This window comes from Triturus cristatus, chromosome 1_2 (assembly GCF_964204655.1).
Source record: "Triturus cristatus chromosome 1_2, aTriCri1.1, whole genome shotgun sequence".
NCBI classification, from domain to species: Eukaryota; Metazoa; Chordata; class Amphibia; order Caudata; family Salamandridae; genus Triturus; species Triturus cristatus.
Window position 1 is genome coordinate 641,990,334 of NC_140580.1, and position 72,089 is coordinate 642,062,422.

The following is a 72,089-nucleotide window of genomic DNA, read 5'->3' on the forward strand; positions in this document are numbered from 1 at the left end:
TTCCTTTGCTCTAGTCTAATCACTCACCCAGGTTCCACATGCTCATGGTCTCAAGTAGCTGTTAGGACATGTGCTCTTTTCTGCCTCTCTAAACTATAAGGAAAATGTGTCAGGCTGTTACTGTAATTATCACTTGCTCTACCACAGTAGTAAATGTGCTTTGAAATTGCCAATCAAATATCGTTTTCTGCCTAGAATCACACCATGAGTCTGTCTGCACACAGGAATTGTTGGCAGAGATTTAATTTGTGTTGCTCTTGTTCTGTAAGACTTGCACTCGTAGGAAAGGGGCAGCACATATAATAGGATTTGAAAAGCTCAAAAAAAATATAGTAATATATTTAAATTACATAAAGGTATGTTTTTTTTAGTTTCCTTTAGGTATTGATGAACAACACTGAGATAAATTAAACATGCCTATAAAATCAAGAAAGAGAAAAGAACAGCAACAACATCTATATTTGAAGACAACTGGACAACAAAAATTAGTTGAAGAACCTCATGTTGGAAAAAAGAAAAAGTCTTCTGGTAAGCAGACTAAGGATTTTTTTTAAAATATCCTCAAACATAGAAAGAATGTACAAAATATATCCACTGCAAATAGTGTTTCAAGAAGAAAACAACAAGACAATAGAAAGAAAATACTAAATGCTAATGTACAATCAGAAGCAAGAAAGAATGACTTAAAAAGAAAAACAGAATTTCAAAACATTCGTAAAAAAATGTTTCAGAGAAGAGTGGTGTTCAATTTGCTAAAGGATGTGAAAAAATATAGGAAGAAAGCAATATTTTATAAGAAAAAGAAACATATTGAATCAATTGTTGCAAAGGCTTTGGAATTAAAGAGAAAACTATTCATTTTAATTTTGAACAGGATCCGTACATTAGATAAAATAGTCAATGTAATGAAGTCAAAAAGCAAAAGGAAAAGAGTAGTGAAAAAAAATAACTTTTGTAATGTGTTCTTAGGAGAATGGAAGCATAGTTCAAGTACTGAAACATTTTTTAATGAAGAGCGTTATCTTCAAAGTAATAGTTTGCTGCATGCAGCTGACACCAGTGGTCGAACTTATGAAGTTAAAGATGGTTGTGTAATGGAAAATGAGAAAATGGTTCCAAGAAATGAGGAAGAAGTGTTAGCTGATGAGGTTATGGGGAAACGTCCTAAAGCCCCAGTGTACGCTTGGAATTGTAGTAGTATTTGTACTGTACGACAAGAATCTATTGATAAATTACGAGACTTTCTAAGAGAATATAGTAAAAAAGTGTTAAACAGAAGATTAAGGTGCTTCAAAGACTAGATCCATGCAAAGTGAGAAAGAATACTGGTTTGCAAGGACATTCTCTGGCTTGTCTTTCTAGGAAAGTTTGTCAAAGTGTTTTTCACCATTTTAGGATGCTGGCAGTACATCATACTGAAATGAGAAAGTTTGTGAGAAGATTGTATTTTGCTAAAAGTCCAGCACTAAAGTTAAATGAGTTGAATAGTGCTCTGTTGCGTGGATCTGTATCAGATGTCGATAAGGTTACTGATGATATTCAGTTTTGTTACTTTGGTCCAGAACAAGAAAGTGCAGGAAATGACACAGTTATTGAAGAAAATGTGGAAGAGAATGTTGAACCCACTGTTAGTAAAAATTTTGAAGATCAAATGACAAAATGTACTATCATCTCTAATGAAAGACCAAATATTACTTGTATTTGTTGCCGGAGAAGCCATTATAAAACTCAAACAAGGAATGTTGATCTCTATAAACAAAGTGAAAAAGAAAATAGTTATGAGTGGAAGGATTTTGCTACATATTTGTTTCTGGAAAATTGTTTTGATTTGGGTGAAGATCGGCGTATTTGTAAATACTGTTATAACAAGTTAGAAGAAAGTAAAATGCCAGCTAGAACTGTACATAATAATTTAGAATTGGTTGATATTCCTGCAGAACTTAGTGATTTAAATACGTATGAGTCTATACTCATTCAATGTGTACATCCGTCTCAGACTATAGTTCGTAAGGAGCCCAAAACAGGTAAATTACCTCCTTCAGATTTACAAAGAGGTTTAAAAGGAAGAGTTGTCTATTTGCCATTAGATTTGAAAAAAAATATTGACACAATTAATGCAGATAGTTTGGAAACTGAACCATTAGTTATTCTGGTTAATGGTGTACCTACAAAGAATAAGAAAATTTGGCAGGAGCTAGTAGATGTGCGAAAAGTACAAAGAGCAAATTTATATTTGAAAAGAAATAATAAGTACTATGAATCAATTTATATGGATGAAGATGAAGAAGTTTTACTAGCAGACACAGGAATACCAACTGGGCAAATTGAAAAAGTGGATAAGTCAAAAGAAGAAGAAATGTATGAACATTTCAGCATACATCCTCTTCATTCTAAAGAAGTTATGGGAAACACTATTGATCTGTTTCAGATGAAAAAAGCAAAAGGAACTCCCGTGAGTGTATGGGAGGAGAGCTTGGAAGCTCTTTGTTTTCCCCAGCTGTTTCCTACAGGAAAAGGTGGACGATATGATGAACGTCCAGTACAGATTCCTGCTTCTGAGTATCGGACTACAAGATTATATGCAGAAGATCCAAGATTTCGTCAAAGTATTCCTTATTGTTCCATCTTTTATCTGAAAGTGACTTGTCTGCACTATCTTATGCAGTAAATCAAATTTTAAAAACTGGAGTACATCTACATAATGTGTCTGCAAAGGATTTTATGAACAAAGTGCAACAGCGAGATGATCATTTGGAATCTCAATTGATTAATCTGATGGCTTGTCAGCGTGGAACTAATGAATATTGGTACCGACGCCATGGAGAATTGAAATGTATGTTACGGAATTTAGGAACTCCTACATGGTTCCTTACCCTAAGCTGTGCTGAGTACGCTTGGGATGATTTACTGGATTTTCTTCGAGAGGCTAATTCAAATATTGAAAACATCCAATACAAGACAGCAGGAGAATTGTGCTCATTGGATCCGGTTAATGTTTGCAGATATCCTTCATCTGCAATAAAAAAAATCCACCTCTTGGAGAAGTTGTGGATTTCTTTTGGAGAAAAGAGTACCAAGCAAGAGGTGCTCCTCATATTCATATGCTGTTGTGGATCAAGGATGCCCCAAAATTTGGAACAGATTCTGATGATGCAGTTTTATCTTTCATTGAAGAATATGCAACATGTGCTATACCTAAAAGCACAGAAGAAAAAAACTTAAAAGAGCAAGTTTTATGTTTCCAAAGTCATCGGTGTGGAAAATACTGTCGACGAAAGTACAAGAATAAAGATAAATTCTACACAAAATGTCAATTTGGATTTCCATGACCTGTTCTTTCAAAAGGAAGAGTAAACAGTTTTATGTCAGCTGTGCGACATACCATTACAAGAAAATCTCCGAAAAATACCTACAACCTAAGAAGAAAAGAAGAGTCAAAATATATAAATGACTACAACCCAGTCATTTTATCCATGTGGAATGCTAACATGGATATTCAGTATGTAGCTGACAATTCTATTGCTGTTGCTCGGTATGTCACATCTTACATCACTAAATCTGAGAAAATGGAATTGAAAGAAATGTGGGAAGAGATTTCTCACGAGAAGACTGTCAGTAAAAAGCTATACAGTTTCAGTTTAAAGATGTTATCACATCGAGAAATTGGGTCATACGAATGCTCAGATAGGTTATCATCTGAAAGTCTGTACTCCAAATCCAGAAGAATAATTTGGGTAAGTTTAGGCCTTGTGGGAATGCGAAATCGGGTACTGAAATCTATTCGAGAAATTGAATATTTAGCAGAGAACGAACCAGAAAGTACAGACATTTTGAAAACAAATATGTTGGACACATATTACCCAAACAGAAGTCATCATCTTGAGAACATGTGTCTCTATGAAGTGCTGCAGAACTACATTTTTACACGGAATGCCACAGAAGACATCAACAATGGAAAATATAAAGTCATTGGTGAGGAAGGATTTTTGGTGAAACAAACAAAAGGAAGTTTGATTAATCACAGGAAGCTGAGTTGTGACACTACTGACAAAAAGGAATTTTACTACTTAGCACTTTTACAGCTGTTTAAACCATGGCGTTCAGAGGATGAATTACTTGGAGATTTTCAGAGCGATGAAGATTCCTTTAATGCATGTAAAGATAGCATAGAATGCAGTACTTTCACAAATTATGTACAAATGTTAAATGAAGAAATTGAACAAGAAGCTGCAATTGCAGCTGAAGTAGCTAGAGACAGTTCTCAAGACAGTCAAAGTTCTGGTATGCTCAGTCAAGATCCCCTAGGACAACCAATCGTAGAAAATGAAGCTGCAATAGCCATGACTGAAGTGGAAACAGCTACGAATCAAGCTCAGGAAGATTTAATAGACTTAGCAAATTTGGAACAACAAATGAATGAATGATGAACAACAACAAATTTATCAAGAAGTCACAAAACAAATTGATCATGGATTACTACATGAAAATAAAGAGTGCTCATGCACATCATTTGAACCAATCAGAATGTATGTGAGTGGACAAGCTGGAACTGGAAAAAGTTTCTTAATTAAAGTAATTAGAAGCTACCTACAGAAAAAAACTGATTCAACTTTGTCTTGTGTTGTTACTGCTCCAACTGGGTTAGCAGCATATAACATAAAAGGAATTACCTTACATTGTTTGCTAATGTTACCAGTAGAGCATGAGAACAAAATAGAATACCACAAGCTAACAGGAGAAGCATGTTTTGAAGTTTCAAGAGTGTTGAAGAAAATGAAAGTTCTCATTATTGATGAGGTAAGCATGGTATCAAACTTAATGCTTGCCTTTGTGCATTTAAGAATGCAGCAAATTCTAAAGACAGACTATGACGTGTTATTTGGAGGAAAACATGTTATAGTTTTTGGGGATCTACTGCAGCACACTCCAGTTAAAGGACAACCAGTATTTAATACTCTTGCACATGAAGGCACGAAAAAGTCATTAGGAAGTATAGGTAATGTGAATATTTGGTCATACTTTGAGTACAAAGAACTCATTACCAATATGCGGAAAGCAAATGATAATGATTATGCAAGTATTCTCAAAGATATCAGAATTGGACTACTCACAGAACATGGCAGAAAAGCTTTACAGAGTCGATTGCTATGTATTTTGTTTCCAACAGAACAAATAGTTCCAGAGAAAATATACAAGAAAATTGCAGAAAAAAATACTGTAATCTGCTTAATGCCAACACTACATGAATGCTCTATATTCAATGAAGAACTTTTGAAATTGGAAAATGAAGAGATTATGAAAATGGAAGCCGTGGATAAAATACAGCATAAAGGAATAACTATTATATTGACAGGCAAATTGAAAACTAAATTGGATTCTCTAGAGAAAAACAGATCGAAAACAGCTGGTTTAGAAAAGAATCTTTATGTATGTATGAACTGTCGAGTAATTTTAAGACGTAATTTGAATGTAGAAAAAGGTTTAGTGAATGGAGCTATGGGTAAAGTTGTGGGTTTTGTTAATTACCAGAAAAAAGATGGAATTGAATTTTTAAAAATAAAATTTGATCAGATTGAAGAGGTTAAAGACATTCCTCGTTGTTCAGTTCGTTTTTTGCTTGTGAAAGACTTATATGTACGTAGGAAGCAGTTTCCGTTTTCTCTAGCATATGCTGTAACTATTCACAAATTTCAAGGATTAACTGTAGATAGTGCTTTTTTTTTTTTTTTTTTTGTCCTCATTTGCCATATCCCTTATTCTCTGCGTACACCGACCACCTAGCGTGCCCTCCGGTTGAAGACATGATTAATTCCTCAACCAAGCCTAAGCACGATGACATAATGGTGGATGATGATAAGCCAGAAAAAGAGACACATCCCGACTGGATTTAAATACCAGCTATAGGATCTAAATGGAGAGAAGAAACCGAGGATTGGAGACCCTAGATCCTTGGAGTTTGTTTAGGCATAATCATTGGACCCGGGGAAAAAAAAAACAAAAAAAAAAAACCCCGGTGCCCTATCTACGGTGAATCAAAAAGTTCCAAAATGCTCGATTACCTTTGTTACCTGACCTGGCTAAGTCCATCCTTGATGCCTCAATCAGGGACGTCAGCCATCCAGCATGCTGAGGCACGGATGAGTCGACCCAGACTTTACAAATCTGTCTTCTAGCCAGAAGTATTGCATAGAATAGAAAGAGTCTGGCCTGGCCCTTAATATTGGAGTCTAAGCCAAAAACTATTAATGGCAAGGTAAGGATCAGGTTGGCGTCTAGAATGGAATTCAGCGATGTTATTACTTCATCCCAGAACCGGGCGATAGAGGGGCAATCTTTAAACATATGAATATCCGATGCATTGGGAAGATTGCATTTATTACACTTTTGGATTAGAAAAAAATCTATATGTTTTTGAACTGTAGAGTATTTTTAAGGAGAAATTTGGATGTTGAAAAAGGTTTAGTTAATGGAGCTATGGGAAGAGTTGTGGGTTTTATTAATTATCAGAAAAAAGATGGAATTGAATGTTTAAAAATAAAATTTGATCAGATAGAAGAAGTTATAGACATTTGTCGTTGTACAGTTCGTTTTATGCTTGTGAAAGACTTATATGTACAAAGGAAACAGTTTCCGTTTTCTCTAGCATATGCTGTAACTATTCACAAGTCTCAAGGATTGACTGTAGATAGTGCTTTTGTAAACATTGGATCTAGTGTGTTTAAAGAAGGTATGGCATATGTTGCTTTGTCACGAGTGAAAACATCATCTGGTTTATTCATGATAGACTTTGATGACTCAAAAGTTAGTGCTGATGCAAATTGTGTAAAGGAGTATAATAGATTAAGAAGAAGCTATGCTCCTCATTTAGGTCAGTATCCTGTGTTTGAAAAACATGTTGTTTGTCAGAAAAGGAGAATTGAGAATATCTGTAATGAGGATGTACAGAAGAGAAAACAAAAAGAGAGTGATGTGATTGCAAGCAAAAAGAAAAAGGACAATGTTGAAGAGGTTGTTGGTTGTTATTTTGAAAATAGCTCTGGTGTCAACTGCTATGCTAATGTAGTGCTGAATGTTGTATTTTATCTTGAAAGTTTGCAAAAGCAGATAATACTAAATCATGAAAAAAGATTTTGTTCTCTGCTGAGTTTCCTTTATGAAAAGTTGAGTAATGATAAAACTAAAATAGAAAGTGCTTCTGATATTAGAAATCTTTTAGATGTATGTTCTGGATGTACACAGTTTACACAAAATGTCCAGCAAGATGCACAGGAATTCCTAATGTATATGCTTATGGTACTGGAAGATGAAGGGGTAGAAATAGAAAATATGTTTGGTCTCTCTTATAAATGGGAACATTGTTGTGAAAACTGTATGAACACATGCAGCTCTAATGTTGATTCTGAAAGGTTCATACATTTAACATTACCAGAGAGTAAGTCAGTGACTTTTAGTAAATTAGTTAAAGATGCAAATCACAACATGGAATGTTCTCAATGCAAATCAGAAATGTTATCAACGTTATTTTTAAAGAAATATGGACAGTATATAATTTTAATGATGCAACGTTGTAGAGCTGATGGAACAAAATTGGACACTTTAATAAAGAAGTTTGTAGGAAATCAATTATCATTATCAGGAAAGACTTTTGTTGCAGTTGCAATAATTTTCCATGATGGACCTTCTATAACTTCTGGTCATTATACAGTTTATCTAAAATGTGAAAAGGCTGCACACTGTGTAATGATTCTCAATTGATTTTCAAGCAACGTTTGCCCGCAGAATTACCAAATTCCTACTTAATTTTTCTAAAACCAAAATTTTAGATACAAATTGCAGCATCTGAAGAAACCATTATTTCGATTTTATAGGATTACCATTGGATATTTCACCTAAAAAGGATTAAAAAATTACCATTTGGCCTCATGGAAAGGTAAATGTTTCTATTGTGGACTTCTTTGACAGATATTATTTTGGTGTATGTGCTTAAGCAATAAGATTTTCAGATGTTATTTATTGCAAATAGTTATTGTTCTTAGAAGATATTTTTAATATATATGTTACATTTCTATCAAGGTATGTTTTACTGAGGATAGATTTAGGGTTTTTTTAAACAATCTTTCAGATTGTTTATTTTTTTTCCCGCTGTTAAGTGATGAATACAATTGATATCACTATTTTCAGTGAAATTCAATATATTCTGAAAACAGCAAAAAAAGGGCAAAAAATTACTTTGTTAAATATGAAAATATGTGTACTGTATTCTAAAATGTATTGTTAAATATTACTACTTTTTTTCTTTTTTTTCAGATCTAGAAAGAAAATTTAGGAAATTGAATCCATTTTTCTTGTAATTAAAAAAACTATTTATTTCTAATTAAGTTATTGGGTGATTTTGTAAGTGCATGGGTATTTCTTGGGTGATTTTGTAAGTGCATGGTAATGCCTGGGTAATTGCAGGAGTGCATGGGTAGTGCCTGGATGGTTGCATGAGTGTGTGAGTAGTGCCTGGGTGATTGGAAGAGTGCATTGATAGTGTATGGTGATTTTATAAGTGCATGAGTAGTGATATGAGTAGAGACCGACCTTGCTGATCTTGCCTATTTGCACACGGCCCCTGGCCCCCACGACGCACCGCACTTTCCAGTTAGTCCCTGGTGGGACGAGAAAACCGGGGGAGAGGTCCCGCAGCGCGGGAGATCGACCTTGCTGCTCTTGCCTATTTGCACACGGCTCCTGGCCCCCACGACGCACCGCACTTTCCAGTTAGTCCCTGGAGGGACGAGAAAACAGGGGGAGAGGTCGCGCAGCGCGGGAGACCGACCTTGCTGCTCTTGCCTATTTGCACATGGCCCCTGGCCCCCACAACGCACCGCACTTTCCAGTTAGTCCCTGGAGGGACGAGAAAACCGGGGGAGAGGTCCCGCAGCGCGGGACGCAACGCACGCGGTGCGTGCCCGGCCCGGGCGAAGTCCGGGCCAAGACGGGCCCGTCTTAGCCCGTCATAGGCCGATGTAGGCTGGGCTGGGCCACAGCTCCTGGCTGTATCGTGGAGGAGCATTGAGACTCATAAAGGCATTGCAACATTTAAAAGGGAGCGGGTAAGTTTTGAAGCACCTGGCCTTTACTCTACTTAAACTTGCAATCACCTGACTGATACTGATCCCTCTGGCTGTACATTTTGAGATATGGGGAAGAGGAAAACCATGTGCCCCAAAAACCCCCATAAGGAAGGCGGAGGGGGGAGCCACCAGACTCTCTTAAAATATCTGTCCGGAGTGATGGGGGCCATATAACAGCAGATATCATCCGTAGAGGAGGCCATAAACATCGAAAGATCTGGGCCGGCAATGGTGGGAGGCATGGGGGAGGAGCTCTCCATTCCTCCATTAGTTATTTCTGAAACCCTGGAACCTAGTGTAACCATCAATGGGTGCATCGCTAACTCCCCTGAGCACATCACTATACATGACTCAGAATTAGACAGTGGTCCCCAACCTCCAACCAAACGAATGCGGAACACCAACAATCATGAAACCAATTTAATTAATACCCGCCACATACGACAAGATGATAGAGCTGTCGCTAACAATAACCCCTCTAGTAATACGGGGGTCAGAAACTCTAAAAAGACAAAATCAGTAACAGATCTGCGGAATCGTAGGAATAACATCAATAAACATCAATAAAGGCCCACCGCATTACACTGGAAAGGACTTGGCGGCCTTAAACAACAAATTTGACACTTGAGAGAAACATTATCAGACCTTGCTAAAAGAGTGGGCACTATGGAAGCCATACTTTTAAGTCATCCAGAAGTTTGCCAGAAGTTTGCCAGTCGACTATTCTGAGACCTAAAGTACCCCGTGGCGCGGTTCCTGCTTTGGGGGGGACAAAAAAACAACATTTTGGTAAATGCAATTTGCACACCTAGCACTAGTGTTATTCCAAGAAGACAATTCCAGTCAATTACTAATACTGAGGCCGGCCCCGAGGTTGGTACTAATCCAACGGCCCTGTCCGCAGATGCTGCAGAAAGGTCTTTAATTCAAGCGCCAAACCTAACAAACACTGGCATCCTCTTCTGTCCTGATGCCGCCCCTAGGCCAGACCAGCAACAGAAATACCACCCAGGAACATATAACCGTCCTGTGTCAAATGTCTCAGCACACAATTACAACGCCTGTGCAGAATCTAAGACAGTCTTGGACCTCCCTCCGGCGGTGGCTCCATATACCGTTATCCTGGCTAATGTCCCGCAATTACGTGCTGGGACCACAGAACATTGGGACACATCAAGGAACAAATCATTGTTTTGGCTGGGTGCCAAAATCTGACCCTCAGACAATCTGTTTTGTAATTTTAAAATGGTTAGAAGAGTTAACTGGCTAGGGAAGGGTAAGAAGTCTATGCCAGGGGACGACGTGATATTAACTTTCAAATCAATAGATTTGGTCCATCACATTTTTTCAAGGGCGGGCTCGCTTTTTACTTCTTTGTATGATATTAATGTGGTTCCGTTGGGCTTTTTTTTACCAGCCTTTGAATATTGCTCACTCATATAGACAGGAAAGGGAATATCCTATAAGGCATACATTTTATAACATTCCAGTCCAGAATCGCTATGACATTTTCTCTCACCTGGACCAGGTGGATTGACGCCCTAAGAAAAGAGAAAGGCTGAATCTGCTGAACTTTATAATCACCACTAACATGAACCCGTTTGCACAGGGACAAAATGCTTTGGGTTCTGCTAAAGACATGGTAAATACATATACAATTACAGAGTTAGCTATTCAGAAGAATGTCAATGAAGTCCCCCCTCCAGTCCTAATTAAAACAGCCATGGATGCAGTTGATAATGACCCTAGTATGGTCGCTAACCCTGTTCCTAGTTCGGAAAATGATTTAATAGCATCCCCTATTACGGGTCATGTCACCACAGCAGAACCAAGTAAAAGCATGGCAAAGGAGAAACTTGCAGACCATATCTGCAATATATTGTTTTGGAACATTGCAGTCCTGAAGCCTAAGATTGCGAATCCTCAGGGGATAGATTTTGTATTTAGGTATGACATACTATGTTTTCAGGAAACACGGTCTGAAGACGCGATCCACCTAAATGGGTTTAAGACATTTTATTCTCCCGCAGTTGCACCAATGCGTGGAAGAGCAATGGGAGGACTCTCCACCCATATAGCCTACCATACAAACTTGTCAAATATAGTAACACTGGTTACTGATTGTCACTTTTTAATTATAGGGGCCGACCTGGATAGATCTACCAGCATATTGATTGTGAATTTTTATAATAACGCCTTGCGTAAAGATCAGGCTGAAATGTTGAAGGTAATATCCTTACACGTCAACAAGTCCCAGGAGGCCTCTTGTAAAGATCTCCTTATAATTTGGGGCGGAGACTTTAATATTAGTCTCTGTCAGCATTGAGATACCAGAGTTTGCGGCCTTGGATATAACGGCGAGTCTAGCCTGCCCCATTTTAACCATCTTGGTCCAGGTGGGACCTTAAACGATATTATGCTCACTGGCGACTTGGGATTTGCAAACACTTTATGCAGTTCCTCTGCCCTTTCAGCCCAACTTTTAACGGTCGTGGACTTTCCTCCACCATTGATTTTATTTTAATCTCAGCAAGACATGCCTCTAGACTTACCAATTTTCAAACTCATGACATCGCCATCAGTGATCATTTCCCACAAAGGATTGGATTCAAGCTAAATCATAAATTAGTCACAGGCAAGGATTCTCCCACTCATCGTGTAAAAGATATCACCCTGACAAGACAAAATGGCTATTCACTGAGCTGGAAAAAAATCGATCCAGACTCACTCCTAAATCTATAGGAAACTATTTATATGTAAATTCCAATAGGAAACCTACTGTAAAGAATGGATGGTTTGACCGCAGTTGTAGTAAAGCACACTCTAATCTTAAACTTGCCCTTCAAAGTAGGCCTCCAAATAATGATAGAATAAAAGAAGCAAGAAGGGCATACCGAAATACCCTGAAAGAAGGAAAAAATAGTCTTAGGGAGGAGGCATGGAACAATCTTAGAACCGCATCCGAACTGAAAGATTCTTCAGCTTTCTGGAAAGCGGTTAATGCCCCGTTTTTAGCCGATACAGGGAGAGCAAGTATAGAGATAGCTGTAACTGGAAAGGAATGGGTGGACCATTATTCTAAACTATATTCTACTCCTTTCCCTGAATCAAGTATTAGCGACTTGGAGGGTGATAGGATAGAATTTCAGACTGCTAATTTCCACTCACAGATTAAATTGTAACTGAAAGAGATTGAGGTGGCAATCAGTTCAAGCAAGAGCGACAAAGCCCCAGGGCCAGACGGCATTCCCGTAGATCTTTTTAAATACAACATAGCCTTCTGCGGACCTATTTTAACTTATGTTATCAATGCCTGTATATCGTCGGGTCTCATTGCTACTTGGAGAGAATCGATCCTGGTCCCAATTTTTAAAAAGGGGGATAGGCATAAACCTGCATGTTATCGTCCTATCTTGTTCTTGGACTCCACGGTCAAAATAATCGGGAGAGTAATCTTATCCAGAATACAGCTGTGGGCAGATGAGCATTCCATTATTAGCAATATTCAATATGGCTTCCGGCAGGGCCTGGGTACAGTAGACCAGTGCCTAAATTTGGAATTAATTATTAACAAATATAGTAAGGCCAAAAGGGGTGCTCTTTATTTAGCCTTCGTGGACTTGTCCGCGGCTTTTGACTGTGTTATTCACAACAAATTATGGTTGATTTTAGAGAAGTTAGGACTAGAATTACCTTTGATCTCCTTAATGCGCAAATTTTATATTGAGGCGACTGCCAGAGTGCGCTTTGGAACAGAGGGAGAGTGCTCTGATCGTTTTACTGTGGGGAAAGGAGTGAGGCAGGGCGGTGTCCTGGCACCACTCCTTTTTATTCGATATATTAACAACTTAAATTTGACTTTGCAAAGGAGTGCAAGGACCTGCCGGGGGTAGGGAATAGCCCTCTCCCAGTGTTAATGTATGCAGATGACGCAGTGCTCATGGCTCGCACCCCGAACAGTGTCCAGAAGGTTTTAAATATTTTTTTAAATTTTATGTCTGATTTGGGACTCACAGTCAATTTTTCAAAAACTTTTATTTTAAAATGTGGTTAGGAGAGCAGCAGGAGCTGGTCTTTTTTTCTTGATGAGAACTGTCTAACCTGTACAAATACTTTCTCGTATCTGGGGGTCCTTTTTGACCGTACCGGTCTATGGACAAAGGCTGTAAACTCTCGAAGATTGTTGTTCCATAAGGCCTTAACAGCTTTGAGTAATTTTAGCAAAAAATTAGGCAGACATCCCCCTGTTGAATTACTCCACATCTATAAAGCAAAGTGCGTACCAATTGCAACCTATGGAGCAGGCATTCGGGGTTACGTAGACGTAACCTCAATGCAAAAGTCTGAAAACAGATTTCTTAGAAATTTGCTCGCTCTTCCAGTAAGTACTTCTACTTTTAATTGTCATTCTGAGTTGGGATTATCATATATAGAAGATGTTATTGGTATTCAACCATTTCTCCTCTGGCATCACATTTGGACCACAGAACAGACTAGTTTAAATCGTCAAGTGATCAGAGATTGCTGTGCGTTAGATGGGGCTTCTCACATAGGTTGACTTATGCATATTAAAGATTTCTCACGAAAAATGGGCCATCCAGGATATTTTAACAAACCTAGCATTTTGCTTAAAGTAAATAGGAAAATATTAAAACTAAGCAGCCTGCACTACTTCGAAAATATCAGATTAAATAGAGAAATTCATAAAATCTCGGTCCGGGCACATCAAAATACGCTTATACTTTCAAAATACAGCCCTATTTAACATATGTACTTTCTGATTTTGACAGATTTTTACTGACACGGTTTAGGATGTCCATTGTGCATAGGTTACTTAGTTTTCCTACGACCAATGACTGGTCCAGACAACTGGGTAATTGCCCCTGCGATGGTATGTCTGTACAATCCACCATGCATGTTTTATTTCTCTGCAAATTTTATAATTATCAGAGGAAACGGTGGATAGTCCCAGTGCTTAGAACATGAGGGATGAAACAGTGCCGTCCAGCCTTTTTAATTATGCAATCCTTGGGGGAAAAGGTTATAACTTTATCTGTCTGATCGTTTTTAAAGGCTGTTTTTAAATGTAGGAAGACTATTACTATGTAAGAAACTGTACTGTAAAAACCTATTCAGATCTTTGGGGCCAGTCCTCCTTACTTTTTTAGATTTATATGCTTTTTATCCTTGATCGTAATGAATTGAAATTGTGCTTTTATGATTATTTTTTAATCGAATAAAGCTTTGTTTGATTGATTGATTGATTGAGTAGTAACTGGGTGATTGGAGGAGTGCTTGGTTACTGGCAGGGTAATCAAAGGAGTGAATGAGTAGTGTCTGGGTGATTAGAGAGCATGCATGGTGGATGAGTGCTTGGGTAGTGCCTGGGTTATTACATGAGTGGATAAATAGTGCCTGAGTGACTGGAGGAGTCATTGGAAATGCGTGGGTGATTTTGTAAGTGCACAGGTATTCTTTGGATGATTTTGTAAGTGCATAGGTAATGCCTGGGTGATTGCAAGAGTGCATGGTTACTGCTTGGGTGATTCTATTAGTGGAGTAGTAATGTATGGATGATTGAATGAGTACATAGGTAATACCTGGGTGATTATAAGACTGTGCAAGTAATGTCTAGGTGATTGCAGGAGTGTATGGGTACTGCTAGAGTGATTAAAGGTGTGGATTAGTAATGCCTGGGTGATTTTGTAAGTACATAGGTTATGCTGCAGTGATTGAAGGAGTGCATGGGCTCTGCTGAGGTGATTTGAGGAGTGAGATGATTGTGTTTGAAAAAATGAATGACTGCAATAAAAGTGATTGCAAATCTTACTTCATATTATTATGCTTATTACATTAGTTCATCTTACCTTTTTTATTGAAGTAGATATCAAACTCTTTGAAACTATTTTACAGTTGTTTCATTATAAACTAAATTAAAATATTTTCAAACTTTAGTATTAATTTCTCTAAAAAAGAAGAAAAAATACTGTTATTGCAAATAATATTATAGTTTTAAGAACAAAACCTAATTTTAGAATTACATAACATATTCAAGTTCTCTTTTTTTGCTGTTTTAAGATTCTATTGAATTTCACCAAACACAGTGATTTCAATGTTGATCATCATATAACAGCGCGGAAAAAAATACAATCAGTAAGATTGAAAATATAAAAATCTGCTTTGGAAATATTTACAACAAATTCAACTATATGTTTACCTATATACAGTTTCTAAATTACATTATTCAACTACATTAAATCATGTAATTCTCTAAAGTACAATTTTTATAATATATACTCTCATATACATTGTGTATAATATAAAAATCAAATATATCAACTAGTTCCTTCAAACACAATTTTGCAAATGAAATAATAAATAGTAGAAACAAAAATTCAAATACTAATTGTTCACATCTTCCCAATAGGCCAAATGATGTTTCCAAAACCATTGGTATTGAAAATATCCAAAATAAACTCGTGTTTTTGTCTTCACATCTTCCCAATAGGCCAAATGATGTTTTCAAAACTTTGGCTTAAAAAATATCAGATAACAATCTCGTAATTCGAAAGGCAACCTATATTTAAATTCCAAATGTGCATCATTCAAATGTATCCATCCTTTATTACACTTTAAGTACACAGTATAGTGTCCAGATATTGTAATTGGTCCATAATGAAAAATAATAGCCACAGCTTTAAAAGTTCTTCCTGAAATTGATAGTTGACTTGCCACAAAAAAAATTATTTTGGTTTCCAATTTTCTTCCATCTGCTCTACAATGTTGTAGCATTAAAATGACATATTTTCCAAATCTTTCTATATTTAATGTTGACAACATTTCTGATTTACAATGAAAGCATGTGATATTTTCTGATTAGCTGTTTTTACTAATTTGTTAAAAGACACTGATTTTCAATCTGGTATCGTCAAATATATGAATCATTTAGTGTCTATTTCAGTGGTAGAAGAAAACGAGCACTCTTCACATTTATGTTCCCATCTGTAAATTAGTCCAAACAAATTTTCAATTTCTATTCCTTCTTCTTCCAATACCGCAAGCATAAACATAAGAAATTCTTGTGCATCTTGTTGTACATTAAGTGTAAATTTCAAAGAACGAGTGCAAATATACAAAAGATGCCGAATGCCGGAAGCAGTATGGATTTTAGTTCTATCAGTTACCAACTTTTGAAAAATATAATGCAGTAAAGAACAAAATCTTTTCTCTTGATTTTACATATTTTGAAGATGAAGATCTTCCAGATAAAACACAACATTCACAATTACATTAGCAAAGCAGTTGATACCTGAACTATTTTCTAACTGGTATCCTACAATATCATCAACAATGTCCATTTTTCTTTTCTTTGGAGCCTCATCATTCTCTTGAATTGTTTTCTTTTTGCCAACCTCACTAGAATGTTTGTCATATTTTAATTTTGGGCAGACTACACGTTTTTCATATACAGGATATTCACCTAAGCTAGGAGCATACCGATTATACTCTCTCACACAGTTTGCATCAGCACTAACATTTTTCTCATGAAAATCAAATACAAACCAGATAATCAATCAATCAATCAGTCATTTGTAGAATGCACTAATCACCCGTGAGGGTCCCAAGGCACTGAGGGGGGGAGGATGCAGCTATTGCTCGAACAGCCAGGTCTTTAGACTTCTCCTGAAGGTCAGCAGGACCTGGGTCTGTTGCAGATGGGTGGGGAGGGTGTTCCATGTCTTGGTGGTAGGAAAAGGATCTGCCACCGATGGTGGTTCTGTGTATGCGTGGGACGGTGGCGAGGGCAAGGTCGGAGGAGCGAAGCTGGCGATTCGGGGTGTAGACGGTGAGACGTTTGTTGAGGTATGCTGGTCCGGCGTTGTGGAGTGCTTTGTAAGCATGGGTGAGGAGCTTGAAGGTGATCCTCTTGTTGACTGTGAGCTAGTGTGGGTCTTTCAGGTGGGCAGTGATGTGGGTGTGGTGGGGTATGTCGAGGATGAGGTGTGCAGAGGCGTTCTGTATGCGTTGAAGTCTTTTCTGGAGTTTGGCCGTGGTTTCTGCATAGAGGGCGTTGCCGTAGTCCAGTCTGCTGCTGATGAGGGCTTGGGTGACCGTCCTTCTGGTTCCGGTGGGGATCCATCTGTAGATCTTGCAAAGCAAGCAGAGGGTGTTGAAGCAGGAAGAGGAGATGGCGTTGACTTGCTGGGCCATTGAAAGCGATGAGTCCAGGATGAACACCAGGTTGCGTGTGTGGTTGGTGGGTGTCGGTGCACCTCCCAGAGCAGCTGGCCACCAAGAGTCGCCCCAGGCGGAGGGGGTGGACCCAAAGATGAGGATCTCTGTCTTGTCTGAGTTAAGTTTCAGGCGAATGTTCTTCATCCAGTCAGCGACGACCTTCAATCCTTTGTGGAGATTGGTTTTGGCGGTGGTGGGGGATAATGTTCTTACTTGAGACAATGAAACATATTCCATGCCCTCTTTAAACACTGTACTTCCAATATTTACCAAAGCATTATCTACACTTAAACCTTGGAATGCTAGAGAAAGAGGAAACTGTTTTCTACGAACGTACAAGTCTTTTACAAGCAAAAAATGAACAGCACAATGTCCAATCTGTTTTACCTCTTCAATCTGATCACATTTAATCTTCAAAAATTCAATTCCATTTCTCTTCTCATAATTAACAAAATCAACAACTTTTCTCATTGCTCCATTTACTAAACCTTTTTCTACATCCAAATTATGCGGTAATATTACTCAGCAGTTTACACATACATATAAAGTCTTTTCTAAACCAGCAATCTTAGATACAGACTTTTCCAAAGAATCTAATGTTGACTGTAATTTCTCAGCGAGAAGAATAATAACTACTTTGTGTTCCATTTTATCAAAGGCTTCCATTTTCAGTATTGGTTGTTTCCCCAGTTTCAAAAGTTCTTGATTGAATGTAGAACACTCTTGCAGTGTTGGCATAAGGCAAACTGTAGACTTCTTTTCTCCAATTTTTTTGTACATTATTTCAGGTGTAATATTTTCATTTGGAAACAAGTTTGTTAGTAGCTGACTTTGTAAAGCTTCTTTACCTTGTTTTGTCAATACACCAATTTTAATATCTTGAAGAATGTTTCCATAATGTTCATCACTCGCTTGTCGCATATTCTTAATAAGTTCTTTATATTCAAAAAGAGACCAAATGTTCACATTTCCAATACTTCCCAAAGAGTTTTTAGTGTCTTCAGTGACCAGTGTTTTAAAAACTAGTTGTCCTTTCACAGGAGTATGTTGTAGTAGATTGCCGAATACAATTACATGTTTTCCTCCAAATAAAACATCATAATTTATTTTCAAAATCTGTTGCATTCTTAAATGTGCAAAAGCATGCTCACCTCATCAAAGATGAGACGTTTCATTTTCTTGAATACTCTCGAAACTTTAAACCAAGCTTCTCCAGATAACTTGCGATATTCCAACTTATTTTCATGTTCAACTGGTAGCATGAGTAATCAATATAATGGAATCCCTTTAATGTTATGTGCTGCTAACCCAGTTGGAGCGGTTACAACACAAGATAAGTGTGATTCAGTGGTTCTATGTAGATAACTGGTTAAAATTGAATTAAGAAATGTTTTCCTGTTCCAGCTTGCCCACTGATATACATTCGAATGGGTTTAAATGATGTGCATTGACAATCTTTTTTTTAATGCAGTAAACCATGCTGTATCTGTTGTGTCACTTGCTGATATATTTCTTTCTGTTCAATATTTAGGTGCCGATTCCGATCCGTTAAAAAAATGTACCATCCGACTCGTATCCGTATTTTTTTACGTGCGAATCGTACAAGTCCCGTACAAACCGCGAAGTACGATTCGTACGTGAAAAATACATACGAATGACCTCGGGAAAAGTCTATGAGACGTCCTCGGATAGTTTTACATACGAGTCGTAAAACTGAAGTCCGAGCGCACAAGTCCGATCCGCACCCGCGTCCCGAATACACATGCGCCTGTGCGGGAGAATCAATTAGTGGGCGGAGTCATGACGAGCCCAGCTCGTCATGAGCACAGCTCCACATTGCAGCATGACGAGCTGGGCTCGTCACAAGCATAGCGCTGCCGCCCCCCGAACCGCGGGGGAATTACCCCTGCGGCAGAGGGGTTAAAAGAATCTTCATAGCAGGCAAAATCTCCAAGTAATTCCATTTTAGTACGCCAAGGCTTGAAGAGTTGCAGAAGTGCTAAATGGAAAAATTCCTTTTATGTGGAGTATCACAACTGAGTTTCCTGTGATTAATAAGATTTCCTTTGGCATGTTTAACTAAACATCCATTATATCCAATTACTGTATATTTTTCTACATTTATATTTTCTATAACATTTCTCTTAAAGCTGTAATGTTGCAGTACTTCATAGAGATATATGTTTTCCAGATGTGGACTCCTTTTGGGATAGTACATATCCAACATATTTGTTTTAACAATATCTGTACTTTCTGGTTCATTCAATGCTAAATATTCAATTTCTTGTACAGATTTTAATACACAATTTCGTGTTGCAGCAAGACCTAGACTTACCCTAATGATTCCTCTTGACTTTGAATATAAACTTGCAGAGGTCAACCGATCCGAACATTTGTAGGATCCAATCTCTCGATGGGAAAGCATTTTCAAACTAAAGTTGTACAATTTATACTAAGAGTCTTCTCTTGTGAAATTTCTTGCCACATTTCTTTCAACTCCGTCTTCTCAGATTTGGTTATATATGATGTAACATAGCGAGCAACAGCAATCAAATTATCTGCAACATACTGGATATCCATATTTGCATTCCACATTATTAAAATCACTGGATTGTAGTCATTAATATATTTTGAATCTTCACTTCTTTTTATGTTGTTAGTAATCTTTGGAGATTTCCGAGTTATAGTATGTCTTACTGATGACATACAACTGTTCACTCTTCCTTTTGAAATAACTGGACGTGGAAATCCTAAACGATATTTTGTATAAAATATTCCCTTTGACTTGTATTTTCGTCGACAATATTTACCACATCGAGGACTTTGAAACCGTAAAACTTGTTGTCTCAAGGTGTTTTCTCCTCCTTCTTTTGGTATGGCACAGGTAACATATTCTTCAACAAAAGACAAAACACTTTCATCAGTATCAGTTCCAAACTTTTGTGCATTCTTGATCCATAACAGCATATGAATATGAGGTGCACCTCCGGCTTGGTGCTCCTTTCTCCAAAAGAAATCAATAACTTCTCCAAGAGGTGGATTATTTTTATTGCAAATGAAAGACATCATAGCTTGAAACCTATGATTAAAATATCTGCACACATTTACAGGATCCAAGAAACATAGTTCTCCAGCTGTTTTCAATTCCATGTTTTTTACATTTGAATTTGCTTCTCATAGAAATTCAAGTAAATCGTCCCATGCGTACTCAGTACAGCTAAGCGTAACAAACCATGTAGGGGTTCCTAAGTTCCTTAACATACATTTGAATTCTCCGTGACGACGATACCAATATTCATTAATACCACGTTGACACACCACCAAATTAACAGAGATTCTAAATGATTGTCTCTTTGTTGAACTTTGTCCAAACATTCCTTTGCAGAAAGATGTCTAAGATGAACTCCTGTTTTTAAAATGTGGTTCACTGCATATGAAAGTCCAAACGAGTCACTTTCAAACAGAAGATTAAATAAATATGAAACACACTGTCGAAATCTTGGATCTCCTGAATTAAATTTTGTTGAAGGATGTTCTGAAGCTGGAATCTGTACTGGTCGTTCATCATATCGTCCACCTTTTCCAGTGGGGAAGACCTGTGGAAAACAACGGGCTTCTAAACTTCTTTCACAAATACTCATAGGAGTTCCTGTCGCTTTCTTCATTTGGAATAATTCAATAGTATCTCCAATCACTTCTTTAGACTGTAAAGGATGAATACTATAATGTTCATAAATTTCTTCACTCCTGGAGTTGTCTACTTATTTGATTTGGCCCGTTGAAATTTTTCTATCATCTTCTAAAGATATTTCTGATTCTTCAAGATATACATTTTTATAATAAATATTGTTTTCTATGAGATACAACATAGCCTTTTAAACTTTGATCACATCTACTAACTCTTGCGATATTTTCCATCTCTTTGTAGGTACACCATTACCTAGAATAACTAAAGGTTCAATTTCCTCTCTCTATATACCAACAGTTTCAATTTTGTTCTTAAAATCTAAAGGTAAATACACAACTCTTCCTTTTAAACCTCTTTGTAAGTCTGTTGGAGGCAGCTTACCTGTCTTAGGCTCCATATGAACTATAGCATGAAACGGGTACATAGACTGAGTAAGAATAGATTCATACTTATTTAAATCTACCAGTTCTGGAGGAATGACTACCAACTCTAGGTTATTATGTACAGCTCTAGCTGGCATTTTGTTCTCTTCTAGTTTGCTGTAACAATATTTACAAATACGTTGATCACTACCCAACACAAAACGACCTTCAACCAACAAATAAGCACTAAATTGCTTCCACTTATCATTGTTTTCCTTTTCACTTTTTAAATACACATCAACATTCCTAGTTTGACTTTTATAGTTAGCATGTCGAAAACAAATACAAACATAGTTTGGTTTTTCACAACAAATTATCTTAAACTTTGTAATTTCTTCTACAAACTTCTCAGTAGTTCTTTCTTCCACCTCCGCTTCATTACCTACACTTATCAGACTTTCACTTTCTCTAAACTGCTCTTCAGGACCAAAGAAACAAAAATGTATGTCATCACAAACCTTGTTTACATCCGATAGTGAGCCATGCAAAAGAGCAGTGTTTATTTCACTTAAAAATAATGCAGGACTTTTTACATAATACAATCTTCTTACTAACTTCCGCATTGCAGTGTGATGTACTGCAAACATTCTCAAATGATGAAAAGTACGTCGACACACTTTTCTAGAAAAAAGCCAAGTCAGAGAATGACCCTGCAACCCAGTATTTTTTCTCACTTTACAAGGATCTAGCCCTTGCAACATCTTAATCTTCTGTTTAACACTTTTTTATTATACTCTCATAAAGGATTTAGTAAAATATCGTAAAATATCAATAGATTCCTGTTGTATACTACAAATACTACTATAATCCCATGCATACACTGGAGCTTGAGAACGTCTCCCTTGAATTTCTTCTTTTATTACTTCTTCCACATTTCTAGCAACCATCTTTTATTTTTCAATTGGGCAACCATTTTTTACCTCAAAGGAAGGACCACTGGTATCAACCTCGTAAACTAATGTATTTTGTTTTAAATAGCTTTCTTCATTAAATAAAGGTTCTGAACTAGGTGTGCTTCCATTAACCCGAATTTGTTTTGCAAAAGTTAGTTCTATTAACCCATTCTGTGCCCATGACGGAACCACTCCGTCATGAGCCACGGGTGCGCTGTGCTCATGACGGAGTGGTTCCGTCATGCTGCGGCCATTGGCGGCCGCTCCGCCTACGCGGCGCTAATTCCCCGCCTGTGCGGGCGATTAGCGCAGTGGGCGGAGTCGTGACAGAACCACGCCGTCATGAGCACAGCTCACCCGTGACTCATGATGGCGTGGTTCTGTCATGAGCACAGCGGCACTGCAACTGCCCCCAAACCCCCCCAGCGCCGCGGCGGAATTCCTGCCGCGGCGAAGGGGTTAACCAGTCTTTTTCTTTTACTTTTCTCATTCATAAACTGCATTGTGTTATTCAACGTCTTCATTCTTTTTAATACTAATATAAACAATCTTCTTTTAAATTCAAAAGCCTTTTTGACTATACTTTCAATCTGTTGTTTCTTCTTGTAAAATACAGATCTTTTTTATATTTCTTGCAATCTTTCAATAAATTTTGTAGTACTCTACTTTTATGCAGTCGTTTCCTAATGTCCTTATATTGTTTCATCCTACTTTCAACATTGATTGTTTTCTCATAACCTGATTTTCCATTAATTTGCCCTTTCATTCTTCTTGGTTCTACAACTTTTCTTTCTATTTTCCACATTTTTAAAATTCATTTCGGTCCTTAAAAGTCTTTTAACAAATTCTTTAGTTCTCTTACCAGAAGACTTTTTCTTCAATGTCACATGTACTTCATCCAATTTCTGCTTTTCTCTCTCCTTTAAATAGTACTGTTTTCTTTGTTCTCTTTTCTTTGCGCTTTTCTTGTCATACTGAAACTTTATTAATAATAATGGAGAATATCTAAAAAATATATATATATTATTATTAAAATAATTATATACAAATATTCTTATCTATTACTAAAGAAACACCTTCTATTTAAAAGCTACAAACAAGTACATATATGGTTTTCGGAATATGGTGAGACTTACACTTGAGACATGTTATAGTCTTTTTTTTATATTTGCTTAGGCCCAACACTTTGAGCATAACTAGAATAGTAAAGCAGAAGGACAAAAGTGACGTTTAAGTCATGTTAGAAAATGGACTGTAATCGAGAAAGAACCAATACATGTGCAGGAAAACGGAAGAAGGATAGAGAAAGAGGCACGAGGGGTACAGTATGAAGAAAAATAAGTGCACAAGGAAGCAAAAGAGGTGCAAACGAGGCAAAATGGGTGCAGAAGAAGGGAGGACAACTGCAGAAAGAACGAAGAGTTGTGCAGAATGAAGCAACAAATGTGTTGAAAGAGACATGAATTGTGCTCAAAAAGGGAAAAAAGTACAGAAAGAGGCAAGTGAAGTGCTGAAAGATGAAAGAGGGTTACAGAAAGAGGCAAGAGAGGTACAGAAAGAAGCAACTGTGGGGCACAAAGAAACAACAGAGGTGAAGAAAGATGCAAAACAGGTGCACAAAGAGGCAACAGAATTGCTGAAAGAAGCAACAGAACTATAGAAAGCAGCAAAACAAGTTCTTAAAAAGGTAAGTGAGGTGCAGAAAGACGCAAGAGAGGTGCAAAAAGTGACAAGAGAACTGCAGAAAGAGGCAAGAGGGATTCAAAAAAGGAAAGAAGAGTGCAGAAAGAAACAAAAGAAGTGCAAAAAGAAGGAACAAAGCAGCTAAATAAGGGAAGTGGGGTGCAGAAACTGAGAGGAGCAGTTCAGAAAGAAGCAAAAGATATACACAAAGAAAAAAAAGAAGTACATGAAAAAGGAACAGCGGTGCAGAAAGAGGCAGTAGGGGTGCAAAAAGAGGCAAACAAGATGCCAAAATTTGGAAAAGAGGAGCAGGAAGAAGCCAGAGCAGTGGAGAAATAACCAACAGAGGTGCACAAAGAGGGAATAGGTGGGCAGACTAAGGCAACAGAGGTGTAGAAAGAGGGAAGAGGGCTACAGAAAAAGCCAAGAGGGATGCAGAAACTTGGAACACAAGAGGAGGAAGAAGCCAGAGCAGTGCAAAAAAGAACCAACAGAGATGCACAAAGAGTGAAGAAGGGTAGAAAAAGAGGCAAGTGAAATATAGAACAAACCAAAAGAGGTGCAGAAAGGCTGTAACTGTAGTCCCTTTGTGATTATATAAGTGCATGAGTAGTGCCTACGTGATCGAAATAGTGCAAGGGTAATACCTTGTTGATTGCAAGAGTGCATAAATACTGCCTAGATGATTGCATCATGATGATTACATCACTGCATATGTACTGCCTGCATCATTGGAAGACTGCATGGCGAGTACTTGGGTGTTTTTAAAACTGCATGAGAGTTTGGCCTAGCCAAATAAAGCAGCAGACTATGACATGACTCAACTAAAAGTCTCTCCATATTGTTACAAGCACGTATACATATGTCTCTACCTTTTCAAATCATGATATCTGAAAGAAATATGTATATAATATCTTTGAAATATAGAAACTGAGCCATGTAATAGATCTGCTTGAGAGTTTGCATAACTCCATGGGTAGTGCTTAGGTGATTGTATAAGTACAAGGGGAGTCGCTGGGTAAATGCAGTAGAAGATGAAACGTGACTGGCTAATTACATGAGTCCAGACATAGACATTGAGTGCACAGATAAGTGTGTAAATAGCACTTGAAGGCGTAGATGAGTAATTAAGTAGTGCCTATGTGAATAGATGAGTGCAACAGTATGGCCTGCATGATTCTATGACTGCAAGAGTAGTGTGTGGGTTATTACATGAGTGCATAGATACAACCTGCATGATTCCATAACTGCAGGGGTAGTATATAGCTAGTGCCAAGGTGATGGCATGACTACAGGTGTAAAATCCGGACGATTACAGGAATACATAGCAAGTGACTGGGTGATTTTATAAGTTCATGAGTGCCGCCTGAGTGATTACTGAACTACTAATATACTGCCTGAGTGATTACAGGAGTGCAAAGGTAGTGACTGGATGATTTTAAAAGTACATGAGTACTGGTTGAGTGATTACATAAGTACCAGAAAAGTGTGTGCGTGATTGAAAGAGTGCAAGGATAGTGTCTAGATGATTGAAGTAGTGTATAGCTAATGCATTGGTGACTGCATGAGTACAGGGGTAACATCTATAAGTGTGTGAGCAAGTAGACAGATCTCAGTCACAAAACCATGCACAGATCAAAACTTCACAGAGTAAACTTCAATATTCAAACAGACACTGACAATTATGCGGTATATATGAAATATAACTTTCTTCACATCATACAAATTACTCTAATAAATAACATCTCTACAAACACCTCAAACGTCAGTGTTAGACCTGGCACCTTGGCGTGAGTCTCCCTTCCACTTTTTGTCGCTGTGCCTCATGTGTTTTGCTGGTGTTAGCTGCTCAGAGCACTGGGCCACTGCCAACCAGTGCCACAGTACAAGTGCTCCCTATTTAAAATGTATATGTTGGTTGAATTCCATGATTGGCTTATTTGGTTTACTATCAGACCCCAGTAAAGTGCACCAGGAGTGCCAGGGCGTGTAAATACAAATGCCACTGGTGGGCTTGCAGCACTGGTTGTGCCACCCCCAGAAGCGGCCTAGTAAAATGTGTCTAAGGTCTGCCATTGCAGAACATGCATGCAGTCTGGTACTGTCATGCTGACTGGGCAAGTGCACCCACTTCCCAGTCCCTAAACCTTCCCTTAACTTCATATTAGTCACCCCTATGGTAGGCCCAAGGGCAGGGTGCATTGTAAGCATAAGGTAGGACAAGCCCTGATGTGTGTGGCATGTCCTAATAGTGAATTACAGCCATTTTCGTTTTTCACTATTGTAAGGCTACCTGTTCTCCATATGCCAGAATGGGCTGTTAGAATTGTTACATCCTATGATCCTAACAGACCCAGGGAACATGGTAGAAAATCGAGTTTAGTATGCCTGAACTCAGAATAATAAAACACATCTTTTAGTAAAGTTTATTTTAATATTCTGTGTTTGCAAATACCACTTTTAGAAAGTTGGTATTTGCTGGCCTAACCATATCAGCCCGTCTCTGCTATGATGTGTATCTGCCTGTCTGGTTTGTGTGAGTGACAGGGCTGGGGAAACCCAGAGGGGCAGGGCTAGGTAGCCTGGTGATGAATGGAGAGATTGACATCCAGATGGGTGGGAGGAGTGCACCTGGACTCTGAATAGGGCTGTGCTCTGCCACCACAATGCTGGCTCCACCTCCTGTGGAGCGGCTGATGTCTCTGCCCTGCACCCTGAATAGAAAGGCAGAGTCATGTCAACAAAGTGCTCAAGAACTGGTTTGGACTGGGCAAAGGCCCCTCTACCCCAGAGGAACAAAGGAATTAGGGGTATAAGTATTGGGACCCTGCTTCCAAGAAATTAGATCCTGCTTGACAAGAAGAACCTCTGCCTGAGGAGAAGGAACTGGGAAAGCTGTAAGGCGGAGTACTGTCCCTGACTTGGGAGATTGGCCTGCAGTGGTTGCCTTGCTGCTAGAAGGAGAGGAAAAAGACTACAAAGACTTTATTTCAACTTGTGCTTAAAAGATCTCCAAGGGCTTGTGCTGATCTTGCCCCCTGAACGAGGTCCCAGGACCAGTGGACTTCACCCCCCAGCTCCCCAGAGTTCTTTGGAAGTGCCTGCTGTTGTTGTTGGGCCTTCTGAGGGACTGCGTGTCGCAAGGAGCTGGAAGCGCGACTCAAGAAGGAGAAGCGTGCCGCCGTCGGAGCTGATGTCGTCGCATCTCGCAAAGGGTGTCGCCGCTGCAGCATCGCATCGAGCGGAAGCATCTCGCATCATTCCGGAAGTGTCTCGCAACGCCGAAGAAGCGTGTCGCCATCGCAGCCATCGTAGTTGTCGCATTGCACCGCATCAAGAGAAGAGTCTCTCATCGAGGAAGAAGCGTGTCGCCATCGCAGCCATCGTAGTTGTCGCATTGCACCGCATCACGAAAAGCGCCTCGCATCCACGGAGAAGCGTGCCGCCGGCGGAGCTGCTGTCGTCGCATCGAGTAAAGGGGTGACGCCGCTGCAGCATCGCATCGAGCGGAAGCGTCTCGCAAACGTCAGAGAAGAGTGCCGCTGCCAAGGCCGCTGTCGTCGCATCACGTAAAAGGGTGACACCGCTGCAGCTGACGCATCGAGACGAGTCTTCTCGCAATAACAGAGAAGCGTAACGCATCTGGAAGATCTTCACGTCTTTATTTCTTTGCACCAAAAACTTCATCGCATCAGCATCGTTGCAACACTTTCGTTGCCCTGCGTGTCGCATCTAAGGTACATTGACTTAAAGTGTCGCATTTAAGAACTTAAGAGAACTAAGCAAACTTCTACCATCTAAAGTAACAGTATAGTGTATTTTTGTCGTTTAATGGTCTTGTGGTAACTCTATATAAAGAATCCTTATTTTTAATATAAAAACCTGTGTGGTGTCCATCTGTAGCATTGTCACTTGTTTACTGTATGTGTTCACAAATGCTTAACCTATAACGCTCTGAGATAAGCCTTGTCTGCTCGCGCCAAGCTACCTAGAGGGTGAGCAGGAGTGTAACCCCTTACCCTGACTAGAGGAAAGGTTCCCTGTTTGTCACAAGTACGTACCTGTACCAACCAGAGAACCCGGATTCTAACATTGGGGGTCAGCGGTGAGGATTCTGGACTTGCATTTGTGACTCATGTACAGTGATTGGTGAACACTACTTAGTGAGTGCAGACCTTAAACGCAACCAATACTTGTTGGTAGATTTCTTTTGGGACTGCCTATTTTTGAGCACTGCCAAGCTTAACCATGGTGGAGAAAGCAGCATCCATAGTCTCTGTTAATACTGAATTTGAATGGGAAGAAGAGAAATTGGATAGCTACACTGCCAAGCAGCTGAAATTCTTCTGCAAGAAATGCAATGTTTCTACAACTGGATGTAAAAACAAGGCAGAGTTCTACAAGGCGCTGAGTGCCTGGTTAGAAGCAAGGAATGCCACTGAGGATGATAGTACAGATGAGCAGCTGGATGGGCCAGTGGGTCCAAGAGGAAGGAGAACCCCTTCCCCTGCAGGTAGCAGTGTTTCTAGTAAAAGTTTATCTCCAGAGGAGTTGGCAGACAGGAAGGAAACCAGAGCTCATGAAATAATGATGTCGAAATTAAATGGACAACTGGCAAAGGAACAAAAAAGGCTGGAAATGGAAGAGAGAAAAAGCCAAATGGAGCATGAGATGAAAATGAGGGAGCTGGAGTTGAAAGCCCAGGGCTTGGGAAGCACTCCCTCTGGTGGCAGCACACCCCCAGTGCAGGTATAATCCAGAGTGTACATACCCAAAGATGTAGTGAAGGATTTTTTGTTTAAATGATGACATAGGGCAGTGGTTCAAAGCCTACGAAGTAGCCATGTCCTCCCACCGGGTCCCTAAGAAGGATTAGGGAGCGGGGTTGTGGGGGCGGTTCTTGAGTGAAGGGCGAGTCATACAGCTAGATTTGCCCTCAGATGTGTATAACTCTTACCCCCATATGAAGGATGCTTTAAGGGCTAGGTATGGGTTAACTCCTGAAATGTATAGACATAGGTTCAGGGGTTGCACTAAGATTCCCAATAGTACGTATGTGGCGTATGTGACTTTTTTTTGCAGAGCACTGGATGGTTGGGTGAAGGGTAGCAAGGTTGATAATTTTCAAGGGCTTCTTGATTTAATGGCATGGGAGCACTTGTCCAGTAATTGTTTTCCTGAGCTACGCCAGCACCTGATTGATAGTAGGCTGACTAACCCTAGGAAGCTTGCTGAGGAGGCGGACCGCTGGGTCAGTACCAGGGTCCACAAGGGTCCCGTGGGAGACTCCGCCAAAGGTGGGCAGGGTCCCCAGCAGAAGAGCGGGGGGGACAAGGGAAAACAGAGGGAGTTCCAGAAGTGGCTCTAAAGTAATCCCCAAGGGAACCAAGGGAAAGGTTCTCAGCCTCCCCTACCCCAGAAACTGACTGGGGCCCGACAGGTACCCCTGTTCAAAGAGGGCCCCCAACCTGTTACAGATGTGGTGAGCTGGGTCATTTTGCCAATGATCCCAAGTATTGCCAGTTTGGTAAACCAGTACCCCCTGGTGCAACCCCCCGGCAGACGGCTAGTGTAGCCCTGGGTGGAGAGATGGGTGTCCGAGGTGGGTGGGGTCAGTAGAAATGTCCCAGGTCTCATTAGGAGACCGTGAAGTGGTCCCCAAAACCCAGCTGCCTGAGAACACTAAAAAATACAGGCAGTGGGTGACCATAAATGACCATAGGGTGGAAGCTCTCAGAGACACAGGAGCCAGTGTGACGGCTGTCAAGCGCCACCTGGTGTCTCAGGAGCAGGTTGTCCCAGGAGCATTCTATCCGGTTATTGCCGCCGACAACACCGAGAGTCACTGCCCGGTGGCTCAGGTTCCCAATGAGTGGGGGGGGGGGTCTCTGGTACTCTTCAGGTAGCTGTGAGGCCTGCCATGCCTTTAGACTGTCTGTTAGGGAACGATCTGGAGAGCTCACCTTGGGCTAAGGTGGAGCGGAGTGCTCACCTGGAGATGTTGGGTATGCCAGATTGGGCGTGTGTCACCACACGGTCCATGACAGCGAGTAGAGGTGCTCAAGAGGACCTGGAGCCTGAGAGGGGGGCCCAGGAACCGGCCTTAGGGAGAAGAGGCAGGGGGCGCGGGAAACCGGCCCCTGAAGTTCCCACGGTCCAGGAGGAAGCAGACCTTGAGGGGGATGCCCTGGAACCTACAGGGGAACAGATAGCTGAACTGGGGAACCTGCCTGAGCTGACCCATTGGCAGCAAGAAGGAGGACCCTCCAGGGAGGAATTCTGCAGGGAGCAGAAAGAGTGCCCTTCTCTCGTGGGTATGCAGCAGCAGGCTGCAGACCAGGCCAACGGTGATCAGTCTGGAACACATTTCATTTACTGGGAGAACGACCTCCTGTATTCTGAGCCTAAGGTTGCTGAGCCTGGGTCAGCCCATGTGCTGGTGGTACCCCAGTGCTTCAGAGCCTTCCTACTGGGGCTGGCTCATGATGTGCCATTAGCAGGACATTTGGGGCAGGACAAGACCTTTGAAAGGCTTGTCACCCACTTCATTTGGCCCCAAATGCGCAGTAGTTCAGACACTCACTGCAGAACCTGCCAGACTTGCCAGGCAAGTGGGAAGAGTGGAAGGAAGCAGAAGGCTCCCCTCCAGCCATTCCCTGTGGTCGGTACCCCATTCCAGCGAGTGGGGATTGACATTGTAGGGCCACTGGACCCCAGGACAGCGATGGGCAATAGGTTCATCCTGGTCCTGGTGGACCATGCCACCCGGTACCCAGAAGCCATCCCTCTGAGGACAGTGACGGCTCCCATGGTGGGACGTGCACTGATGGGAATTTTCTCCCGAGTGGGATTCCCTCTAGAGGTAGTGTCTGACCGGGTACCAATTTCATATCTAAATATATGAAATCCCTTTGGCAAGAGTGTGGTGTAACCTACAAATTCACCACACCTTACCACCCCCAAGGAAACGGGTTGGTTGAGAGATTCAACCGAACCCTAAAGGGCATGATAATGGGTCTTGAGGAACCCATGAGGCGTAAGTGGGACGTCCTCTTACCATGCCTTCTCTTTGCTTACAGAGAGGTGCCACAGAAGTCTCTAGGGTTCAGTCCCTTTGAGCTTCTGTACGGACACCCAGTGAGAGGACCTCTAAGTCTGGTAAAGGAAGGCTGGGAGCAATCTCCCAGGAAACCTCCCCAGTATGTATATAGCTACATGCTGGCCTTCAGAAACCAGACTAGGCGTTTCAGGGAACTTGCCGAGGCAAAAATGGAAGCCAGCTAGGAGGAGATGAAGCGGTGGTACGACCAGAATGCCACTCTGGTAGAGCTTAATCCTGGACAGAAGGTATGGGTCTTGGCCCCAGTGGAGCCCTGTGCGCTCCAGGTTAAGTGGACCGGTCCCTTTGAGGTTGTGGAGCGCAAGAGCCCTGTCACCTATTTGGTGAACTTGCGTTCTCCAAGGAACCCCTTGAGGGTCCTTCATGTCAACCAGCTCAAGCCCCACTTGGAGAGGTCCCAAGTGGGCATGCTCTTAGCGACAGATGCTGGGATGGAGGAGGAGACCGAGCCTCTTCCTGACCTCCTGTCAGCCAAGGAGCAAGATGGGTCAGTGGATGGTGTCATCCTCTCTTCCACCCTGACCCCTGAGCAACAGAACGATTGTCGCCAGTTACTGGGACCATTCTCTGACCTGTTTTCCCTGATTCCCGGTGTCACTGATTGGTGTGTCCATGATGTGGACACTGGGGATAGTACACCTGTGCGGCACAAGGCCTACAGGGTGACTGACAGGGTAAGGGCCTGCATCAAGGAGGAGGTCTCCAAGATGTATGCCCTTGGGGTAATTGAGTCCTCAAGCAGTCCTTGGGCCAGCCCAGTGGTCTTGGTCTCAAAGGCTGCAGCGCCGGGAGCCACACCCGAACTCCAGTTCTGTGTGGACTACAGAGGACTCAATTCAGTCACCAGGACTGACGCACACCCCATCCCCAGAGCTGATGAGCTCATAGATCAGCTAGGGGCTGCCAACTACCTCAGCACGTTTGATTTAACGTCTGGGTATTGCCAGATCGCCTTGACCGATGGGGCCAAAGAGAGGTCAGCATTTTCCACCCCTGATGGGCATTACCAGTTCCGGCTTATGCCCTTTTGGATGAAGAATGCTCCTGCCACCTTCCAGAGGTTGGTCAACCAGGTGTTGGTTGGGCTGGATTCGTTCAGTGCAGCCTACCTGGATGACATCGCAGTGTTCAGCTCCACGTGGGAGGAACACCTGCGCCACCTCTGGGAAGTGTTGATGGTGCTGCGGAGGGCAGGCCTCACGATCAAGGCGAGTAAGTGCCAGATCGGGCAGGGTTCAGTGGTGTACTTGGGGCACAAAGTTGGGAGTGGCCAGGTGGCACGCCTTCAACCCAAGATAGAAACCATCCTGAATTGCGAGTCGCCCAAAACGCAGACAGAGGTGAGAGCCTTCCTAGGTCTCACCGGGTAGTGCAGGAGGTTTTTCAAGGGGTATGACAACATTGTTTCCCCCTTGACAGCGCTGACTTCAAGGAAGCAGCCCAAGAAGGTGATTTGGAATGACACCTGTCAGAAATCTTTTGAGGCCCTGAAAGCTGCTATGTGCACGGCGCCCGTGCTTTTGGCTCCCAACTTCTCCAAAGAGTTTATCATTCAGACAGACGCTTCAGAGCATGGTGTGGGGGCTGTTCTTTCACAGATTAATGAAGAGGGCCTAGATCAACCTGTAGCCTTTATTAGCAGGAGGTTACTACCACAGGAACAGAGATGGAGTGCTATTGAGCGTGAGGCATTTGCTGTGGTCTGGCGCTGAAGAAGCTAAGACCCTACCTGTTTGGGTCTCACCTCCGGGTTCAGACAGACCACAGGCCCCTCAGATGGTTGATGCATATGAGGGGTGAGAATCCAAAGCTGTTGAGGTGGTCCATTTCCCTACAGGGTATGGATTTCACTGTGGAACATCGCCCTGGTACAGATCACGCCAATGCTGACGGTCTGTCCAGATTTTTCCGCCTTAGTGATGAGGAACTCCCTGGGGTAGGGTAGTTCTCCCCACTTTTCAGCTGGAGGGGACACGTGTTAGACCTGGCACCTTGGTGTGAGTCTCCCTTCCACTTTTTGTCGATGTGCCTCATGTGTTTTGCTGGTGTTAGCAGCTCAGAGCACTGTGCCCCTGCCAACCAGTGCCACAGTGCATGTGCTCCCTATTTAAAATGTATATGTTGGTTGGATTCCATGATTGGCTTATTTGGTTTACTATCAGACCCCAGTAAAGTTCACCAGGGGTGCCAGGGCGTGTAAATACAAATGCCGCTGGTGGGCTTGCAGCACTGGTTGTGCCACCCCCAGAAGCGGCCTAGTGAAATGTGTCTAAGCTCTGCCATTGCAGAACCTGCGTGCAGTCTGGTACTGTCATGCTGAGTGGGCAAGTGCACCCACTTCCCAGTTCCTAAACCTTCCCTTAACTTCATATTAGTCACCCCTATGGTAGGCCCAAGGGCAGGGTGCATTGTAAGCATAAGGTAGGACAAGCCCTGATGTGTGTGGCATGGCCTAGTTGTGAATTACAGCCATTTTCGTTTTTCACTATTGCAAGGCTACCTGTTCTCCATAGGCCAGAATGGGCTGTTAGAATTGTTACATCCTATGATCCTAACAGACCCAGGGAACATGGTAAAAAATCGAGTTTAGTATGCCTGAACTCAGAATAATAAAATACATCTTTTAGTAAAGTTTATTTTAATATTCTGTGTTTGCAAATACCACTTTTAGAAAGTTGGTATTTGCTGGCCTAACCATTTCAGCCCGCCTCTGCTATGATGTGTATCTGCCTGTCTGGTTTGTGTGAGTGACAGGGTTGGGGAAACCCAGAGGGGCAGGGCTAGGTAGCCTGGTGGTGAATGGCGAGATTGACATCCAGATGGGTGGGAGGAGTGCACCTGGACTCTGAATAGGGCTGTGCTCTGCCACCACAATGCTGGCTCCACCTCCTGTGGAGCGGCTGATGTCTCTGCCCTGCACCCTGAATAGAAAGGCAGAGTCTGGTCAACAAAGTGCTCAAGAACTGGTTTGGACTGGGCAAAGGCCCCTCTACCCCAGAGGAACAAAGGAATTAGGGGTAAAAGTATTAGGACCCTGCTCCCAAGAAATTAGATCCTGCTTGACAAGAAGAACCTCTGCCTGAGGAGAAGGAACTGGTAAAGCTGTAAGGAGGAGTACTGTCCCTGACCTGGGGGATTGGCCTGCAGTGGTTGCCTTGCTGCTGGAAGGAGAGGAAAAAGACTACAAAGACTTTATTTCAACTTGTGCTTAAAAGATCTCCAAGGGCTTGTGCTGAGCTTGCCCCCTGAACCAAGTCCCAGGACCAGTGGACTTCATCCCCCAGCTCCCCAGAGTTCTTTGGAAGGGCCTGCTGTTGTTGTTGGGCCTTCTGAGGGACTGCGTGTCGCAAGGAGCTGGAAGCGCGACTCAAGAAGGAGAAGCGTGCCACCGTCGGAGCTGTTGTCGTCGCATCTCGCACAGGGTGTCGCCGCTGCAGCATCGCATCGAGCGGAAGCATCTCGCATCATTCCGGAAGTTTCTCGCAACGCCGAAGAAGCGTGTCGCCATCGAAGCCATCGTAGTTGTCGCATTGCACCGCATCAAGAAAAGAGTCTCGCATCGAGGAAGAAGCGTGTCGCCATCGCAGCCATTGTAGTTGTCGCATTGCACCGCATCAAGAAAAGCGCCTCGCATCCACGGAGAAGCGTGCTGCCGGCGGAGCTGCTGTCGTCGCATCGCGTAAAGGGGTGACGCCGCTGCAGCATCGCATCGAGCGGAAGAGTCTCGCAAACGTCGGAGAAGAGTGCCGCTGCCAAGGCCGCTGTCGTCGCATCGCGTAAAGGGGTGACGCCGCTAACGACGCATCGAGACGAGTCTTCTCGCAACAACGGAGAAGCGTAACGCATCTGGAAGATCTTCACGTCTTTATTTCTTTGTACCAAAAACTTCATTGCATCAGCATCGTTGCAACACTTTTGTTGCCCTGCGTGTCGCATCTAAGGTACATTGACTTAAAGTGTCGCATTTAAGAACTCAAGAGAACTAAGCAAACTTCTACCATCTAAAGTAACAGTATTGTGTATTTTTGTCGTTTAATGGTCTTGTGGTAACTCTATATAAAGAATCCTTATTCTTAATATAAAAACCTGCGTGGTGTCCATCTGTAGTGTTGTCACTTGGTTACTGTATGTGTTCACAAATGCTTAACCTATAACGCTCTGAGATAAGCCTTGTCTGCTCGCGCCAAGCTACTTAGAGGGTGAGCAGGGGTTATTTTAGGAGTGTAACCCCTTACCCTGACTAGAGGAAAGGTTCCCTGTTTGTCACAAGTACCTACCTGTGCCAACCAGAGAACCCGGATTCTAACAGTCACTTTCAGGCTACTGCTTAACCATTCTACAACTACTTATAGTATCACAACAACCCAAATCCAAAGTAGGAACCCTTCACAAATATTTAGTAAAACTCTCACCATATTACTAAAATCATACATGAAATGTCTGTACCATAACACTATCCAAACCTTAAACATTCACAGAACAAACTTCCAATTTCAAGCAAACATCAAAAATGATGTGGCATACTTCAACTGTACCTCTCTAGAAATTTAAAACAAGAAGCCTAATTAATAACAGCATTTTATACACCACACTTTTGTGCTGCATCTTAACCATTCTACTAGTACTCAAAGTCTTCAGTCTATCACATGAAAAGCAACAACGCCACTTTGTTATATATCATGCACCTTCAAATGTATAAGACTTTTGGAAATACTTATACAAATAGAAACATACTTGACACAGAAGTCCATGTACTCCTTAAAACTTCACAGACTCCACCTCCAAATTTAAAACAACAACTAGAATTATGCAGTATACTACACATGTACATATCTACACACTAAAACAAACTACCATAATCACTAATCCATATTCCAATATACACATAATACTATACAGAATCTATTTCAAACAATATTTAACTACTATAAAACATGCTACAATAAACATCTCTACATTTAAAAATATATATATCATATATATATACCAAATATCAAAGTTCTTGACTAATTTTTTAATTTGAAAAATAAAGCTAACACATAATACACCTCAGAAATGTATAACTCACCTTCCAAATTAATTTGTAGAATATAAAATATCCGAAACTCTGAAAATATTTTCTTATGCGCACAATAAATGTAATGCACTGCTCTTAGCAAGGCAAAACCAGTAATGGCAAAGTTGCCCTCTCTTTCTCCACACAAATAAATGTAAGTAACAAATCACATTGCTTCCTACATTATTTAAAATTGTAAAACACATTTCTATTGGTTACACATATTAATCCTTACCAACTAACTTTTAAAGGTGCCCAAACTGCTTCTGGAATTTTTGGGAGTTGCGACTCCACCGTGCACCGAAGCGATGGAACCGCGACTCCGTACGGGAGTTCAAAAATATATCACAAATAAAAATACCACTATTTTTTAAGAACACACCACTTCTGAAGATACTACTGACTTGGGAAATCTTACTTTAATAAGATTTCACTTATATATAAATCATAATTTCACATTTTTAATCCACAGTTAAGTTTAAACCCTTCCCCCATTCTGCTTAATGCCAGTTTCCATAGTAACAGTTCATGGAACATTCAACTGAACTCAAGGTCACAAGTTCACCACATTTTCAAGTTCACCACACAATGTTAAAAATACAAACAGCAGGTGTGGTTGACATTTCAAAAATATGAGCTTATCCTATCAACTGTACCATTTAAACATTTTTACTAACCAATAAAAAACATGCTTTTTAAAGAAAGTAACATTTACCCTATTTTTGAGTGTACAGTGTTCATAAACAGTCAATCAATTATCTCCTTTTTAAAAAACAGCATCTTGTCCACCATTTTACATACTTCTCGTTCTATCAACTGACTACCTCAGCTACAGACATCTTTTCATTACTTCCAGACATCCCTTCAAGATGCTGACAGTGTGGTTTGTTGGTCACAGCTATGTTTTCTGGTGCAAAAGATATAATGAACGCAGAGGTATTCACAAAGACCTAGCTTTGCAAAATGTGGACATTAAATGGATTGCACAGAGAGGGTTAAAATGGCACCAATTGATGCCTTTGATGAAAACCTTTTTACATCTCCAACCCCTGACCTCATGATTATGCACTGTGGTGGCAATGACCTATGCACATTGACTGGGGTAGTTCTGGAAATGCTAATGAAGGACACCTTTGCACAACTGATGTTGCTTTTACCTCAAACTGTCTTTGTGTACTCTAACATATGCCAAAGACAGAAATGGAAGTGGTCAAAACAATTCTGTCCACAGTTTGAGAAAGCTAGCAAGAAAGTCAATAAAGCTGTTTCTGCTTACCTCAGAGACCATAGGATGGGCTCCATATATAACAAAAATCTACGTTTTTATATGGATGTCATCTACAGAAGTGATGAAGTACACTTCACAGATCGAGGAAACAGAGTCTTTCCCAACAACCTACAGATCTGCATCCATACTTACATGTAGCTACAACAAACTCATGATGAAAACAAGGGCTCTTTTAGAACCATCCGATAACATAATACTAATTGTATTTTGTTTTACACATACATATATTTTTTGTTATTTTTTTGTGGATTCGCGCATTCAGCGCAAATCCACAAAACAAAAGCACAAATTAAATGTACTACAACACAACACACTTTTCAAGTTTAACTACTCATTTTTAATTTGATATATTTCTAACAACTATATCAATTGTAATCTTGTCATTAACTTCAATCACAGTACCTCTGTAAAACAAATCCACAAATATAACACTACCTTCTAAATTATATATTACTTAGTTATTTATTTAAGGTGAATTCGTGACTTCAACGTGACATTAAATGGGGGGCCGCGCTAAGAGCTGCCTTGGGGTTGCAACTCCAAACTCGAAAAAAAAAAAAGAATTCACTTCCATTATTTCGTATTCGCCCTGGGGACCCCATCCCCTGGGGCCTGCAATGATTTTATTTTTAACAAACAGAAAAGAAGGGGGACCCCGTGGCCCCCCTCCTTAGGCCAATAGTTGCCCCGGAGGTTCCATCCCCCGGGGCCTGGCCTCTTTTTTAAAAAAAAAATCAATTAGAGACGGGGGGCCACATGGCTCCACACCCGGGCCAATTCTGGCCCGGGGACCCCATCCCCTGGGGCTTGGCCTCACCGCTGGGGACCGTGGGGGGAGCCCCAATGCCCCCACGGTCCCAGCCGGCTCCTCGCCTCCTGTGGGAGCCGGTATTGCTTTTGCACAAGGGGAGCTGCTGACATGCAGCTCCCAGTGTGCAAAAGCAATCTGCTTTGGTTTTTGTAAGCGAGAGCAGGAGCAGGTTTCCTGCTCTCACGTTCAAAAACCAAAGCAGAGTTTGCTATGACAGGATGGGAGCCGTCCTCCCACCCTGTCATAGCAAACAGCAATGTCCCGGGGGTGGGCACATTGCAGGAGCCGGCCTTGTGGGGTGGCGGTACCGAGGGCCTTCAAGGCCCACCTCCCATCATTTGTAAAGCCCCGGGGAGGTGGTGGTCCCCGGGGCAGTGTGGGGGGGGCTCGAGTCTCCCCACACTAAGAATTAGTTATAGCCCCGGGGAGGTGGCGGTCCCCAGGGCTTGGGGGAGCCACGAGGCCCCCACCCTAATTTCAAGAAAGCCCCAGGCAGGTAGCGGTCCCCGGGGCTTGGGGGTGCCTGCGAGTCTCCCCATCCTTATTTTAATTATGCCCGGGAGGTGGTGGTCCCCTGGGCTGCGGGGTGGCTGTGTGCCCCGTGCATAAATTATAAAGCCCCGGGGAGGTGGCCTACCCCGGGGCTGTGGGGGACCCCCATGGGCCTCCACACCATAATTTAGTATTGCCCCGGGTCCTGGCCAACCCGGGGGATTTTTAACAAAAGAAGCGCGGGAGAACGCGCTTTGTTTTTTAAAATAATTTCGCCCAGGTTTGCACACCCAGCACGAATTTGGTCAAAATTATTTTTACAAAATGCTTTTTTGGGGCCTGGGGGTCCTTGTGGGACCCCCTGAGCAGGCCTAGGGCATCAGGGTGTTTCTACCCTGCTCCCTTTTCTTGTTTTTCATCTTCTTTTTTCTGTTTTCTTGTGACTCGTTTACCGAGTAACAAGATGGCTGCCAACATTTCCTGATTTCTGAGTGTTGGCAGACAATTAGAAGGAAGCTTGTGCTCGTGAGGAGACACGACTCCTCCTCGGTGCTCAGATATATACATTTTTCATTTCTTGAATTTCTCTGTAACTACTGAACGGATTTACACCATTTAAAAAAAAAGGTCACTTGCTTAACCAAGAGCTACCTTTTTGCCAAATTTGGTGTAATTCCGTTCAGTAGTTCGGGCTGTAGCCGTGTCTAAAGTTTTCTATGGAAATTAACATGGGGAAAATGCGTTTTGGGACCCCTCTTTTTTCTCAGCCCCCGCTTGATAAATCAACTAACCCCGGGCGTAGCACTACGCTTCGCCCACGTAGTGTACGTAGCGCTGCCTGCTTCGCACTTTCCGAAGTAGGCGAAGCAGGGCAGTGCTACGCACACACCGAGGGCGAAGCGTAGCTGCCTGCCACCCGCCACCCACCTCCCGCCTGCCCTCCTTTTAAATAATATCAGCAATGAAAAATAAATTAAAGTAAACCGACTTACCTTAAGCGCGGCGTCTCCGGGGCTCCCTCTTTCTCGTTTCTAATTTCTTCTGGCAAATGCGCATGCGCGGACACCCGCGCATGTGCATTTCTTGCGAGAAATGCGCATGCGCGGGCGTCCGCGCATGCGCATTTGTCAGAAGAAATTAGAAACAAAGAAGAGGGAGCCCCGGAGACGCCGCGCTTAAGGTAAGTCTCTTTACTTTAATTTATTTTACATTGCTGATATTATTTAAAAGGAGGGCGGGCGGGAGGTGGGTGGCACGTAGTGGGGCTACGCGAAGCGCGTAGTGTGCGTAGATTTGGGCACACTACGTGCTGCTTCACGTAGCCCCACTACGCCCACTACGCCCACCCTTAAAATCAACCCGAAACTTTCAAGACAGGAGCTGACCGGAGTGCCTCATTTGTTTGTAAAAGTTTGCAACGATTCGTCAAACGGTGCCAAAGATAGTGGCAAATTAAAAAATGCTTTTCCTATGGAAAATAGGTCCTAACTATAACTACCTACTGGGCGACCGCCAGTAGGTAGTATATATACATTTATATACACATTTCCTTGAAATCCCACAACCCCTCCACCCAGACCCACCCTAAACCCTGAAATGACCCTTCCCACCCCAAAACCCTTAACCACCCTAAAACCTATAATTACCATTGCCACCCCAAACCCCTACCCACCCAAAAACCTAAAATTACCCTCACAATCCCAAAAACCTAACCCACACTATGACCTAAAATTACCCTTGCCACCCCAAAAACCCCTACCCACCCTGAACCCTATAATTACCCTTGCCAGCCCAAAACCCATACCTACACTGAACCCTAAAATTAGCCTTGCAAATCCAAAACCCGTTCCCACCCTAACCCCTAAAATTACCCTTGCCTGCCAAAAATCCATGCCCACCCTGAACCCTAAATTTACCTTTGCCACCCCAAAACCCATACCCACCCAAAAACCTAAAATTACCCTTGCCACCCTAAAACCCATCCCCATGAACCATATATACTTACCTTATACTTGCATGTAAAACACATATACCTTTACCATTCATGCCTTTATGACAACATTTGTTATAAAGGCATGAGTGGTAAAGGCATATGCGTTGTAATGGCATGTGTTGTGATGACAGTGCGTTGTAATGGTACTTTTTTTGTAATGGCATGCTATCTAATAGCATGCACTGTAATGGATTCACTGTAATAGATGTTTCCCGTTACATAGCTGTGTACTGTCATTCAGATATCCTTTGCTCTAGTTCGGCCCCTTCTCTGACTATGTGACCAGAACTGTGATACGCAATCTCCTTTGAACCTTGAAGTCAGTTAGAGGCAATATGTGATTTTAGAAATAGCCAGGCGAGTAGAAGAGTTACATGTAGTCATTGTGAAAGGTGCCTTGTACACAGTGACTGCCAAGTGTATGTGTAACTTATACACAAAGCTATACATCTGCACATATCACTGTGAATCCTGTCAACTTGGAGAGTGAACTCTCCAGATGTTTGTTAATGTAGCTACATTTTGGAGTTCGTTCTTCAAATATGTTTAAATGCTGTGTAAATCAGAGTGGATTTTCTAGTCATAGTTGTAAATTCACCAGGATGACAGCACAATGGCACACGCATGGTGGAAATCCGATCGCTCCAAGTTGAATCGAAGAAAGGGTTATGTCACAATATTTGAACTCAGAATTGTGCCTTCACTCATCTGTCAATACAGAATAATTAATAAATTAGGACAACAGCTTCAGACAATCTCTATAAAGATGCCAAACCAAATTAATATTGCACAGCAGCTCCATACTTTCCAATCCGATTGATGTATATTGTAAGCTACTGCTTTTTCAGAAACTCTGCAGCCGATAGATTAAAGTAATTGCGCTACTTTTGAGTAGGCTTGGGTGAAATATTACTTCCTTTATAGTAATCGGAATATTTTCTGTAATTAGGCATTACTCTTGGGATGCAAAATGACTTAAATTATGCTATTACATCAACTTGAATAACTAAGAGCAATTTGGGGCAAAACTTCTACAGCAGAAGCAAAGGAAAAAGAACTAAGAGAGTGCGAGCGGATGCTGGCTACTGCTGATCATGTTCGATAGCATTTAGTACTATTTTCCTAGCGCAAAATGCATCCTCAAGACCATCATGGTTGTGAGAGTGAATTTTGAACTAAGAAAATAGCACTAAATACTGGATTATACTTCTCACATTATTATGATTCATTTTGCAGTCATTATGAGTAAGTAGGCTAGAAAGAATTATGCCAGTTACGCCCACCCCTACTTTTGGGAAACTCCTGATTGAATCTGAAGTCATGAAACCCAGGTCCCGGGACAGTGCAACTGTTATCTGACCATATACTGACCATATACCCTATACCAAAATTATTCTATATTGTTTGGCTTCCAAACAAACACATGTCCATTCCTATGTTATGTACTTGAAATGCTTCACATTACCATACACCATTCATTTAAAGCCACCCCTGTTGGCATTGCCAATGCTTGTTTGGTAAACCAGGCACTATATACATTTAAGTTCTTGTTTCATAAATTAACAAATCAAAACCTCTTAGTAAAGAAATCAGGACAACCAGAAAAAAATAACACAGACATAGCAAACTGACTCAGGGTCCTCAGACCCAACTACCACGCAAAGAAAGCATTTCTTTTGGGGTGTCCCAAACCTTGCACCCCAAAGCTACGCCCCTTATTGCACTGAATTGTACCACACAAGAAGCATGTGCAAAAAGCAGGGATAATGCACTTGTTTCATATTTTTCTATATGAGTGCTATTTAATGACAATATGGAACCTGAAAGTTGTGTCTCAGCCATTCATTTTATGGAAGGCGAAGTATTGATCACTGTTTATTTATGTGTGTGTAAGTCAGCAGCCCAAACGGAAATTTGTGTTTCTCCTATGCAGTATGCAACACGATATTTTATAATAGCGAAATTGAGAATATGAGAGCAAAAGAAATTAAAAATAATTATAGAAATTCTTTTTGCATTCAGGCTGAATGATTTCCAAAAAGCTTCATAAATTACTTGAAGAGAACGCTTGTATTTTTTCAATCTTTTTGTTGGAAATGGATTATGTTTAAAGGTATCTCTTTCTGCTGGAAACTGAAAATGGGTTCTAGTGCTGTTTTACCATTGTAACGGTGTACTTGATTATACATATTTTGTTCAGTATTTTGTTCATTGGCTTTCATACCTCGTGAATGAGTGAGGGATGTGCAAACACTGTGTCACAAACCCACATGTTTACAGCATGCAGCTTTCAAACTGTCATCCACAAACACACTCGTAAAAATTGCTTGCCACACTAGTCACCACGAACAATAAAATCTGAAACCCATGTTTAGTTATTGAGTAGTGTAGGGAGCCGCCCAGGCAGGGTCCACGAACATGCAAAACAATAAAAATAATAAAAACAAATAAATGACAGAGAGTGAGGCAATAAACAAATGACTGAGTCCCCAGTAATTTCCCTGTCCTAAAATCTGATTGGGTGGACAAAGCCTACTGCGGCCCAAGCAGCACCAGGGCCGGTCCCTGCTCCATTATAAAGCCCCACCGGAGTTCCAATACCGCAAGCGGGTCCTGGAAACTTCTGTGACCAGCCTTTGGAATTCTGTCCGCAGCGCTCCACCGAGGCAGCAATGTCGTACCAAGGACACCACCGCCACCACCACCACCAAGGTACCTACTGCAGCCGGGACCCGTGCGACAGACCGTACCAGCCTTGTTATGACCGTAAGTGTCACGTCAATTTATTTTGCTGTTTTGCTTTCTCTTGTATAGCGCCCATTGTGCCATCTACGGCCCAGTTGACGTCCTTAAAATTATCCTCGTGTCAGTAAACGTTTTAGAGTGCTTTTGCGATAGCTCGACCTTCTCTTACGTCAGTAGTATGCATTCTGGCCTGTGACTATGGAGAGTCCGAACTTTCTCTTGCTATTGTTTGTAATCATGTGTAGCAAACATAAAGGGAACTTGGTTTTTGGAACGTTTGCTGCCACAGCCCCAGCGCTCTAAATAGTCAGACATTTAATATATGCACATAAAGTTTAATATCCGCACATATTTAGATAAAAAAGCATAGTACGATGATTAAAATTTATTTTTTGACCTTACATGTTTGCTCTCAGTAGACTGATTATACTCTACCGGTTTGAAAACGAAAAATCCAATTTCTATCATGTATACATTTGTTTGGATATGTGGGAGGTATTTCGATAGCACAAACCAATCCAAAGGTTAACGGAGCACTCTACAAGGTCAAAGAGAAGCTTAAACCCAACAAGTAAGGGGAGAGTAGGCTGATTTGTGGATGGTCAGCGCATTATGATGTAGGATTCTTATTAGAGGCGAGTCTTCAACTCTTTCCTAAACTGAAGCAGCGCTGGGACGTTCCTGATGGATCCTGGGTGCATGAATGCAAAAGTCCTATTGTCTTGTTTTTTCTTTTTTACACTTCGTAGTCTGCTGTGTGATGTTGTCCTAGCTGCTGGTGTGCTGAGAACCGGCAGATATGGTCAGCTCGTCTGAGGGATAAGCAGGCATGCTGGGTCGTGATTGCTTTATAAATGTTGTAGTTGTATAAGCCCATTATCTTATTCTTTATGTACCTCACATTGTCATAGAGATTTGTCTGCAGACAGGTCCATATAGCTTTATCTGTTCTGTATTGCTGCCTGCTGACAGTACTAGCCCCGTGGGGGCTATGAGATGTTATACAGTATCTTGGTGTATGTTCTGTGTATTTATTATTTTTTACTGATGTTTTTCGTTGGATGTATACTTTAATGGTTGTGGTAATCGAATAAAGTAATAACAATAATAAACGTTGCAGCTGGTTTTGAAGATGGTGCGGGCCAGTGATCAGAGCCAATGGAGCTCCATCAGGATGGGGTGATGTGATCATATTTCTTCAGGCCCTGGTGAGCTGTGCTGTTTGTAAGATGCACCTAAGGTGTACCAGTGCTCAGTCTGGGAGGCCATGATGTAGGTCTATGCTACCATCTAGATGGCAGTGTACAAAGGCTTGATCAGCAGTTCTGAGGTCACATTGTGTAAGAAACAGTTTAACTTTACTCAGAAGAGAGAGCTGGAACCAGGCCGTCTTTGTGTTTTTTGGCAATGTGTTCTTTGAGGGAGAGGTTGGTGTCCAGGGTGAATCCAAGTGATTTGGCAATTCAGTGAGATTTGGAGTTCAAAGCCTTCAAAGTTTATGTCATTGAGCCAAGTTTGTACTGTACCTTGTTTCTTGTTCTTGACAAATATTAGGATTAGTTAGGTTGAGCTTCAGGTAGCACTGGACATCCAGGTCTCGATGAGGTGCAAGCAGAGTCTGATACACTGGAAGTCCGAAGCAGTGGAGACTTTCAAGTAGGGTTGTGTATCATTGGCAAATTGGTGAATCTCGATTCTTTTATCTGTGAGTAGACCACCAAGTTCTGTTATCTGTGAGTATAGCACCAAGTGACTCCATGTAATGGTTGAAGATGACCGGTGTTAGTATGGAACCCTGGCGGACTCCACACATGATAGGGATCTTTTGTGACCTGCAGGTGCCCATGTTCCATCAATAACAGTTTGGCCACAAGACCACATCTACTTGTCTAAGCCCAGATGCATTACTCACATTTCATGTACAATAGATGGGATATGGTAAAACCACATAGGAACCCTCCCGAATGCCACATAGTGAATGTGCTGTTAGCAACTCACAACAGGCATAGCCTCTCTAGCTTATCTGTGATAAAACAGTGTAAAATCATGCTCAATCAAAGTTTGTGTTCAGACTCAAAACACTCCTTGTTATCATAGGACCATTCCTCCAGAAGTTTAATTTTAATGAAATGGAACTTTGAAGTAGAGCTAAGAAGTAAATGTTAGTATTGATATTTGAGTTACAGGGTTGTATGAAAAATCAACTACAGTACAGTGGTAAAATTCCCACTCCCTCCCAGACTCTCCACGTGCAGAGATAGCGATCACTGAGGAAGTCTGTATAGCTCACTTTACTAATCTGTACTCCCCTGGTGAAGATTCTGCTACTTTCACCACCAGTTCCTTGGCCCATAACGGGCTCATGTGTTCTGTTAACGCACGTAAGCCCACTGGTCCTTTAAAGGCTGCCAGATATCCAGAGTTTTCTTGGCACGAAATTGTTTTGGCACTAAAAGAAAGTAAGGGGGGAAAAGCCCCAGGGCCCAACGGGATCCCTATTGATCTGTTTAAATCTAAGATCGAGCTCTGGGGCCCTATCCTCACTTTGCTTTTTAAAGCTTGCCAAGCCCAGGGTTTTTTAACTACCTGGCCCGAGTCGCTTATTGTCCTGATTTTTAAGAAGGGTGACCGCAACAGCCCAGCACATTATAGGCCTATTTCTCTTTTGGATTGTCTGGTTAAGGTTGCTGGCCGCGTGCTTTTAGGACACCTACAAGATTGGGCAGAAAGAAATAATATCCTCTCTGACCTACAGTATGGGTTTAGGGCGGGGCTGGGAACTGTAGAGCAGGCAATTAATTTAGATTTATTAATCGGTAAATATGTACACATGAAAGACGGCAATTTGTTTTTAGTTTTTGTTGATTTATCTTCCGCGTTTGATTTGGTATTGCACGATAAGTTATGGGCAATTATGGCCAACATGGGTGTGGATGACACAATTGTGAACTTCTTTAGAGATCTGTACGCCCACCACTGAGGCAGAGTACGTTATGGCCTCAATGGAACTTGTACTGAGCCTTTTAAAATAGCAAGAGGGGTGCGTCAGGGGTGAGTAATGGCCCCCTTCTTATTTAACCTCTACATTAACAGCGTAGGGGAAACTTTGGCAAGTAAATGTGTGGATTTACCCCAGGTAGAACACCGGCCTATACCAGCATTGTTTTATGCCGACGATGCGGTGTTAATGGCCCGTACCCCCATTGCCCTGCAGCGCCTGGTGGATGAATTCGCTCTGTACATGCGAATCCTTGGGCTACAAATCAACATAAGCAAAACCTTCGCCATAAAGATTGGGAAGAAGGCCACTAGTTGCCATGACAATTATTATTGAGGGTTCCAGTATAAAGTTTACAGAGTCTTTTTCATATTTGGGCATTGTTTTTAATCAATCAGGGTATTGGCAAGGGACAATTAAATCAAGGTGACTCTATTTCGTGAAAACTACAATGGCACTTTTAAGTTTTGCTAGAAAGCTTGGCTTTAATCATCCAAAGGTGATGATGGCAATTTACAAGGCTAAGTGCAGATCCTCCGCTATGTACTGGGCTGAGCTATGGGGGCATGGAAAGATTGATGTCTTACAGCTTGAAGAAAATGTTTTTCTCAGGTCTCTCCTTGCTCTCCCGAAAAGCAGCCCAACGTATGTGTGTCATTCCAAACTAGGTGCCCCCTACATAGCAGACCTGATTAGAATTCAACCAGTCCTGTTATGGCATAAAATATTGTCATCTGTACATACTACTTTTAATCGAGCCACAATCGGCGATTGCCAAAAATCCCCAAATGTTTTTAATATTCCGTGGATCAAATATGTGCGTAACTTTTTAATAAATCTTGGTCATCCTGAATATTTTACTTTCCCCTAGAGCCTGGCCAATGTACAGAGGAAATCCTTGAAATTGAAATGTATTTCATTACTGGAAGAAATCAGATTAGCATTGGAAATCTGTAAATCAACCGTCCTGAGGACTCAAATGATCCTGACTAGTTTTCAAATGCAACCTTATCTAGCTAACATCTATAATCCTCGTCATAGGTTTGTGCTTACCTGTTTCCGGCTGGATATTTTCCATCACTTAATCAGCTTTCCTACTGTTAATAACTGGTCACTTGACCTGGAGAATTGCACATGTGATGACATTTCACCTCAGAACACCATGCATACCCTGCTTTTCTGTAAACACTTCTCAAGGTTGAGACAGAAATTCATTAAACCCTTGCTATTAGAGATGGGGTTTAGACTTTGTCGCCCGGCGTATATTTATCTGCAAATGTTACCAAATATTTGTACCTGTATAGTAATGTCACGTTTTTTGTTGGCTGTCATCACCTATAGGAAGCAGCTGTAAATAGTAAACATATGATTGTGCTGTGCTGTCAGTTTATTTTTGGTGTTTATTTTTAATTTTGAGCTACTTGCTTTTTATATGGAAGTATTTTGCACTTTGTTTTAAATTGTATCTTGGTCTTTTTAAAGTTTCTATTTTCATGGATGAAATATGTAGCTTTTTTGATTCACTTTGTGATTTCGAATAAAGCTTACTTTGACTTTGGTACAAAAACATTTTGGTCTCTACACAACAGTAAATCAGATTCTAATTTTACGGCAACTGTGACACAGGGAGCTAAAGTGGCTTGTTAAGCTCAGTCAATTGTATGAAGCCAGCATTTCCCCCATGGCATGCACATAGCTCTAAAATGTAAGAATACTCATTTGGGTGTATGGTGATTGAGAGTCTAATTAATGTTACATAGAAAGTCACCAATTGTATCTCCTTTTTGTTGTTCTGTAACACATTTTACCAATGGCTAAAATAAAAAAATAAACACGAATGTCACCAGTTTATACTTGGAATTTACGATTCAAAGATAGTACCATCCCAGCTTGTCTGTAGCCTGCCAGCCAAAGTAATTCTAAGGTAGAGTCCATCTCCCAGTTCAGACAATCCTCATTTTCTGGCCAGATTATATGAGGATTTGACGAGTAAAGTCCGTTATGGCATCAGGGGGGAATGTACTAACACCTTTGCAGTTAAGCGAGGCATCCGACAAGGCTGTGTACTAGCGCCTCTTTTATTCTCTTTGTTTATTAATGGGGTAGACGAGACCTTACAAGTAGTTCATGCCGATGCCCCCCAAGTGGCTGAGCGCCCTACACCTGTACTTTTGCCACCAGTGGGGCTGCAACGTTTAATGGATGCTTTTAGTGATTTTATTGCCTGGAACAAAATTAATTATTAACAAAAGTAAAACCTATACTATGGTCTGCGGGTCACTGAACAAACAAAGCAGAACTTTTTTTATGGATCAATTGCCTGTGACCACGGTTGAAACTTTCTGCTACCTGGGCAGTACTTTCTCAGGTAGCAGGTTGTGGACTCGTGAAATTATTGTCAGGAGCAAAATGGCTAGAAGCACCCATGGCATTTTTAGATTTTCGAGATCGTGGATCAGGGAACCTAGCTAGTAGGGAAAAGGAAGGGTCTACTTGATAAGTAAGATGCACCTCAAATAAAGAAAAGAAAATACTTTTCTTGAGTCCCCTCACTCACCAAAGGTTTCCCCTAGGTGACATGTTTCATCATTGGGGCCATCCCAAGCATCTACTGCTTGGGGCGTGCTGCGACTTACAACAGTTACGTAGGAGCACTGAATTGTAAAGACTATGTGTAGTGCAGTGAAGGGGTAGTGGTGTGGGTGGGTTGATTTAAAAATTACCTAGCTAGTGAGCGTAAATGAGTTTATTCTTGCTCCTAGTTTGTAAAGGATAAAAAGGGGGTTTAATAAAAGGGAAGAATTAGGTAATAATGTGCTAATAGTTCCTGATATTGGAAGTCAACATGTTTCGAGGTTATCCCCTAAACCTCTTCTTCAGGACCACAAGGGGACCAGCCCCATGTGTACCACTCCGTGCACAACCTGTAATAAAGTAAAAAATAAGAAAGGGAAAATAATAAACGCGCACCTCAGTGCCAGCGTAAATAAATTACATACGGTTAAACTGAACACCTAGTATCTAGAGGATTACAAAAAACATACATGTTAATATGCTGCCTGCCCATCATTGTCGTGGGCAGGTGAAAAGCTGTTCATCTTGGATCAAAATAAACCATAGGTGATGGTGCTCTTGACTGTAACTTAGAATAAGTGTAGAAATCCAGTGCAGTCTGGTAATCGTGTGTCTCTAAAGTGAGAAACCACATATGTAAAAACAAAACATATAACACTTGTGATGGGACATCCGACATAACAAACATGACATAAAACATATATTATGGCGCATTGACCTACTTAGTAGTTGATCAAAATTAGCCCCATGGTCTGCCTGGGTGGAGGAGCCTGAATAACCCTAAGAGAGAGTAAGGGTTAAAAAACTCAGAGTCGGAATGGTGTTTAAACAACCCTGCAAAATGGAGAAAGTCCGAAAGTAGTGAAAAAAACGGCATGGTCGAGCTCCTGGTAACGGGGGAGCCCGGGCGTGGGAGAGAGAAAGCTTACTTGACACGGCTTGCCTCCGTCAAACTGAGCTACTGGTTCCCATCGGCGGACCGCATCTCAGCGTGTCTTGGGATCCAGCGGTCTAAGTAGTGTGAGACGGCTGGAAAATGCATTGTCACCGACTCGTGAGAAGGAAAGACTATGCCGCGTATAACGTTAGGTTCACGGCGGCCATCTTGAGTGTCCTTATTGACGCGTTAGGTCTGAAAACTTTGTGAAGGAGTTAAAGAAAATTATTTAAAAGCGTGCATGTGTGCTAGGAGGATATTATCAAAGGGTATATCGAAAGAATAAAAATAAAGAAATATAAAGGAATATAAAGAGAAAATGCGGGTCTCGAACCCTGCAGTTGGAGGATATGTCTCTTTTATGAAGGGATTACAATAATGCGGCGCCTATTTTAGGCTAGTCGATTTGAAGAAGATGAAAAAAAGTCCTAGAAATGGCCTAATCTTATGTGAGCATTGGCACATTATTAAAAATTAAGCTGGAGGGAAAGAAAGTTATTAATTAAAGAAAATAGTAAGAATAGGGGAAAAAATATATTAATAAAAGAGAAACAATAGGCAAAAAATGGGTAAAGAATTTTTGTAAAAATTATTAAGAAGAAGACCAAAGGAAAAAACAGGTGGATTCCAAAATATGTTCATGAGATTGAACCAGTTTTTCTGACAAATTGACCCCTCTTTGTTTATTAATGGGGTAGACAAGACCTTACAAGTAGTTCATGCCGATGCCCCCCAAGTGGCTGGTCACCCTACACCTGTACTTTTGTATACAGATGACGCTGTCCTGCTGGTCAGGCCACCAGTGGGGCTGCAACGTTTGATGGATGCTTTTAGTGATTTTATTGCCTGTAAGAAAATTAATTATTAACAAAAGTAAATCACAGCATTTATATAGCGCGCTACTCACCCGGAGGGTCTCAAGGCGCTGGGGGAGGGGGGTCCGCTACTGCTCGAACAGCCAGGTCTTGACCTGCTTCCTGAAGGCGAGGTGGTCCTGGGTCAGGCGGAGGTGGGTCGGGAGGGAGTTCCACGTCTTGGCGGCCAGGTAGGAGAAGGACCTTCCTCCTGTGGTGGCTCTTCGGATCCGGGGGACGGCGGCGAGGGTAAAACCTATACTATGGTCTCCGGGTCACGGAACAAACAAAGCAGAATTTTTTTTATGGATCAATTGCCTGTCACCACGGTTGATACTTTCTGCTACCTGGGCAGTACTTTCTCAGGTAGCAGGTTATGGACTCGTGAAATTATTGTCAGGAGCAAAATGGCTAGAAGCACCCATGGCATTTTTAGATATTCAACAAAACTGTGCTCTAGACTGGTCAAGGAGATGACAACAATTAATAGGCCAAGGGTCTTATTGATTGCTAGATATGGGGCTGGTATCTGGGGTTACCACAATAGTTCTGCGCTACAGATGGAGGGAAGCTGTTTCCTCAATCGCCTCCTCAGTCTACCAGCTTCGGCTTCTTCAGAGATCATACATTAAGAAGTGAGCTACAGTACCTTATGGATATAATTGCATCTTGCCCATTACTGCTCTGGCACTCCATATGGTCCAAGGAGGAAACCAGTTTTACAAAATCAATTATTTTAGACTGTCTTTCTTTGGAAAATGCAAAAACAACAGTTGATGGACAGAATGCAGAACTATGTCATACATTCACCCCAGTACAGAGATCTGGGCCTAAATCCATCGTTTTTTTGCTCACCATGCTGTTCCAGTTTGACCCAGCCATATGCAAATCAGTCTTGAACCTGTGCCTCATGGGTACAGTCCAGCCCGAACTGCCAAGCCAGGTCCTCCCTGGACTGGAAACAAGCATCCTAGGACCGGTTTCGGGGTTTCACCCCTCTTCAGCCAGGATAGCTGGATTCCAGTGGCATGGAGAGCACGGGACCCACGTCTGGGCATACCTTTCCCACTCGGGGTGACAAATGCAAAAACAACAGTTGATGGACAGAATGCAGAACAATGTCATACATTCACCCCAGTACAGAGATCTGGGCCTAAATCCATCGTTTTTTTGCTCACCATGCCATTCCAGTTTGAACCCAGCCATATGCAAATCAGTCTTGACCCTGTGCCTCATGGGTACAGTCCAGCCCGAACTGCCAAGCCAGGTCCTCCCTGGACTGGAAACAAGCATCCTAGGACCGGTTTCGGGGTTCACCCCTCTTCAGCCAGGACAGCTGGATTCCAGTGGCATGGAGAGCACGGGACCCACGTCTGGGCATACCCTTCCCACTCGGGGTGACAAATGCAAAAACAGCAGTTGATGGACAGAATGCAGACCAATGTCATACATTCACCCCGGTACAGAGATCTGGGCCTAAATCCATCGTTTGTTTGCTCACCATGCCGTTCCAGTTTGAACCCAGCCATATGCAAATCGGTCTTGACCCTGTGCCTCATGGGTACAGTCCAGCCCGAACTGCCAAGCCAGGTCCTCCCTGAACTGGAAACAAGCATCCTAGGACCGGTTTCGGGGTTTCACCCCTCTTCAGCAAGGATAGCTGGATTCCAGTGGCATGGAGAGCACGGGACCCACGTCTGGGCATACCCTTCCCACTCGGGGTGACAAATGCAAAAACAACAGTTGATGGACAGAATGCAGAACAATGTCATACATTCACCCCAGTACAGAGATCTGGGCCTAAATCCATCGTTTTTTTGCTCACCATGCCGTTCCAGTTTGAACCCAGCCATATGCAAATCAGTCTTGACCCTGTGCCTCATGGGTACAGTCCAGCCCGAACTGCCAAGCCAGGTCCTCCCTGGACTGGAAACAAGCATCCTAGGACTGGTTTCGGGGTTTCACCCCTCTTCAGACAGGATAGCTGGATTCCAGTGGCATGGAGAGCACGCGACCCACGTCTGGGCATACCCTTCCCACTCGGGGTGACAAATGCAAAAACAACAGTTGATGGACAGAATGCAGAACAATGCCATACATTCACCCCAGTACAGAGATCTGGGCCTAAATCCATCGTTTATTTTGCTCACCATGCCGTTCCAGTTTGAACCCAGCCATATGCAAATCAGTCTTGACCCTGTGCCTCATGGGTACAGTCCAGCCCGAACTGCCAAGCTAGGTCCTCCCTGGACTGGAAACAAGCATCCTAGGACCGGTTTCGGGGTTTCACCCCTCTTCAGCCAGGATAGCTGGATTCCAGTGGCATGGAGAGCACGGGACCCACGTCTGGGCATACCCTTCCCTTCCCTTCAAAATCAATTATTGGTATCGCTTTCTCTGGAAAATGCCATGAAGATCAGTTCGCAGTACAGTAAAGTACTCAAGATGTCAGTACGGACCAATCCCTCATAAGTACTATTACTTTGGAAGATGTTTATCAAAGAAAACTTTATGAATCACAGGATGGAAGTTCGGCTTGTTTGCCAATGCAGGAAACCAACTGTAAAGTTTTATTTAACACTTACTTCCAATGTGGGCTGTCAAGATTACCTTACATACATTCCCAACCTTACACACCGTTTGGTGTTAGTCAGATTGAGACTGGGATTTGCCCACCATTTAGTGGCTTTCCCCAACATGATAACTTGCCCCCCAGCCATGACTCCTTGCCCATGTGATTGGCAGAGCAAGCAAAGCACCGTGCACTTTATGCTATTTTGTGGTTTTTATTCAGGTTTTAGGAATTCTTACTTAAAACCACTTTTGCTTACATATGGCAGTGGTCTGCACCTTGCCGCAGTAAAATACTTGTCTGAACTTAATGATGCCAGGGTTTACTTTATTGTGGCACTCTTTATTATAAACGCCATCAATGCACACAAAAGTATTGTTGTATCGACATAGCGATGATCCACTGGCGATTTTAAAGAAATTGAGCTGTTTTTTTAAAACTATAACTTCTTGTGTGTTATAAATGTGATCAATTTTGCCCTCATGTTGTAGATGATTTTTAAGAAATTGAGCTGTTTTAAAAAAAATATATATAACTTCTTATGTGTTTTAAATGTGATCAATGTTGGCCCCATGTTGCAGATCAGGCGTTCTCTGCTTTGGTTTTTTACTACTTGATATGTTTCATGTCTAACGCAACCAGTCTTAATGTATGCACATTTTTAGATGTGATTAATTCTGGCCCCATGTTGTACATCAGATGTAATCTGCCTTGCTTTTCTATATATGTAATACAATCAGTCTTGATGTATGTACACACCTTTATGGTTGTTTTATACATACCGAATAAAGTTTTTGAATTGAATTGAGAAGTGCTGAGGGTGGCCCTTCCAATCAGATATTGTCACTTTCACTTTCTTCAGTCTGTACATGCTCTGTGGATCCAATTCCCCCTTCCTTTTAACCAAGCTTGTCTGAAGAGTTTGCAAGGGCTGGGAATAAATTACTGCAGGGTCCTCTGGACACTTCTTCTGTTTTTATCAGGTGCCATTAGCACCTGTTTTTAGGTTGAAAAGGAAATAAGCCCAGAAGAAGAGAAAACATGGCCTCCGACTGCAGCTAGTGACGTATAAGAAATCTGCCTTTTTATAAATTTATAAGTTAAAGGGGGCAGATTTGCATTCAATAAAACATTTTGTAATTTTTACGAAAGGAGCGTAGGGCTCTAGAAAGAGTGGGTTTTGTGGCATAATACCCCCCTTGCCCTCCCTCTTGCAATGGCCCTGTCTTTACCAATGTTGCAATTTGCCTCAACCTGTGCCTTGCCCATGAAATCAATTTTACACTTCTGCTTATGCTAAGGCTCAGTGTGTACCCACTGTTCTTTTTAAGGACATAAGTTTCACCCCTCAGGACAAGGCCTGAGTGAATTATTATAGGTAGGTAAAACTCTCAATATTAAAAAGCTGAAAGGCGATTCCTGTGGTCTGATTTGATCTTCATTGAACTGAAGAAGCAATACACAAGAGCTATATGGAAACAAAGATTGCAATAATGTAGAAATACTATAATGAAGACACCCATATGGACAAGTCCTCTATGATCAAATATTCCTTTACAATTGCTTGACAAGATTAAAGAAAGAATCATGAGACATAAATAAATTGCTGTCTCTAGCAGCAACCCAATCTCTAAACATAAACCTAACCCCTATTTAGATCTGGGCATTTTTTTGCCGAAACACAGAAGTTTAAAAATGCAATGAACTGCTTGTTCCCACTACAGCAAATTTCACCATTCATGGTTCGTGGTGGTTCACTGTTGTTCCCCAGTTTACATGATGGTCTTTATTTTTGATCAAAGCACATCAGCAAATTATTTAACAAATCAGTGTACCTAAAAAAAAGAATAGTGCCAGCACACCAAGGCCATTCTTACAGTTTTGGGTAAAAGTGCCCCCTGAGATATACCTTATGCCATGGAACTTATTTTATTTTACAAATTAAGGGCCAGATGTACGACCCTATTTTGCATGTGTAAATGGGTTTGGGACCCGTTTGCGCATGCAAAATGTGAAAGGGCTATGTACAATTCCTAAATAGCGAGTCGCAATTTATTTGCAACTCGCAATTTAGGAATTGTGAGTCGCTATTTGGAAGGGGCGTTCCCTTCCTAATAGCGACCGTAATCCCATGCATGAATGTTTTGCTACCCCACTTGCGGTCGCAAAACACTTGCAAATCACCACCCTCTTCAAGAGGGTGGTAATGCACTCGCAAAAGGGAAGGGGTCCCCAGGGGACCCCTTCCCCTTTGCAAATGCAGGTGAAAAGACAGTGGTCCCAGGGACCACTGCCTGCCCTTAAAAAATGAAACGAAAACGTTTAATTTTTTTTTTTTTAAATGCACCCCGTTTTCCTTGAAGAAAAATGGGCTGCATTTAAAAAAATACTGCTTTATTTAAAAGCAGTCCCAGACATTGTGGTCTGCTGAGCCCAGCAGGCCACCATCCCTGGGAGGGCCAGCCATTCTCAATGGACTCGCAAATTGTGAGTGGCTCATTAATATTCATGAGCCTCGCAATTTCCGACCCCACTGGGAATCGCAAACAGTGTTAAACACACTGTCATGGCATTTTGCGAGTCTCAAATTTCGAGTATCAATTGAGTGCAATTTGCGAGTCTCAAATTGTCATGGTCGTACATCTGGCCCTAAGTACCGCATGCGTAGGGGTGGAGAAAAATGTCCCACAATTTCACAAAACTTTTCATATTCTGTGAAATACACCCAGAAGAATAAATTCATGATAAAATTACAGATTCTTTCCGCCTGCAGGACATGATATTGAGATGTGACTAAAAAGATGAGTAATATAAAAAGTGACAAATTTAAAACTTTTATCTTTTTCTTTTCAGCATGCAGACCAGGACAATACCACTGTCAAGACAACGGCTACAAGTTTGACAGACCAGGTATGCAATGTGAAGAAATTGCAACCACAGTAAATCATATATCACCCATGTGCAGCTCTAAAAACATATGTTTGCAACCTGGTACATAATGGGTTTTCCCAATAGAGACTATTTATACTGGACCGGGAAACCTAACCTGTTGTATGTACATGTAAGGAACGTTTCCACAGTGGCTGGTTCAAGCAGTGACTTCAGAGAGTTGGGTGTCGTCCATCGAAGGCTACAAGCTCCTGGAAAACCCCATTCTCATGTATGCGAGTGAGACTCACAGATTTGAGTTCTTTTTGAGCCTTTCACTCCCATGGAAGCATAAGTCCATTTTAGTGGATTCTGTAGGAGGACAATGTGCTTATACTTTTTAGATTTAATAAAAAAAAGTGTTCCCATTTTTAGTTACAAGACAGCTGACAGAGAACTTATTTCAGAGAGTTTAAGGAAGCCTCACCTTTAGTGAAAGGGAGGGAGTCTCTTGTGCTCTGAAGTTGGGGGAGGAATAACCAGCTAAAGCAAGACGCATTCCTTCTTGCCTGGGTGCATAATGCCAGAAAGCAATACAAATGTGTGCTACTGGTTAATTTGCAAATGTAAAGGTTGCTTGGAAATTTGGATTGGTTTCATTGATGAAGTCACTTTAAGCTTTGTGATGCCAAATATTTACTCTCTTTGATTGGCATTGTTGGGTGTTGCCAGCTCACCTATGGCATGGGTGCTTTCAATGAAAAGTTATGAAAAATGCTTGCACTAGGCAAAATCTGCATATTACTAAAACCTATATTTTGGGAGCACTTCTCAAATTAAACTCAAATCGTTTTCCAAATTTGTAGCAGCCAATCTTAAAATGTGTGAAATGCAACTTCTAAATAATGACTTTCATATTCATAGTTCTATCTGTCACAGGCTGGGACCTTGTAGCACTGAAAATATAGCTGTCACTATTCCCCACTGCACAAACCAGCATTCAATTATTTGGCTCCATAGATGGACATCTCCAGTGATCACATTATCAAATAGAGGTTTCTTAAAGTCAATTAGTGCATTTCCCAATATTTAGTTTACTGGTATTTATTTTCCATTTACGGTGGGTGCTATTTTATAGGCAGTTAACTGAAAGTGAAACACCAACAAAATAGTTGCAGACTATTTTGTTCTTTTTAGTAACACCTTAGACCACGTCCCCATGCCCTCTGACCTGGCCCCCATAGCACTGAGGATCACAGTTCCCATACTTTATTTAATTTACTTCGACTGCTGCATGATGGTGATTCTTAAACCAACTGAGGAGAGATGGAAGCCGACCTCCTGTGTTCAGCTGCTTGTAGAGCCCAGCTGTTGGCCTAGCTGCCCTTGACAGGGAAAGAGGTGCCAGAAGCCATCCTGCCAAAGCTTGCACCCCCAGAACTCTCTACTTCTTAGAAGGGGGTCGGGTACTCTATGTCGTGTCCTGATTGGTCGTTTGCATTTGTACATGCTTATGGCTGCATTTAAAGTTTGATCAGTGACGGCCCGTGTAGGGCTTTTTACCGGGGTGGTGACGTGGCGCAGAGGAGGGGCAGGGTGGGGGGTTGCAAAATGCGGCATACGGCCGAGTTCAGGTAAGTTACGAAAAAAATTAATAAAACGAACTTCGTTGCGTGCGCTGACGTTTGCTGACGTTTTATTCATTTTACTTCTGTGGCAATAAAAACTCCTTAAAAAAGTAGACAGTGTTTTCTATCATTATTTAAAGAAAAATCACGCTTCCTTCCATGTGGAAAAAATATATTACTGGCTCTTTTGATATCATTACAAAGCACTTCTGTTCTCTACACCACTGCCATTTAATCACTCTTTAGCACTTTAAGATGCAGTAGGCAGATCCATTGCAGACAAGAGAGGAAAGGTGTTTTATATTTGACAGGTTATTCACAAAGAAAATGCTATTTTTGGTACTGAAGGGAAAGTATAATTGAAGCAGGCTCCCTCTGTTTAATTATGTGCTAAAATAATTTACACTGCATGTCACTTCTGATATCATGTGATTTACATCATTGAATGATTCAATTTTAGATTGTTTAGTTTGATGTGTATAGATTATTGTAAAATGTCACAGAAAGCATCTTTGTGTATATCTGCATTATGTCCTACTAAAAATGAATGCCACACCAGTGAAAATAAATGTGATGAATGTGGCCCGGTGAAACATTTTATTACAGCAAATGTAGTAATACCCTCATATTAACACATGTAGGGTCACATGTAAGTAGCTTTTTTCATGTTGCAAACAGCCTGATTTGCAGAATTGGACTGTTTGTAACCGAAAAAAAAAATTCTATGTACAAAGGCCCATTTTGCGATTCGGGAATCTATTACTGAATTGCAAATTGAATTAGCGATCTTCTCTATGGAAGGGGCGTGTTATGGACGTCGCTTCCTAATACCAGCCTGCAGTGGTATGGAAGAATGTTTTACAACCGAAATGCGGTTGCAAAATATTCGTATTTTACCGCCAATTTAAAGTTGGTGGTAATCCATTCCACAAAAGGGACCCATTGAAAAATGGGACCCCTTCCCCTTTGTAAATGAAAGCAAAAACGTTTTTAAGAGCAGGTAGTAGTCCTAGAGATCCACTGGCTAATCTTTAAAAATGAAAAGAAACTTTACATTGCTGTTTTGGAAATGCATCCCGTTTCCCTTTAAGGAAAAAGGGCTGAATTATTATTTTTAAAGTTGCTTTATTTAAAATGAAACACAGACATGGTGGTCTGCTGTCCCCAGCAGGCCAACATCCCTGTGTTTTCAGCGATTCCCAATGGTTCGCACTATTTTGAGCTACCTCATGAATATTAATGAGGTAGGTCAATTGCGACTCCTTTAGCAATCGCTGAATATGTCAAAGACACATAAGTACTTAGGTGTTTGCGATTACCTGATAGCGAATCGCACAAATTCGCCATTAGGTAATTGCAAAATAAAACCTACTTACATGTGGCCCTTAATTCTATAGTGCAAAATTGAAGTTCATTGTTATTACCACAGTTCAGTAAAGTTGACATGAGAAATCACAAGTTGTTGCCTCACATATTGCATTTTACAATGACTTCACACATGGAAACAACTCTGATAATAGGCATGAGGCCCCTTCTGTGTTATTTTGGCTCGCTGCACAAATGTAACCTCTGGCATCCTGCTTTTGATAAATAGCTTTTTAAAATATGGCTTGGAAGGAGTAGGGCTGTTTGAAATATGCACACAAAAAACATTTTGCTAAAAGCGCTTATATTTTTTGCAAAATTGAAAGAATTAAACAAAATATATTTCGCTGGGTTCTCGAGTAATCTTTCTCTGCAAGCACATACCTCACATAGAGAGGTCATGCGAGACACCAGGAAGAGGCAGGTTCAGGGACAATTTATTTTTGAGAACCAGAGTCCCACAGGCAAAAATCACATGAAAGCTTGTGTGATGTGAAATGCGGAACATTTGGCACAATTCTCATAAAGCACAATTAGGAGGGAGTTACCTAAGATTGCACCAGGTAATTCACACAGGCATCAGGATGTACAACTAAAAATCAGCTGTTGCTAGGCAGAGTTGTTTCTCTCTGCGGAGTGGACAAATCAACGGCAGCCCTTATTCCGATTTTGTAATTCCATTTTCAGAATATACAGACATTGATTTAAATCTGTGTGTAATGTGTGAGCAGATGCAACTTAATACTCTGTTTCCTTTTTCTCCCTCTTAGATCCATGCAATCCCTGCAATCCCTGTCCTCCTCAACACCATGACCATGGTAGATTCTCTCACTATGGGGGTGGGTGTAAGAAGTGAGACTCTCCACACTGGAATGGCTCCATCGATACTCAAGCCTGCTTCCAGGTGAATGAAAAAGAAAAATTGGATATCTGAAACAGAAATCACTTTACGCTGCTGTTATCCTGAAAAAGAAAACATCTCACTCAAACCTTCAACATTCTCTCAGTATACCTGCACCTGATTCCCATTCTAACGATGATTTTGCTGCCACTGCTTCTAATGTATTAAACTTACTGATGCAACTCATGTATACCTCCACGTGTTTCATGTTCTTGGTCTTTTATGTGAATCACTCTTTACATCGGACTCAATATAGTATCAGGGCTTTCTTCAGCTGAGTGCTGTTAATAAAAAAAACAACTCCTAGGGCCTCATTCAAAGCTGCCGGGCAATCCTCCATGTAACTCCTTCCTGGTGTTACTTACTATAACAGAGTACTGGTGACTCCAGGGAATTAGTTACTGGTGGATTGCATGTGGGACTCTGGTGGCCCCATTAGAAATGAAGAATTACATATGCGTTCTGGGTCCGATTTGCCCCACGTTGTAGGATATATTGTGTCTCCAACTGCCGTAATTTCTTTTCTCTGTTGCCTCCCCTTATTGACCTCTGTTAGAAATGGGATTTCTGGTTGGCTAGGGCTTGCGCCAAAGCCAGGCAGAAACCACCACTCTAGTCAGGGCAAGGAAGTTACACGCCAAAGATAACCCCTGCTCACCCCCTCGGTAGCTTGGCACGAGCAGTCAGGCTTATCTCTGAGGCAATGTGTAAAGCGTTTGCGCGCGCACCCAGCAACAACACCCAAGGCCCACCACAAAAGAAACTCCACACAAGGTATTATATAAAAATAGCCTTTGTATTATACCAAAACACATTAGATAAAAACACACACTTTACAATGTGCCAACAGGCACGGGCGGAATTTACAAGGGATTATATGTACAGGGGACAGGGCCACATGGACCACTGTCAGGAATTAGCACTTTGTAGAAATTAGCACTTAGGACATAGGAATAATACTTTAGAACATAGCACCTACAATCACTGTAGTACTAAAAATAGAACATGTAGCACACAACCAGTAACTACTGGTAACAGGTAAGTACCACCTACGCAACCCTAACCACCTTAGGAAAATATCGCGCAGGGAATCAGAACCTCACTAGCACCACCTGTACTAGGAGAAAACAACCACCTAAGTATCACAATACCTGTAGGGGTATAAGCACATTACACATGATGCATCACAACACATTCAGAGGTGTAAGACAAGGCACATGACGCATAAAACCCATTCAGAGGTGCCGGGCAAGGAAAACACATGATGCATAAAAAACATTCAGCGGTGTAAAACAATGGCACATGACGCATAAAAATACATTCAGAGGTGCAGGTTAGAAACCATAGTGAGAAACTCACATGAGCCACCACCTGTGGCAGTCCCTAGGCCAACTGGCCTTGTCGGGGCTAGGACGCCCTGTCCAGTAAGGCTGCGCAAGCCAAAAGCGTAAAGATCCCAACCTAAACGTTGCAGCTGCCCTCTAAGTGCTGGGCAGCTGGAGGAATGAGCGTGGGCACCACTGTGCCCTTCAAAACAAATCTGCCGCTCTCGTGGAGCCTCTTCTTAGCTCTAGCCATGCAAAATGCCCCCTCGCAGTTGGAGCGACTTCGCGCTCTACACCAACACTAAAGAAATGCTCCCTTCTACCTGGGAGCCTTGCGGGGCTCTGGAAACCACAATGTCCCCAACGTAGGAACCTTACCAGCTCTGTCACGAACGATGTGCCCCTTCGGTGAGTAGAGCGTCCACGCGCTCTGACATAAAGACTCCTGGCCCCCTAGAGCCCCCACTCACCGGCAGCACTCTGCTCTTCACTCGCGGCGGGGCTGGGGCAGTCATGGCGCTGCATCTCGTCCTCTCCTCGGGGAAGCACGGGGTAGGCTCCCGTCCGCTTCCTCCTACGACACCCTCTCTCCTCGCTCCTTCCGGGTGCCGTCCAGCGCGGGGTGGGCTCCCGCCTGGATTTGTCTTCAGGGTCAGGCCCCGCCTCCTCTAAGGCTGCCGGGATTCCCTTCCGGGCTGCCGCGGGCAGCGCGGCGGACCAGGGTTCCCGGCGGCTGCGGGAAACACGGGGTGGGCACCCGATAATTCCACAAAAGACTGCGGCCAGGTCCCTGGCGGGGTGGGCACCCGCTAGGGATATTAACTCCTCAATAAAGCGGGGTAGGCTCCCGCTATCAGAACAAAAGCGCTCCTGGCGCCAACGGCACAGGGGGAAGCGCTCTCTGCGCCCAAGGCAATTCCAGCGGTTTCAGGCACTGGAGGCTACAGCGAAGCACCCAGGACGGCGCTCATCTACGCGGGTGTCCCAAGCAAAGCGCTCCCAGCGCTACAAGTCAAACAAAAGCACCTCCAGGTGCTCCAGCAGTCCTCTTGGCAGAACACAGCGCTCTTCAGCACCAGAATCAAGGGCTCCTTCAAAATAGGAGATAAAGCGCTCCCTGGCGCTCAAGCAAAAGTCCAAGAAAAGTCTTTCAGCTACAGGGGGCTAGGACTGGGCCCAGGGGCCAGCTCACAGGGCCCTCCAGCAGGGAGGCAGTCCCCAGTGGCGGTCTCTCCTGGCGCCCAGCAGCAGCAGGCCCCCTCAGATCGGATCCTGGAAGAGAACAAATTGTAAGGGGACACAGCCCCTTTTTATGCAGTGAAACCCTTTGTCTCAAGGTGCAGGGAAGGGGCGAACCAGTTACATCTGGTTCCTGAGCACTTTGTTTTGCTCAGCCCCTCTCCCTATTCAGAGAACAGGCCAGGGTCATCAGACGCACCACAGGGGGCGGAGCCAGCATTGTGTGGGGAAAACCCTGCCCTATTCAGGACCCAGGTGTACTCCTCCCACCCATCTAGCTGCTGATCTCCCCATTCACCACTGGGTGACTCATCCTGACTCTGGGGGTTCCCTAGCCCATCACCTGACCTCAGCCAGCCAATCGTCAGACAAGCCACACATTTCACACTGCACACAGAAGTGCCCACTTCTAGAAGTGGCACTTCCACACTAGGTACATGCACGCCGCACACATCATCGCGCAGCATTCAATCACACGAGTCCGCACATACCAAACTCGAGCCTGCACACCCCACGCATCAGGAACTACCAGGGACACATACATTCCCCATGCATTCCTATGGGAGGGCAGGCCTATCTCACCACATGCACTCAGAATGCGCACGCACTTTACTCTGGGACACAGGGAAAGTGCGCAGAAACCAAAAATCACTACACCAGGTCACCAATAAAAAGCAAAAAGTTTCGGGGGTGAACCTGCCAGAAGGGCCAAGTCCAACACAACCCCCTTCCAGCCAAAATGCAGGGTAGACCAATCACCACCGTGATGGTCTTCCCTGCTTGGGGCGATAAAACACGGACGCAGGCCCGCAATGGCAGGGACACTCTCCGGTTTTACGCCGCTCTGAATTCACATGGTTCCCTCTGAAAAAACTCAGCGGACCAACTGGGCTACCCCCCCGGTACTCCTCAGCTGTCCGGGGCCAGGACCAGGCCCTAGGCCATCTAGGCGCCACTGATCCTTGCCTAACCACAGAGTGGGGGGTAGTAACCCCTGGCACATAGCAGCCATTCTCCACTCTACCCCTCATCAGGGCAGTTCTAAACTGCCACTGATCCTCCAGCCTAGGGTCTGTACCCTCAAGCTGACCAGAAGTCACGGGAGAGGCTCTCCTCCCCCTACCTCTTCTTCTAGGGTTCCGCCCTCTCTTCCTCTGAGAGGCGACCCCGTAACGCAACTCACCTACCAGCTCAGGACCCCTCCCTGAGAACTGGTCTCCCAACCTAGGGTTTAACCCCTCCGGTTGCACCGGGGTCAGAGGTGGGCTCTCCCACCCTCTGCACCCCCTTCCAGAGTCCTGCTCCCTACCAACTGGGGCGGTACCTCTGGAAGAAGAACCGGTCAGGACACTTGTTACAGTAGTCCTACCCTTCAGGTCAGGCTGATCCTGAACCTGGCCTCCCAACCTCTGGTCTAGAACCTTTGGTGGAATAATTGCCTGGCACTCCAGGACTTCTGAGGACTTACACACCATCCCCCCGAGAGTAACATATTCCTCATATGTTACGTGACAGTCTGCCTGGCGCAGATCTCCCGTCCCCTGTCCACCTGACAGTGCGCGAAGATCCCCCAGGACAGACGTGTGGTCACCCTGGTCACCTCTAGGAGACTCAGCCCTCCCGGCTGGTCCCTGACCCACTGGCTCCTCCACCGGGGAACACAGCCCCATGCCACTCCTCTCGCTGGACTTCTGTACCCTCCGTACTGGAGCGGTACTGCCAGTCATCAGAACCACTGGTGCTCTATTTACAGACGCTCTAGGTCCTCCATACACTAGGTGATCCTCCTCAAATGGACTCACAGGACAGCCTAGGCCCCCAACCTGGTGTTCCCTGAAGAAACCATCCAGGTTCTGAGACTGGGTTTCGGGCCTCTGGGGACTCGAAGTCACCCACTCACTCCTACTCCACTGAGCTAGGCCGTGAGCCCCTACACCCCTCTCACTACTCTGGGACCTAGCTGGGCTACTCTGAGCCTCTTCCTCAATACTGGACTGGAAGCTACTCGAGTCACTACTGTTAGAAGTACTCTCCCATTCCTCATCAGAACTCGGGACCCCTTCCCAGCGGTCTTCTTCCTCTGCAAGGTCCCAAGGATCCAAGGCGTCACATCCCAACAGGTGTTGGCGCAATCCTGGATAAAAACTACTGCATAGCTTCTCTTTGATAACCAGAGCATACAGTCCATCAAAATCCCGTTTCGTGTTTACTCTTAACCAATCATCCAGTGTTTCCTCACATTCACCCACAAACGTGTCCCAAGACTGGTGAGACAGCTTCCTACTGCCCCTGAATTTCAACCTACATTCCTCCTCTCGGGAACAAGGTACCATACTCTGGGAACTGGGAATGGGACTCTCTGCACTGGACTCTATATCGCTGCCACCACTGGACTCAACCCTCCCTGGGGAGCCCAGAAAATTAAAACTGCGCTCAGGGGACAACTTACCCTTCAGAGCTAATTTCTCCCTGGCGAAGGCCCTCTCAGCCTCCGCTATCCTCTCCTCCGTTAAGACCCTCTCGGTCTCAAACTTTTTCTCCTCCACATTCAGCTGCGCCATCTCCTTGGCATGCTCTAACCTGAGCTTCTCCATGGCCAGCTGATGCTCCCTTTCTTCCCTCCTATCTATCCACTCTTCTGGGGACAGGGAAAGGGATGGGGTGCTGCTCCTGACACTGGACCCAGCAAGGGACTCCCTATCTATGGGGTCTTCACTTTCCACTGGCGTCCCTGTCAGGTAATCTTCCTCCTCTTCTGAATCTTCAGGGCTCCCCACAGACCCACCACCCTCTTGGCATGCGGCCCGGGCCCTATCTTCCTCACTGCGCTCACGTTCCCATTCATCCTTTTGCCATAGGATCAGGTTGTCCCTCAGTTTGGACTGGGTGTCTGACCCACCCACCTCTATGTCTCTCTCTTCACAGAAACTGACCAACTCTAACATACTGTATCTAAACAAACCACAAAAATTAAAAGCTGGCTCCATCTTGGTGGACGTTCTAGAGAAAAGTTCAACACAGGGAACCTGGGTGTCTGAGCTAACACAGGAGTACATGATTCACAAAGGACACCTTTAGGAGAAGAAATAATGGAACTCAACAACAATAATCCCCAAAAATGTGATTGATCTAAATGCAGAGTTTTGTGGTGCATCCAGTTGCTGCTGCGGTATAGCGCAAACGCAAGTCCAAATCCCACCGCTGATCACCAATGTTAGAAAGGGGATTTCTGGTTGGCTAGGGCTTGCGCCAAAGCCAGGCAGAAACCACCACTCTAGTCAGGGCAAGGAAGTTACATGCCAAAGATAACCCCTGCTCACCCCCTCGGTAGCTTGGCACGAGCAGTCAGGCTTATCTCTGAGGCAATGTGTAAAGCGTTTGCGCGCGCACCCAGCAACAACACCCAAGGCCCACCACAAAAGAAACTCCACACAAGGTATTATATAAAAATAGCCTTTGTATTATACCAAAACACATTAGATAAAAACACACACTTTACAATGTGCCAACAGGCACAGGCGGAATTTACAAGGGATTATATGTACAGGGGACAGGGCCACATGGACCACTGTCAGGAATTAGCACTTTGTAGAAATTAGCACTTAGGACATAGGAATAATACTTTAGAACATAGCACCTACAATCACTGTAGTACTAAAAATAGAACATGTAGCACACAATCAGTAACTACTGGTAACAGGTAAGTACCACCTACGCAACCCTAACCACCTTAGGAAAATATCGCGCAGGGAATCAGAACCTCACTAGCACCACCTGTACTAGGAGAAAACAACCACCTAAGTATCACAATACCTGTAGGGGTATAAGCACATTACACATGATGCATCACAACACATTCAGAGGTGTAAGACAAGGCACATGACGCATAAAACCCATTCAGAGGTGCCAGGCAAGGAAAACACATGATGCATAAAAAACGTTCAGCGGTGTAAAACAATGGCACATGACGCATAAAAATACATTCAGAGGTGCAGGTTAGAAACCATAGCGAGAAACTCACATGAGCCACCACCTGTGGCAGTCCCTAGGCCAACTGGCCTTGTCGGGGCTAGGACGCCCTGTCCAGTAAGGCTGCGCAAGCCAAAAGCGTAAAGATCCCAACCTAAACGTTGCAGCTGCCCCCTAAGTGCTGGGCAGCTGGAGGAATGAGCGTGGGCACCACTGTGCCCTTCAAAACAAATCTGCCGCTCTCGTGGAGCCTCTCCTGGTCTCTAGCCACGCAAAATGCCCCCTCGCAGTTGGAGCGACCTCGCGCTCTACACCAACACTAAAGAAATGCCCCCTTCTACCTGGGAGCCTTGCGGGGCTCTGGAAACCACAATGTCCCCAACGTTGGAACCTTACCGGCTCTGTCACGAACGATGTGCCCCTTCGGTGAGTAGAGTGTCCACGCGCTCTGACATAAAGACTCCTGGCCCCCTAGCGCCCCCACTCACCGGCAGCACTCGGCTCTTCACTCGCGGCGGGGCTGGGGCAGTCACGGCGCTGCATCTCGTCCTCTCCTCGGGGAAGCACGGGGTAGGCTCCCGTCCGCTTCCTCCTACGACGCCCTCTCTCCTCGCTCCTTCCGGGTGCCGTCCAGTGCGGGGTGGGCTCCCGCCTGGATTTGTCTTCAGGGTCAGGCCCCGCCTCCTCTAAGGCTGCCGGGATTCCCTTCCGGGTTGCCGCGGGCAGCGCGGCGGACCAGGGTTCCCGGCGGCTGCGGGAAACACGGGGTGGGCACCCGATAATTCCACAAAAGACTGCGGCCAGGTCCCTGGCGGGTGTGCACCCGCTAGGGATATTAACTCCTCAATAAAGCGGGGTAGGCTCCCGCTATCAGAACAAAAGCGCTCCTGGCGCCAACGGCACAGGGGGAAGCGCTCTCTGCGCCCAAGGCAATTCCAGCGGTTTCAGGCACAGGAGGCCACAGCGAAGCACCCAGGACGGCGCTCATCTACGCGGGTGTCCCAAGCAAAGCACTCCCAGTGCAACAAGTCAAACAAAAGCACCTCCAGGCGCTCCAGCAGTCCTCTTGGCAGAACACAGCGATCTTCAGCACCAGAATCAAGGGCTCCTTCAAAATAGGAGATAAAGCGCTCCCTGGCGCTCAAGCAAAAGTCCAAGAAAAGTCTTTCAGCTACAGGGGGCTAGGACTGGGCCCAGGGGCCAGCTCACAGGGCCCTCCAGCAGGGAGGCAGTCCCCAGTGGCGGTCTCTCCTGGCGCCCAGCAGCAGCAGGCCCCCTCAGATCGGATCCTGGAAGAGAACAAATTGTAAGGGGACACAGCCCCTTTTTATGCAGTGAAACCCTTTGTCTCAAGGTGCAGGGAAGAGGCGAACCAGTTACATCTGGTTCCTGAGCACTTTGTTTTGCTCAGCCCCTCTCCCTATTCAGAGAACAGGCCAGGGTCATCAGACGCACCACAGGGGGCGGAGCCAGCATTGTGTGGGGAAAACCCTGCCCTATTCAGGACCCAGGTGTACTCCTCCCACCCATCTAGCTGCTGATCTCCCCATTCACCACTGGGTGACTCATCCTGACTCTGGGGGTTCCCTAGCCCGTCACCTGACCTCAGCCAGCCAATCGTCAGACAAGCCACACATTTCACACTGCACACAGAAGTGCCCACTTCTAGAAGTGGCACTTCCACACTAGGTACATGCACGCCGCACACATCATCGCGCAGCATTCAATCACACGAGTCCGCACATACCAAACTCGAGCCTGCACACCCCACGCATCAGGAACTACCAGGGACACATACATTCCCCATGCATTCCTATGGGAGAGTAGGCCTATCTCACCACATGCACTCAGAATGCGCACGCACTTTACTCTGGGACACAGGGAAAGTGCGCAGAAACCAAAAATCACTACACCAGGTCACCAATAAAAAGCAAAAAGTTTCGGGGGTGAACCTGCCAGAAGGGCCAAGTCCAACAACCTCGGTACTGCATCTATTACAAAGTAGCCCAAATCACTCAGATTGTTTTTGTGAACAAGCTTAAAATGCAGAGCAACCGGGTAGCTGGGGTCAGAATTGACTATCGCACGTAGGTGTTACAAAATGCGATTAAACTCCTGCAGCTTAGTGCTGCCTATGTATTGTAGATGGCAGGAACATTCAAGTACGTACACCGCAAATTCAGTTTTGCAAATGAACATTCCGCTGATTTTAGAAGGAATATGTCCAAATGCATCGGTGTATTCCTGTTTGTTGACCCCAAACTTGCATGCTCTGCATGACCTACACTTATAAAATCCATTCCTTTTTGAGAGCCAGTGTTAAGGAGTTAGTACCTCAGGGCTGGTTTTAACCAGTGCATCCCTCATAGAGGGTGCCCTTTTGAAGGTGATTGCGGGTACTTCTTGCAGAATTGGCGAAAGAGTTATGTCAGTTCTTAATATTGGCCAATTCCTATTAATGATACTCCTTATTTCTTTTTCATGGCGGCTATATGTGGTTATTAATCTAACCGTTTCATCCCTTTTGTGCAGATTAGCCTTTCTCTCAATTTCTGTGGGAGTTGTATCAAGGACTGTATTAGTTGACCCTGTCTCTCTATTGGCGTTATTAGCTTTAAGTAATGCTGTTTGTAGGTCCTTTGTTTAGTAGCCCGTGCTTGAAATCTCTGTAGTGATTCTGCTTGGCATTGTGTGAGGTCTGTGCTTGAACTGCAGATTCTTTTAATCCTTAAAAATTCTCCAAATGGGATAATCTTTATAAGATGTCTGGGGTGGGAACTACTAGCATACAATATTGAGTTTCCTGCTGTGCTTTTTCTGTGTAGTTTTGTCTGGATAGTGTTGTTGTTAATATATAACTCCACATCAAGAAACTCTACCCGCTCATTACTTATATTGGCTGTAAACTCAAGGTTGAAATCATTAGCATTGATAGCATTAACAAAGTCTTGTGCAGATTCTTTGGAACCTCGCCAAATTACACACACATCATCTATGAATCGCCACCACTCAAGTACATGGGTGGCGAACAGTTCCCCGTGGTTGTGCCTAAGGACATGCTCCTCCCCCCAGCCTACGTGCAAACACGCATAGCTGGGAGAAAAGCATGCCCCCATAGCCACCCCACGTAACTGCTGATGTACTTCCTTATTGAACAGAAAGTAATTGTTCAATAAACACAGCTCAATCATTCTTAATAACATAATATTGTGTTTGAAGAATTGAATATTTATTTTGGCTAAAAAGTACTTCACAGCATTCAAACCATTGGTATGATGTATACTAGTGTATAGAGAACATATATATTCCAAACGAAAAAACCCTTGCATCCAAGGATCAATCGAGTCCACCAGCCAGTGAGTAGCTTGCAAAACATCTTTAATTCGCAGAGCGTTCATTACAAAACTCATTTCGAGCATACGTATCATGTGATGGAGACAGATTTTATGTTTTGAAATTCACACTCATAAACACTGAAGATTGACTACATGTAGATCTTTGCCTTATTTTCAGTTAATATGTTGTTTTCACTCTTGTAGTTTAAAATTTCAGGAACATGGGTCGCGACTAGCATGTTTGAGTGGCATATGCAAGTAGTATTCGCCAAAACGTGGTATTCACACAATTACTTTGTTGTATTTTTTGTTTATCTCATTATTCAGACCACAGTCCCCATAATGCACCATAACACTTGACTTTAGTCCATCATGGATTCTTCCACACTTGGGTGCCGATTACGATCCGGTAAAAAAAATCCCCGTACGACTCTTATCCGGTCTTTTTACCGTACGAATCGTACAAGTGCCGTACAAACTGCCAATTACGATTCGCATGGGAAAAAGTCCATACGAATCGCATTGGGAATTATTACCCACACGTCCTCGGGTCGGAAAATGTGTCCGACACGGCCACGGACAATTTACCGTACAAATGTGAAAAGTGAAGTCCGACCGCGGAATCACGATCCATCCCGTGCCGTTGGCGCCAGGAGCGCTTTTGTTCTGATAGCGGGATAGCGACACGTACACGGGTGTACATACACGGGGGTTCGACGCGTACACGGGTGTACATGCACGGGGGGTACGACACGAACATACACGGGTGTACATACACGGGGGGGTTCGACACGTACACGGGTGTACATGCACGGGGGGTACGACACGAACGTACGGGGGCGGGGGGGGCGGCGCATACATACGGGGGCTGGGGGGGGTCGGCGCGTACATACGGGGGCTGGGGGGGTACGGCGCGTACCGGGCCACCTACTCTGGTCGTTTCGCGCCGTACTTCGCTCTTCCGGCACTTTTTGGGTGCCGTGAAAATATTGCCATCCGGACTGCTGTCGGTTCGAATCGTACTTCCTGGGTCGTGAAACGCTGCCTGAAAGCGTCCCGACGTCACGTCGCAGCATTCCCGGATCACATTCGTATGTATATTTTCGTCGGTCGGTGTTTTTTACGATTCGTACGGCAATGGTGTTTCCGTGCGAATCGTAATTCCATGTTTGTAAAGTTTTACGACCGGGTACGAGTCGGACGGAGAAAACGCTCCGACCGACGGTTCGTACCCGGTTTTTCCAGGATCGTAATCGGCACCTTGTTCTTTTGAAACAATTCATGGTGCCTTAAACCATTTATAGATCATCATCGCCTCATAATTGCCTCAGAAGAAACCAATTTCATGTAGGACAAAAGCACTAATGTAATCTGTAAAATCTCGAAGGCATCATCCTTGCCATCTCACATGTTTAAATCTCAGAGAGCTTTACCTTTCTTCTGAGTAATCCTCTGTACAATATTATTCTTTCAAAGCTCCCGGCACATACGAAGGTCAGTTCCCCCATAAATCCTGGCTGATAGAAAGTGTTTTCCAAAGTCAATATTTCTTGGGCAGGCCCCCCATCCCTTTTGACAGTGGCCTTACTTCCAATGATTGTCCTTGTCTTCACTCCACAGCCGGCGGGCATCCTTTATCATACAAATCCAAATGAGCTTGATGCTAAAAGGACACCCTTCCTAGCGGATCATGGCTTATGAGCAGAGCGTCACTGCTAATATATTCCAAACAAAAAAACCCTTGCATCCAAGGATCAATCAAGCCCACCAGCCAGTGAGTAGCTTGCAAAACAAAGAGCTCATTACATAACGTGTTTCGAGCCTCCTGGCTCTTAATCATATGCATCCTGTGATGGAGCCAGTGACGTTCTGTTCACGAGCCCCGATCTGCTAGGAAGGGTGTCATTTTATGTGTCAAAATCATTTGGATATATATATATATATAACAAACAATTCTCCCCATTTAGAAGAGAGAAAGT

At 43.1% G+C, this 72,089-nt stretch overlaps 1 long non-coding RNA gene across 1 annotated transcript; it reads left to right on the forward strand.

Moving 5' to 3' along the window:
- The first annotated feature begins 43,421 nt into the window (after window positions 1-43,421).
- On the forward strand, window positions 43,422-60,428 carry LOC146867771 (uncharacterized). Its single transcript, XR_014966138.1, has 3 exons — window positions 43,422-43,566; window positions 56,334-56,390; window positions 60,112-60,428. It is a non-coding gene; the product is annotated as an uncharacterized LOC146867771 (long non-coding RNA).
- Window positions 60,429-72,089: the final 11,661 nt, after the last annotated feature.